This window comes from Serinus canaria, chromosome 6, assembly GCF_022539315.1.
Source record: "Serinus canaria isolate serCan28SL12 chromosome 6, serCan2020, whole genome shotgun sequence".
NCBI classification, from domain to species: Eukaryota; Metazoa; Chordata; class Aves; order Passeriformes; family Fringillidae; genus Serinus; species Serinus canaria.
The window spans coordinates 29331389-29403477 of NC_066320.1; the positions used below are offsets into that span (position 1 = coordinate 29331389).

The 72089-nt window shown below is 41.2% G+C and overlaps 1 protein-coding gene across 2 annotated transcripts; it reads right to left on the reverse strand.

The window, feature by feature from the left end:
- Positions 1-8915: 8915 nt before the first annotated feature.
- CACUL1 (CDK2 associated cullin domain 1) lies at positions 8916-52672 on the reverse strand. 2 transcript variants are annotated; one of them, XM_030241191.2, is made up of 9 exons: positions 52255-52671; positions 45989-46115; positions 41909-42011; positions 33062-33157; positions 28482-28584; positions 17460-17549; positions 14957-15095; positions 12815-12858; positions 8916-12374 (listed from the first exon to the last, which is right to left on the reverse strand). In XM_030241191.2, the coding sequence occupies exons 1-9, from the start codon at positions 52514-52516 to the stop codon at positions 12334-12336; spliced, it is 1005 nt and encodes a 334-aa protein (XP_030097051.1). In that variant the 5' UTR covers positions 52517-52671; the 3' UTR covers positions 8916-12333. The 2 variants fall into 2 exon arrangements, with proteins under 2 accessions (XP_030097051.1, XP_030097052.1); XM_030241192.2 differs by lacking the exon at positions 33062-33157 and having other exon boundaries at positions 52255-52672.
- Between the last annotated feature and the right edge of the window lie 19417 nt (positions 52673-72089).

A 72089-nucleotide genomic window follows, 5' to 3' on the forward strand; every position in this document is an offset into this window, starting at 1 on the left:
GGGCTGCTCAGGGGAGGGAAAGGCAGCTCTGACCATTACACACCAGCCAACATCATTAGAGTCAATTACCCTATTAGCACTGAAACAGACCTGCTACGTGCCCGGGGAGCCTCAACGCTCTTCAAGTGCTGCTTTCAATGGAGATCAAAAACGGGCACAGGAAAACATCCAGCTGCTCACAACCAGCACTCAGCACCCGGCAGCATTGGGTCCCTAATTAGGATTTAATAAGCTGGTAATTGTAATGGCAGTGGTCTCATTAGCCTGATACCTCATTACTGTGAGTACAGATCAAGTTGAGAAAGCCAGTCAACCTTGCAAGCCTTTCCAAACAACCAGACAAGAGCTGATTAAAGCGAGTGCTGCTTTTGAGGCAGTTCCTAATGAAAAGTCCAAATTCATGGCCAATGGGAAACCAACAGTAATTTGTGTCACTCTTTTAAAGAACATCTTTAGTGAGAGGCATGGGACCAGGAAGTTTGTTAATGCTAAATAAATGACCAAAATAAAAAGGAAGAATTTGTAGCAGCACTACAAAACAAGGAGCACGCAACTGGAACAAGGCTTGCCCCAAGACAGTCCAGGGAAATTCCTAATGACTGATCAGGGTAAAACCCCTAAAGCAGACCAGCACATTGCTGAATCTCGAAGAACTTCATGGCTCTTGGCTCCTCTCTGTGTTTATTGAAGGTGTCACTTCAGGTGCACACTTGGGCACTGCTCAATAGCAGGTGAAATCATGCAGTTTTCACTGCAGTGCTCAGACTGTCTGATCAAATGTCTGTCTGCTGACTGTCCTCTGCCTCTGATTGTGCAAGATCATAGCTAAAGGTCCAAAATAAAGTAATGCATTTATCAATAACAGAAATGCAATGTGTTTTATAAATACTTTTGATTTCAGGAATTTAGATAAAAAGTTTGACTATTTCGTGAACAAAACTGGAGCACAGATGCCATCTCATGCTGGGTAATCCCCTAGAAACCAATCAATCAAGAACTTCTGAATGCAAATCAAAAAGCCTTTAGGCTCTGTTGCTCACCTTTATTCCAATCAAAAACATTAAGTTTACTGAGGCCAGGATTTTGCAGCAAAGTCATTTTATGCCACCTTTTAAACTCAAGAGAGCAACATGAGCAGAGAGTTGGTAAAATGAATTCAAAATAATCAACTCATTAAAAATAAATATCAAAGTGGCTTCATGAAAATCAAATCTCTAACAAAAAAAGAACATTTCTGAGCTTGATTTCTAAGTATCCAACTAGACAGTTTTAAAGTTCCTGTGAGTGTTTACCAAGGCAGAGACATGTAAAAAACCTCATACAGGAGGGAATTGAAGGATTAACTTTTTTTCTTTTTTTTTGTGAAAAGATGCTTGCAGAACAAATCTGTATATTGTCTTTCAGTCATAGAATACTTTGCCCTACCACAGAGAGAAAACTGTGCCCTTACCCTCATGGGTAATTTTGGGATGGCAGAGGATGGATTTGCACAGAGCCCTTGGAGCAGCAGCCACCCCATGGGCTGTCACTGGTATCACTCAGCAGCTGTTACCTCCCTGTTCACAAAAGCAATGAGGTTCATGGCCACCAAAAATGGAGGAACCCTTCAGGAGCCTGAAAATGAGATTTTTTTTTAGCACTTGAGGAGGACTTTGCTGATATCAGCACTAGTGTTTCCAAGAGCCACGAGCTGGTGGCTACCTGACCCTGCAGGAAGCTGGCTCAGGGAGGGCACGCAGCAGAAATCCTCTCCCTTGCCTGGTTTTGTGTCTTTCAGCATCTTCAGGAAATGTGTTCCTTTGTGGGAAAACCCCCAATGAGTTTTGATAAGTGACTTCATGGCATTACCATAAGGGAACCTTTTGTTCCAGTCCCAAGGTCTCCTTTCCTTCCCTTAAAATGAGATTTCTTGTGGTGTAACTCAATGACCTCCACTAAGCAGAGCTATTCACGAACATCAAAATTAATCTTAATGCTAGAGTAATGCAATTTATGGACAATTCAAAAAAGCATTCAGCACTTACAATTAGGACATAATTACGAGTTGGAAAGGAACCCAAATAACTATACCTGCTTTTCCTCACACAAGTTACTGGTCTGACAGTCTCTTGCAAAACAATTCCACAAATCCTTCTGGAGTGATCGAGCAGGGAAGTCCTGGTCCTTCTAATGGCATTTTGTGTAATATTATGATGCTACTGGAACCCACAGGTTTCCCTATATTTACCCAGAGGCCAGGCAGCTCTGTTATCTGATGGAGGAATGAATCTATCTATCTATCTATCTATCTATCTATCTATCTATCTATCTATCTATCTATCTATCTATCTATCTATCCATCTATCTATCTATCTATCTATCCATCATCTATCTATCTATCTATCTATCTATCTATCTATCTATATCTATCTATCCATCTATCTATCTGTCTATCTATCTATATCTATCTATCTATATCTATCTATCCGTCTATCCATCTATCTATTTATATCTATCCATCCATCCATCCATCTGTCCATTCATTTATCTATCTATCTATCTATCTATCTATCTATCTATCTATCTATCTATCTATCTATCTATCTATCTATATCTATCTGTTTATCCATCCATCCATCCATCCATCCATCCATCCATCCATGCACTTAGAGGCTTGACCATGATGAATTCTGCCTCCTCACCAAAGCAGTTGGGCATTTCCCTCATGGACTCCTCAGCAGCACCACGCTGGCTGTGGGGGCCAAGGAATGGCCCAAAGAGCAGCAGGCAATCTGTGTTTGGCAGATATTGCAGGCTGAGCACTTGTGTGTTTTCTTCAGCTGTTTTGGTAGTGCCATCCCTCAAGAGCTGTGAGCAGAGCCATTTTCTCAGGGAAAGCCTTTCCACCCCTCCACCACAGACAACACTGCAGGCAAACTGAGCCCACAGTCTCTTTTACCATTCCTTGGTGAAGGAAATGGTCTGCAATGAACTCTCTGAGGCCTCAGCAGACTCAAATAAATTGTGTAATTTCTGGCTTAACCAGACTCTGTATGGATCTTTCACATGTCCCAGTTTTACAGAACATCCCTATTTAGTTTGTGCATAATTTAAAGAGCAGCTGAGAGCTGTTTCCTTCCTTGTGCAAGACTGGATGCAGCCACATGTCTGAGCACTTTCCTGCACAAACATCTCAGCTCAAAACTGCAGCATTTGGTATTTTGCAGGGAAGCCCCTGCCAACTTCAGCAGGGGTAGAGCTTCAGTCTGTGTCTGTACCCCTGGAATCCCTCACCACTGGGTTTTGTCACCTCGTTTCACTGTTTTCCTTACCACCACCACTTCATTTTGTGGTGCCAGGTTTGCCTTATGGTTTAGAGGAAGTTAAAATATATTTTCTTACTAAGATATGGACAAGAAGTCACTCTGTGGTGACACTAACCCCTGACATGCTGAAGCAATGGCCAGCACACATCCATCTTCAGCACAGATGTCCCCAAAGAGCCCCGCTGAGTGTCTTTCAGTAATCAGGCAGATTACTGAAAGTTGGGTGTTTTTATCTCTTCAACTTCCAGGAATTCTCCACCAAGTGGGAATAAGCTTTTCTGACAGCTCTGAGTCAGAGTGAAAGGCAGAAAAAGTGACAGGTTTGTATGACTTGAGAATAAAACCGGAGAGAACACATCTGCAACTTCCTACATATTGAAGAAGGCTACAAAAAAAGTGACAGCAGAAGAAAATCATACAATGTTGGAACCTACAAATCAGGAGAACCTGACTGACAGCACAGCAACAACTAGAGAATAACAGACTAGAATTGCTGGTAGAAAATTTAAATATATTTAAATTAATTCCCCCATTCCCGAGAAAGCAATTATGTTGACGCTAGAAGTACCTAAGATTTCAATCTGTTTTGAAATATCAAGCTGTCAATATTTTCATCCATTTTGCAAATAACCATTAAGGGGAATTAAAATGCAACATTGCTCAAGGATTGCCAGTACATCATCCACATAGGAGAGAGATTAAAGCTGCCTTGACAGCTGCAGCCTCACCCAACTGCAGTAGATGAACTGCCCACTCCAGAGCAGCACTCAAGGACAGGAGTGTGGAGAGAAAAGGATGCAAACACCTCTAACACAGTGTAAAGTCTCTCCAGGGCACATCTGGACAGCCAGAAGCACAGATCAGGACCACTAAACCCAGAGGATCTCAGGTCCTGGTGTTTCTCCTCAGAAAAAGGCAGAGACTGTCTAGGTACATTGCTGTTCTTCCTGAACTAAGCAGTCCTGTCCTGTCCCAGCCTTTCTCCATCCAAGCATCTGCTTTTGGAGACACACAAAGTAGCCCAGACTGTGCTCTGGCTAGGGAGGAAGATGGGGATTTGAAGGTGTCCAGCATGATCCAGCCAGAAGACACTGGACAGCTGAAATAGAAACAATATGTGAAAAACACATGAAAAGTTAAAAATTTCAGCCACAACTCAGGAAATACACTGAGGAAGCTAAAAAATGCTGAAATTGTGCCTATTGGGGCACACACAGGTTTTGCACAGGCTCAGTTTGTGGTCAGAGATAAGCTCTCCCAAGTGGTGAAGTGCTCCCTCCATTCTGTTCATGAGTTGACATATCCAACATGACCCAGGACTTTTTAAATTAGCTCTTTATGACTCTGAAAATTATCAGAGATTAATATTGAGAGCCAAAGCTATTGTTTGAAATTTATCTAGCCAGGAGAATAATTATTTCTTCTGTATGAATATCCTTTTTTTACTTTAAATTCAGTTTATTAGCCTTATTTTGACTGATGAAAAATCAAATAAGTCACATAGTTCAATTAAAAGCAGCCAGACATGTTGGGTTTTTTCCTGTGCATATGTAGCCTACAAACAAAGAGAATAATATAATAATGGCCAAAGCATTTGTTTGTATTCAACAGAAGAAGAATTCATCAGACTAAAGCAATCTCGAACTAAGTCACTCTGAGGATGCAAACCAGCAGAAAGTTAAATTAGCTCCCGAGGAACTAAAACTTCAAATGTATGGTGACTTCAGGATGCTTTTAAAAATCAATAGAGTTCTTGAAATACTTTATCTACAACCAGCCACTGGCTGCAAAGCAGCTAAATCAGTGTAAGGGTGGTTTGTCCTACCCTGGGAATGGTTGAAAGGAGACAGGCACCATTTGGGGGTACAATGACACCCTGCCCTCCCCAGCACACAGCTCCCAGCCAGGCTGGGCAATCCCACTCTCCCCAGAACACTTCTATCAGCACACAGCTCTAAACTCTGGAACACGTGGGAAAATGCCCTCAACCAGCCAGGGGCAGTCCCTGCTGCTCTGGCATGACAATGTTTTGTAGTTTGCCCAGCTTGATTCAGCTTTCTGCTCCTTTCTTCCCCAAAGGCCTTGGGAGAGTGGTGTTTTCATAGAATCACAGGCTGGTTTGGGTTGGAAGGGACCTGAAAGCCCAGCCAGTGACACCCCTGCCATGGCAGGGACACCTTCCACTGTCCCAGGCTGCTCCAAGCCCTGTCCAGCCTGGCCTTGGACACTTCCAGGGATCCACAGCTGCTCTGGGCACCCTTTGCCAGTGCTTTACCACCCTGAGTAAAGAATTGCTAATATCTAACCTGCTCTCTTACAGCTTAAAGCTGTTTTCTGCTCACTTACAAAAATACAGAGCAAAGGATAATTTTTTGTTTCCCCTTTATTAGGCAAACCACCTCCCATGCCTGAAGGTTATCCCTGGGCAGACACACACTGCCATTACATCTGAAATTAAAAATCATGCTGCAGCACAAGTGGCCCAGGCCTTGGGGACCACTGTGCACGCAGTCCCAGCTGAGCACAGACCCTTCATGTCCATCCCACCCAGGATTTGGATTTTTCCAGGATTTGGAAACAGGAAGCCACAATTTTGATTTCTTACAGAGCCCAGAGATGATTTAGCTCAGGAGGGGTTTGGTAAATGGGCCTCAAAGGTGATTCCTGACATTTGCAGATCACTGACTGTGGTTTATTTAGAGTAACAATCAAAGAAGCAAGTGTGACAGTGAGGCACAGAAGGGCCCTGCAGATGAAACAGCAGCAGTGTGGATGTGAGACTTCAACCAGAACCACTGGGGCTGCTGCACTGCTCTGCTCAGTCTCCCTCCCTCAGCTTGGACCTTCAGGTGCCAGGAGATCCTCCTAGGATGAGCAGATGTGCTGGCAAGCTGACAAGAGGACCTGGCAAGTTATAAATTTATCAGTCCAAGTTCAGAGAGTTTGCAGCAGATTTGCAGAAACTCTTTGCTAAATAGAGCCGATGAAATACCATGCTAGAATTTTTCTTGTTTCCTTTTACCCAAGCAAATCCCCAATTCATCAGCAGGGGCAGAGCGTGACACCACAAATTTCCACCTGAACCTTTGTCACCTGTCATGTGAGAGTTCAGACCCTTCGGTCTGCCCAGCAATTCCTACAATGGAGAAGCTCTTCCACATGAAGAAATTCACTGGGAAGCTACACAGCAGGAACTGACAGTGCTCCCAGCAGAGAGAGGTCAGCATCACATTCCCACAGCACTGGGGTCCTGCTCACTGCAGGGCTCACAATACGCTGACAAGGAGGTGAAGAGTGAAGAGTGAGGTTCACGTGCCATCATCACCCAGGGAAGTGCAGAACATTGGCTACAAAGAGCCACAGGACTTCATTTTACTCAGCCAGGGTGTGAGAGCTCCAAACATGTCTGATTGTAGTGACTTACAAAGAGAGGCACTGGGAAAACGTGATCCTAATCCTGCTTTCACAAGGAAGAGCTGCTGCTAACCACAAAGGGCATCCTGGCACTGTAGCAGCTGTAAGAAGGGGTAGCTTGATATACAGCAGCTAGTAAGAAAAGGCAAATTCAATGCTGGAAATTATTAAGGAAGAAATAATAAAACATAATTATGCCAGAGCATGAATGAACTGAAGCTGTTTTTTCATTCCATGTCACATTCCCAGAGGGAAATGAGTATGGAAGCAGGATTTCACTTTATGGGTGTTTCTCCCCTGCATATCTGTAACTATGGCACTCTGGGAAGCAGATCAGAGCCTTAGCTGGCAAGCACATTTCACTTGAATATGTATTCAGAAGTTGTACCTGAGGGAACAAATAGGATAATGAGATTATTTCCAAAACAAGTGGATAATCACCAGGTATGACGCATCTCTGCATTTTAAGGGCAATGATTATTTTACAGCTTGGATGGAATGCTGCCTCACATCCATTCCAAACTGTGCACCTGAAACAACTGAGGCTGTCTAAGCAACTGGGAACAGCAGGTGCCTGCTCAATAAAGGCTTAATACAGAAACAATTAAGAAAAAGAACCAAGCAGGCCTGTTTTCCTTCTGCTCTTGCACAGGTAGGACTGGTCCTGTCTGCCAAGTTCTGCCAAGTTCCAGCTCCTTCCAGGAGGTGGGTTCAAGTACCAGCAGCCCATGGACAGTAACTGAGACCTCAAATCAGAAATCTGGGAGCACATACATTTTACTGAGGGATGGTACCTGCTAGAGAAGTCTTTTTTTTTCACATTGACCACACAGGGAATTCGAGTCAGGAATAGATAATTCTTAGATTTCAAGCCACGACCTGTTTCAAACTGAATGTCACTGCTCAGCCCCTCCTGCCACAGGAACAGCTCCTGCTGTGGAGCTAAGAGGTGAGATACAGTCCATCAGCTCTCCCATGGTGACTGCATTTGGGGTGTTTGCTGGCAATGCAATTCACTCCATGGTCACTGGATGTTTCCACAGGACAGCAGTGTGACACTCACCACAGGGATCACCTCAGCAGAGCCTTCACACCTATCCCACCTACCCCATAACTGAACAGGAGCTCTCATCCTGGCAATGCACCTCACGCACAGGGCAGCATCTCCCAACCACCCTGAGATATTAATTCATGAACTGTTCTCTGCACAAAACCATCCCGTTTGCTGATAAATGCCAGTGGTGCAAACCATGAGTAATAGCAAATAAATTATCCACTGCTCTCTAACAGAATCCTGTGCTGACCCAGGTCATCACTGAAACTGGAGCAATGTCTCCTAAGGAACACTAATTGAAAAATAATACTAATGAGGCAATAAGTGCATTACTAAATCCATTCTGTTGTCATCATTAGGCAAGTCAACATGCCTGTTCTCGGCTAATTAGGTCAGATAGCAGAAGCTCAGAAAGATGAACATTAACCAAGTGTATCTGGAGCATTCCAGAGACAGCCAGAAGGGATTTCTGAGTACTCATTGCCTATGGAATTTTGGAATCCCCTTAACAAGTCATTCCAGTTAGATCAAGATACATTGGTTTAATCCTTTCCCTCACTCTCTCTAGCAAAGCACAAAGCACTCCAAGTTTCCAGCTGAGGCCAAATCAGCAAGTTTGCCCTGTTTTGCTCATGCAGTAATGCTGATTTTCTGTCCTTCCTGATAGACAGAGGACAACTTTCCCTCACAGGTGACTCTGGGCCCCATTCACAGCCACTCTATTTCAATGCTACAAGGGTGACATTTAGATTCTCCAGCCTTTTTCTTTTAACAGGCACTAGGGACATTAAAGTATCTTGCTGGGCCAGTATCACACTGACTTGTGCTAAATTTACAAAGTAAATTCCCATGGCTTGCAACTACTGGAATGACACCTTCCAGAATAAATCCACACCTGGTTCATGCCTGCCATAATTATCTATACCTGAAGTTTTTAAGCTACCAAAAATATCCTTGTTTATCCCAGATGAAATCCAGGATGGTTGCTGTCAACTGACCCTAAAGGCCCACACTGTGAGCTGAACTAAGTGCCCTTTGGATACCTTGTGCATGTCAAGGCATCACACAAAAATAAAAAACAAAACAAAACCAAAATTCTTTGTTTTCTCTCTGCTGGAGCTGGGTTGATGACAGGAGTCAAATTCAAGTGGTTGGTTTTTATTCCATAGTTCTACAGAATATTCCTTTCACTAGGGTTGTCACAGTGTACATGAGAAACATTTTTCAGTCACTCAAAACATGCCCTTTGTAGTTCTTGAGGGTTTTGTTCGGTTTTTGTAATTTTTAGAAAGTAAAAAATCATGTCAGGGACAAATGAAAAGGGATGAGTTTGGCTGATCACATTTCCATCAAATAACAGGAGTCAAAAACTTCAATGCATTAATCTGTAAACATTTCCCCAACAACTGCAGGAAGGAGATGCAGCTGAAGAAGAGTTGGGTACTGACATGGTTAAACCCCCAACCCCATCATTTGTACCAAAGACCATCTTAACCCTGTAATAACAACTGTCAACCATTAGTCAGCAAGCTGAATTCAAATATTTCAACTTCTCAAATAAAGAAATGAAATTAATCTAAAAATATTTTAATGTAGCAAGCTTGGCTATAGAACCAGTGCAACATAAAGAGGACACCCATTGTATAACCAACTTCACTGCTTAACAGAGTAAGCTACAGATGCAACAGATTCACCACAAGTTATTTGGTTAAATTAAATACTGAAGTTAGAATCATGCTGTTGGTAATTCTGGTTTTACAGTACCAATGCTCAAGTTGGCTGAGTTAGTTTGACTGTTAAGTAAAATGCAAGTTTACAGAGAAACAAAATCATTTAGTATAGTATCCTGTATTCTGTTCCATGCTCAGTCACAATGATAATGTCTTCAACAGATAAACAACATTTCAGCATTATGTAAATAATGCCAAATTTACAACATAATACAGTGCTCAACAAACAGATTCCTCAGGCATGGGGGCAGTGGTGACAATGCTAAACAGGACTAGAAGCATCCAAGCCCTACTCAGTGCATACACAGTGGACCACACTGACAGGAATGCTTTACCTTTTGATGGAATTGTCACTCTAGGAGTTTGTGTCCCAAACGTAATGCAATGGAAAAGGAATGTTAAACCCTTGCCTCAGACTTGAAGCAGAAGCACTACATGTTATTTACAAACCTGAACCAGTAAAACCACTTTAAGACCAGAGAAAAACTGTGATCACTTGACAGAGATGACAGAGCTTGGTTACTGTACTGTGTGAACCAGGATGGTAATGAAGTTGTAAACAAATTTAACCAAATTAGGTTAATGCATATATTCTTAACTCAAGAATATTGCCATTTCAGCAGACAGTGATTTTTAAAGCTAAGGACACTATCAGAGGTTTTATTTTTGTTTAAAGCCAAGACTTTAAAAACCTGGAAGATGGCAAATTATTTTTGTTCCTTATTAGCCTTCATTAACTTCTCCACAGCACACTTCAACAAAATTTTCAAACCCCCTGATTTTATCTAATTCTGCTCCAACTTAAGTAGCTGGTAGCAAAGCTGAAGCAGACACTACCAACACCTGAAAATCCCTTTCAGAGAGGCTTGGTTTACACCACTGGGGAAGAGTTCAGATTGCTGGCATTGCCCTACATTGAACACAAAACACTGAAGCATTAGGTCTTGGAAAAGAAACACTTCCTCAAAATTATACAGGCTTTGCAAATATGCAAAGAAAGACATAGGAAAATCATATTTGAACCTCTCAATCCCAGCAGTGTCAAATTCATTCTTCCTCCCCACCCTCCAACTAAATCACATTGCCAAAGTGGCTGGCAAGACACTGATGGAATTAAATCCTCTGACATAAAGCCTGGATACAAAACAAAAAGAAACTTTGTCCCTGCCGCATCTATTTTTTTCTTTCTTCCTTGCATTTTGTAGTGAACCCATACAAGCATGAAAGGAGTTGTGTTAGTATTTCGTCTTGTTTTTTAAAACAGGCATAAGAGTTGTGCCAGACAAAACTGAACAAACTTTTATTTCACTTCAGAAAGATTTTTTTTTTTATATTACCAACTTATTTTTCTTCATAACTAAAGGTAATAAAAAATAAATCCATAGTAAAGAAAAAAAACCCCAAACCCTGTAATCAAACTGCTTTTTCAAGTATGTTTCTCCCCTCATGAAAGAGCTGCATTAGCCATATAGCTGATTAAACCCACATCACAATGAGCAGACTTAGCCCCTAGGCCCAGATCTCCTGGAGATGGGCTCAGCTGGATCTCCAGGACACAAAACTGGAGGCAGGAGGCAGATGGGCACATGCACACTTGACATCACTCCTGAAATCCCTGATTCAGACTACACCCACTGTCACAGCTCCATCACATCCCCCAGCAGGAGAAATGGCACAGGAGCCACACAGTGATGTTGGACAGGTACCGTTGCTCAGCCCAGTGCAAATCTTGTGCTGATGGAGATGCACTTTGCAGAGCTACCAGACTGGAGAGTTTTGCCCACAGTGTTCTTGAAGAGCACAACATAAACCACATCCTGGTATTTTGTTCAGTCTGGAATTCTCATCTTCATCTATTGCAATTATGGAATCACAGAATCACAGAATAGTCTGAGTTGGAAGGGACAAGGATCATCCAGTCCAACTCCTGAGGCCAATGAAATATCAGTGAGGGAGATTCTACAAGAGTTGGTCCCTGCATTAAACACTTAATACACATGAAAAATTTGGGACAATCTTTCAAGTCAATATTAGTGATGGTGATAGGTTCAACTTTCCTTCCTTCCTCCTTATTTTCACTTCCTATTAATGCAAGAGAAAAGTGCAACTTTGCAGCATGTTTGTTCACATCAAGTTTTTCCTCAAGAACACATTTTGCAGTAACAAAATATGGTCTATAAAGTCGCAAAGTGCACAAGCTGAAGGCACAGAGTACAAACACATAGGAAAACAGATTTCAAAATACCAAGTAACAAATAAAAGAGATAAAAGAAAAATCTGGAATTCAAAACTCCCTGACAGAAGATACATTTATATGGGACCAACTCTTGAAAGATGACAGGTTTTAAACTAACAAACAAATACTGCAAAATAATGAAACTTTATTCTTATTATTTAAGTAGAAGCTCCAGAAAATAACTTGAAGTTTAAAATCTAATACACTGACATGTTAACTAGTTTTAAGAATGTCCTTAATATTAAGAAAAGAGTGCAAAAAGGATTCTTCCGTTCTAATGCTTTTGGAAGCTGCTGATTTTGGCTGCCCATTCCCACTTTGAAAGGATTGTTTTTCAAGGTGCATTCCTCACAAAGGTCACAGAAGAAGAGCTTGTTGATAGACCAGACCAAGGAATTTGTCTTTCAAAGTCATTCCAACTGTAGCAGCAACTGACATTTTAATATATAAAGAAGAAAGTCCCAAAACTCTTCTTTGAGGCATAGTTTGTGTCAGAGCTTGAGTATCAGCAGTTGCCAAAGGAGGCTCCAGATATCACCTGTGCTCCTCCAGTGTCTGTTCTGGCCAGGAATAGAAGCTGATCCAGTATATTCACTATCTGTATCCCCTGGAGCTTGCACAAGCTGATGAGCCATCTGAAATTATAGAAGTTAAGAAATTCTCTCATGTTAAACTTCCACATTACGTCCCTCAAAACACAGCAGTGTCTGCAAAACATTCACACAGAAATGTCCATTCAGACATTTCAGCCTACAATAAGAGTTCATGATAAAACAGTGACATTTTATGGTAGGGAATAAAGTGAATGTACTCAGCTGAAAGCACATGAGGAAACTGGGTGGTAAGAGGGCCATAAAATGAGCAGAAGGTAACAACAGTACCAGAACAGATAGCATTCCCAACGGCTCTATGTCCAAGCAGTTTGTGTTATTTCTTGGCTTGGGAAGGGTTACATTGCAGACAGCTGTTCCATGTGGAGATGCAGCCTCTGACACCTCTCCCCACCCTGAGAACTCAGAATTCCACCAGGAGCTGCCTGGCCAAGCTGTGAGGGCAGGGCTGGATCTGTACTTACTGTAAGTTAACTCTTCTCCAGCTCTCTTGCGTGACTGGTCACCTCTGTGGGAGAAGGCAAAGAAAGGTGTTTTCAGGATAACCTCAGTTAAAGACCTCCCTGTTCCTCTGGACCTTCAAAGGTCCCTACCAGCCCCAACCATCCTGTGATCTTCAAAACAGCAGTGAAACACCTCAGCACAATCAGCAGCTTCTAGAGATTTAGGAAAAAAATGCAAACTTAGTACTACTACTACTCAATTTACTGGAAGTGTAAGCTATATTTCATAGATTTAATTAGCTGATCATTTTGCTACAGACAGTAGGCTTGATCTCATAAGATAATTTTTTACAAAATAAAAATTAGGAAAAAATGTTCATATGTAGTTGGAGCTTAAAACATGCATAAAACTGTTTTCCTCACTTTGAACTCCTCAACCAAACTTTACAGAACTATGGGAAAAAACTCTGAAAAGATGCTCCTTAATGTTACAGACTCTAAGCAAGTCTGAGCTGACAACACTTCTCTTTAAGCAGAAGATTTTACCACTTAATGGTGTTGATAAGCTGCTGTTCTTCAACTAGAAGCTGATGTGCAATTACTGCTGCTGAATACACCTCACTGTGCTGTGTTCCTCATGGCTATTGCTTTCAATCTTACTAATTCTGTAGGTGGCTGATAATAGTTCTGCTTACCAAGTGCATTTCACCAGTTTCACATTGCTTAGAGAACTAAACATGACATTTCAAATACTAACAGTCTATATCCACAAAACCAACTGGTTTGAAAAATGTTTTTCTTTAGTTACCTGAAAATGAGAGACCTGGCTGTGAAGTTCTTTGGCTGCTTCTGTAAGGATGAAAGACTGTAGGAAAGGCTGGGAAGCGTAGTAAGGGACACTGACCATTGCAACGCAAAATACATTTCAAAAAACCACTTGGTTTTGTGGATGTAGACTGTTAGTACTTGAAATGTCACATTTAGTTCTCTAAGCAGTGTGAAACTGGTGAAATGCACTTGCTAAGCAGAACTATTATCAGCCACCTACAGAATTAGTAAGACTGAAAGTTTGACAACACCAAATTGTTCCCTTTTCTGTTTTGCTCTGTACAATACATTCTTTTGTCAGCATTACATGCCTACTCAGTTACAGAGTCTCACACTTCTATTTCTTGGGCTAAATGCACTGCTTTTCTCAGCCAAGGGTCTGATGGTTTTATTATTGTTTATCTCTCAAAAATTCTTTTCATCAACAGCCAGCCTTTACAAGGAAAGAGTCTGCACCACATCATTTGCATTTGGGTCAATAGTACAGCTCTGCAGCTCAATAATTTACCAAGCTGTGAAGAGAGAGATGACCTCTGAGGAAAACTTTGGGGTATGAAATCCAGAAATACACTCAGCACTAAAGATACCCACATCTAATGGATGTTCAAATTACAGGGCCAGACTCTCAGCATTGCACAGGTAACAAGGAAAAATGAAGATGTTTTCTCTTTATGAAGAAATGAACCTCTTGGGAGTAGAGCAAGAGGCTTCCCCAGCCTGATCTTATATTGTGAGAGTACTGCAGAAATGGTGAAAGTGCTGTGCCTTGGTCTGGGCAGAAAAACAGAACACTACAGAGCAACAGGCACTGCCCAGAGGGATCAATTTACATTTGAACATTTTCTGCTGTGTCTTTTACTGTTTGTTCCTCCCCCTTTTCCCCCTCCCTGATTCAATACTCAGATGGGAAATGTCTATTTAAAATAAACACCTTGCCTGTATAAATAACTCTGAAAGTGAAGTAAGGAGAAAACTGACATTTCCAGAAGCACCACAAATAAAAGAGTGCTTATAGAAAATAAACAACCAAAGTAAAGGTTAAAGTTGAACAGAACCATGATCATGCAGTAGAAGCACAACCAAAACCAAGGGATGCACGAACTGCAAGCAACCTGATCAAAAAATGTCAAGCCTTACAATTATCTACTTTTTAGGTAGCATCTGCAGGGCTGTTAGTGCTCACAAGACACTGAAAATAAGGCCATATTTCAGATACTGAATTGTGAAGGTTCTGCATTTACTCTTAAATTATTTCTTCAGTATTTTTAGGTGCATCCATTTTTATCATTTCAGCACTGTCCTGCACAATCACTACTAAAGATTAATAATCATTACCTAGTAAATCCATTCTGAATAAGCTCTCTTTGAAGTTTCTGGTCTTGAGCAGCATATTCCTGAAGCTCAGATTCCACAGCAGGGGGTAGAATATTTGGGATGAATTTAGAAAATAAAGCTGGTGCCATCTGTACCCATTCTGTAAGAAGAGAGAAAACAATAACAAAATACATGGAAAAGATATTTTGTGACATTTTTACCATTTAACAAATGTAACTTCACTTTGAATACATATTAGGATCTTGAATTTTACAAAAAAAAGGAAAAAGAAAAAACCCCAAATCCAGAGAAACCATGCCTTAAAGCAGAACAAATAATAAGACTGTTGAAATCAGATGTCTACATGCAGATAGAAGAATTACTATTTTTCTCAACCTCATCATCAAGTTGAAATTCAGTTCTTGCTGCATCTCACAGGACCTGCTGAGTCCCCAGACACTCTTAAGGACAGGCAACTGATGATCAGCAAACTCACTTGGATAATTAGACAATGACTGTAACACTATACTCCAGGAAATCTATCCCCAAAATGTACCCTTCTCTCTCCTGAGCCTTACTTCTAAAAATCACAGTAGTATCATCATACAAACCTACTCCTCCATCCCCATTTCAACGGAATTCATGCATTTCTCTCACTGATCTTCCAAAGCTTAGACAAACACTTTTTTAATGTTCATAAGTCTAACCTGTACTAGTTCAGCTTCAGGACAGAAATGTGATTTAATTTCACTACACTGAACACTGTTTTACAGGAGCAAAACAATTTGCCTTGAAGTTGCTTCAAGGCTTTAAGACTAAACAAGGGATGAAAATTGGGTTTACAGCAACCATATAGCAAGTTCTGAGAAAAATAAATAGCCCTCAACTATTTCTGCAACCAGACTTTCCACAGGCTGTAGGAGTTACCCAAAATTTGATCTGAGAAAAAAGGGACATTTTTAAATTCACTGAGGAACATCACAAGTTTTTATACAATTCCCACAGTCCTGCAAACCAACTGAGGGAGCACTCAACCCCCTCATCCAAAGCAGTGGTAGAGGCTTTAAAAAGGACTGGCCCCAGTACTGAGCTGGGATTGAAAGAGAGTTTGGAAGTGTGACAGCTGTTAGGAACTTTCAACCTGAGAAGGAGAAGCCCCTGGCTGCCAGCCAGGGCACTCAGACACCCCCAGGCTGCTCCAATCCCACAGCACCTTCCCCTGGCCCCAGTTACCTGCTCACCAGTCCCACCAGACACCAATGGAGCAATCCCACAGGGAAAGTGAGCAGCACTGCCTCAGAGGAACCCTTGCTCTGAATGATTCAGAATTCATCCCCAAGAACTAGGATCACTAAAAAAAAGACTTATACACCAAGAAGTCTATCCTGGGCTCTTCAACTACTCAAAATCTGGCTGGTCCCATGGTACCAACCCAAAGCAGTGTCTGATGTGCTGCAGACAGCAAGACAGGGATCATCTGAAATGGAAAACTGAGAAATCACAAGTCCATCACCTACAATATGAAGTGTGGTCAAAGAACAATCACCCTGAATTGCTTTTAAAAGAGCAATACTTTTATATGTATTATGTATACAGCCTTCCTATCTTCGGTCCTGAACATTTTCTAAAACTGAAATTCGCACTGCCTTAAAATTGATGGAAGTATGTTCATTTTGCTGATGTAAAAATAGTCTTTGATTACAGAAAGTGCATCTTGTACATGTAGAGTCCACTACATTCCTGGTTTGTACACATGCTAAATATTGCACTAAAGCTTTTTTTAAGGGATTTCCATTCTCATTTCTATTCCCATAAATGGGGACTGCAAAAATAGACTGAAGCTCAGGAACAATCCACTCAGGCACGCCACAGTAAGAAACTATCAGTACTGTAAAAGGAAGGGAAACAGGTACCATTTATGTATGGATATTGTGAACACTTCCTGTTTCTAATAACATCTCAAATACAGGGTAGGACTCTCCTATGTTCTCCAAAACTTGGAAGATTCTTGTACAAAATTGAATTAAGTCTGCAATACCATCTTCCTTTCAATACAATTGTTATAGCATAAGATGCCACAATGTATTCACAAGTAAAAATTCAGCTCTTGCATGAAATAATACCAACAAAACAATGGCTTCATAAAAGAAACAGTCACTCATTCCCCTCATGCCAAAGATCTGGTTGTTTGAAAAGTGACTCTCAATACAACTTTCACCATTTCAATACCATGATTGACCCATTAACATCCTTCTTTCCTTATTTCTACAGAAAAGGAATGGATCTTCCCTTTGCCTCCAGAACAGAGGGCTGGGTTGGTTTTCTTTTTAAATATTTATTATTCACACAGTACCTTGCCCAGATGACAGACACGCAACAAGAACCAGGGTGAAACTGAGCATTATGATGCACAAAACACAAAAGACTTTGATGGTTAACTGTGCATTAGTTAGAGAGCAGACACATTGTGGCAAACAAATGACAATCACAGGATGAGATCAGTACAAACATTTTTCCTTTTTACCTGGTCGTAGTGTATACAGGCCTTTCACAATATTTGCCATGGTTGAAGGAGTTATTTGAAACGGTGTTGACTGAGCTTCCAAAAGTAAAGCTGAAACAAAATGAACACAATCAGCAACTTGTCCAACCAAGAAATACAGGTTCTTACACATAGATTCTTTTAATCAAAAAAATACACTAATGGTGCTTTTTTTTGGCACCTGATGTCCTCACAAATAAAACAACCACATATCTGATTTCAACTTATTCTCAAGAGTAATAAAACATCACCTTTAGATAAAAGTAACCTGCTCAAATTATGTCGAGGTAAAATGTGCAATAACTTCTCTTTCATTCATTGGAGGTAGCAGAGGTTCAGCAAGACCAAGCAGGTGATGGCTTTAAGTATTCAGACACAGAACTGAAGCAAACTCATACCAAGTGTGTCAAACACCTGAAGATCCACAATTCCTTACTTTACAGCATTCAGAATTTTGCACATAAAACTAAGATGGATTCAAAGTCTATGTACTTGTAAACATACAAAAAGAAAAGTTGTTCTTTTAAACACGAGCTAATAACTGCACCTTCCTCTTGAGGAAAAACCTGCTAATAGCAGATTTACTGTTTATGTTGTGACATACAGGTTTTTATCCTTATTTGTATTTACATGAGCTTTGTACATACGTCTGAATTACAGAAACACACACCTACAAAAGAAAAAAATTAAGAAAGTGTAAAGGAACTGCTACATCTTGATTTTTATTTCTCTTCCAAGCAGTTGAGCACCTTTCTGTGCCCACCATAGGAGGAGAAATGACTCTTACAATTCTACCCAAGGGATATGTCTCTAGGGCTTACTTTGGAGAAGCTCTGCTTTTTTAGCTTCAGAGTATCTCCAGTTCTGGCTTCAGCATCTGCCACTAGAATACTTTAAATAGAAAGAAAAATCTTCAGTAGCATGTTTTTCCTTCTCTTTCTGAAACTATTTAAGTGACTCATGTCATAGGGAAATGAAAACAAAGTACTTTTTTAACCTTCAAGTAATCAAAGTTGTTATATTTAACTGTTATGGATGAACTTGTCTTACAAAGAGCCATCTTAAAACTTCTGGCTCATTTCAGCAGAAGCCTTGAGGGTATGAGAGCCTGTGATTAGTTCTGTAATGACATATTTACAGTCCCTCTCCTAAAGGTTTGTCAAACAGTCTCTTGGCAGCCAAGAAAGTTGGAAATCACAGAATTAAAATGGGCATAGTACTTTATGTGACAGTAATGCACAATCCAAACAATGTCTGTGCATATACAAATATTTATATATTTAATTAGACTGTGGCCACTTCAGCCTAAGCATCACCAATAGATTTGCAGAATATCCAAAGAACTGTGAATTTGTTCTTCATATGTAGACACTAAATTACGCAAAACAAATTAATTAAAACAAAAAATCTTCATTACTTTACTGCAGCTTTGGAAATTAACATTTCTTATCTTGCTTTCTGCAAATGCACACATCACCTGCTACAATGCAGATATAAATCACTCACTCCTGATTTACAGTCAATAAATAAAAGCATGACAGCATTATGTTCAACAAGATAACAAAGTAATGGCATGTATTTTCTGATTCTCAATAAAGAAAATTAAAGAGTATCCTGTTCAATAAGCAGTATGAACAGCATGAACTAATACAGTATAAACTAACCCAGCTTGTCCAAAAGCTGAACATCAAGCCTAAAAAAATGAATGGCACTGCTGTAGGATTTGTGTTTTTAGAATGATTTCCATAAGAGCAAACAAGACTCCTCTCTGGATAGAAGCAAATTATCTCAAACTAAATTTAAAGACAAAGTTGTAAAATAAGATGCAAAGATGTAAAACTTCTTTGCACATGAATTAATCTTCAGTTTTGCAATGAAACAAACTTAGACATTCATTAATCCTGTATTACTTGAGAGGCTCACTCAAGGAATAGAAACAGCTCTACCAGACACACTGAAATTACCTCTGTTATTTTACAATCTTACAAAAGACTAACAAATACTAAGGCTTAGAGTCTTGCTTTATTAGAATAATTAGTCAGAGTCTACAACACAAAAACTGCACAGACTCCTTGTATCCACTCCCAGAACTGCACCTTACAAAGACAGTGGAGGGAGAGGCAAAATAAAGCTGAACCTCAGCTGAATGAGAATGCTAATGGCACCATGATACCATCTGACCACCTCCACAGTGCTCACAAATTAATACCACATTCTACAGACTACATAAGTAACATGCAAACAAGTTAATTAACCTGGAAAGAGTCTGGAAAATAACTCCTGGAAGAATCGAAGAAGAGAAGTGTGGACTCCCATAATGAAAAATATTACATGCAGAAAGATACAAAATACTTCAAAATATTCTTGAACACAATACCCAAAATGGCCTCAAGGATTCTTGAGAAACAGTGAATGAACAGTATTGGAGTAAGTGAGGTGTGAACCTGCAACACTTCAGGTACCCTGCAGTAACCAAGTTACCCCAATAGTGCACAGCAGCACTGGAGAACCACAGCCCTTGATGAACATTTAAGCCACTTCCTAATTACAGTGAGGCACCTGGGGTAAGATCCAGGAGCCCAGTAATTCCAGGAGTAGCAGATGATATCTCAGTAAGTTGAAATTCAGTTCTTCATACCTCAAGACGGACTTGCAGAAACTAGGGTTCAGCTCTTCTTAAAAGCTTTTTTATCCTTCAACATTCCCTTGAAAACAGATTTATTTTAATTGCTGAAGATGTGCGTGCATATACAAATGCATTATATATTTAATTAGACTGTGGCCACTTCAGCCTAAGCATCACTGTTTCTGGTGGAACAGGAAAAGTTCTGCAACAAGGGCTTTTTTCCTCCCTCTGTAGTAATCTAACAATTTCTAAGTCAGCTATTTTAACAAATCATACCTAAGTGTGACTTAGGCAGGTGTGTTCAAAGCTGTAACTACTCAACAATGCAACTTAAAAAAATTAGAAACCATATTCCCACTAAAGCAACCCCAGCAGCTTCCACACCAAGGCATTAGTCAGCTGTGCTCTCCAGTCTCCAACAGCAGCAGAACCCACTGCTTAACATAAACAGATGCTGGAGATCTTTGTCCTGCTGTACAGACTGGGCTTTTCAGGACTTAATTCCACTGTGTATGCAACGTCTGCATTATTGTGCAGAGTGACAACCTCAATACTCCCTGGGAACTGAGCCCTTACAAAAGTGCACAGCATTTCTGCTGCCTTCTGCAGACCCCATGGAATCAAATCTGTAGTAGGATAAATTATCTTTCCCTCAGCCAAACTGTTCAGGGTCCATCTGACCACACAAACCTTTCCACTTCACTGTGATAAAATCCCATTCACCCTGAAGATGGTTCCTTTATCCCAGTCCATGCAAAGCACTGGACTGAACCCCAATGCCAACAGCAATTAAACAGGGAGGGAACTGCCACAGCTGGCAGCCAAAATGCAGCTGAAAGCTTTTGCTGTTGCCATTTTGGGTTGTGGTTTTCTGTAGGTTGGTCAGGTTTTTGTGCTTGTTTTGTATTGTTGTTATTTGGCAGCTCTGGTTTGTTTTTTGTTTGCTTGTTTGTTTTTACCTGCTGCCTATTTTATTATTAAATTGTCTGATGCAACTTGATCATTTATTACCTTTTCACTTCTTCAGTTCCTCCATATTAACTACTGATCTAGAACTTCAAAAGCCTTTTGAATGAAAACTGACTTTCTCTTTGGCTTAACCCTCACATTTGCAGTTATATCAAACTCCTCATGATCCAGAGGTTTTATCTTCCTTTAAACAGAACTAAATATAAATTTTTACCAACTTAACTTCACTGTAAGTTCGTAATGAATTAAAATGTAGATCAGAAAAAAAAAACATAAAAAAATTTTATTGCTATGCATTTGTTACTAGGCATTTAATAAAGCCACAGCTTGCTTTAAAAATATTCATTACATAGACCAAAAGCTTTATTAAGTACATAGTAAAAATGCTACAAAATAAAAATTCCAAGTCTTAATCACATGGAAAATATTCAGGGCTGTAAAAAGAATAAATATGAAAAGCAAAGCTATAAATGTAGAGATATATGCTTTTGGACTTGTATAACTGGAAAACAGGGTAGTATTTTCACACATATAATTTTATGAGGTCTTATTGAAATTGGAATATTATTCCTATTTCTTTGCCAAGGAGCTAGACTAACCATGGTGGTCATTACCTGAGACTGTATTTTCCAACTTAACTTGAGGTGCTGCAACTCAATCAACATGAAACAAGAAAAATAAGAAATGTAGCTGCAAGTTTTTAAAATGGCCTAGAGTTCTTTCATGAAAGGTTTAGCTCAGAGACAAAATTTGCATGTAGATTGTTATTTAAAGAATTTGAATGTGTTCTACAATACTTGGTAACCATCCAGACTGCTTCCAGTATTGTTACAACACAATTACTTAGTCCTTAGCTGTCAAATTACAGCTGTGACTTCAATATTAGTGATGGCCCCCTTGAACTGCTGAGCATGTAAATATTGATTATTCCATCAGATCTACAGAGCACAGAGGGTAGAAAACATTAACAGCTACAAAAGCTCTCTTAGTTACACTCTGCAGAGTGTAAAGGGTGAGGTCTAAGGGTGACATTGATGTGACAAGAATTTTGAAGGAATGGTTGACTTTCCTGCAACAGCAGCATCCCAGCACATTCCCCATGGCTGGAAAAGAAGTGGAACAATACTGCAGCTGATTTTCCCTATCAGTTATCTGTGTCTATTAATATTTGGAAGAAAAGAAGGAAGGAGAACACTGAAGGTTAGAATTGGAAACTTGAAGTGATTAAACTATTTGCCAACAGAAAATAAGTTAGAAATTAAATACTGAAATTCACAATCCTGTACATGCATAAAATTCTTTTATAATTATTTTTAATGAAGAACTTTAGAATAATTGCATCCCTTCCCTACATCTCAAAAAAAGGACTTTATGTTACAGAACCCTCTTGCCCCCAAATCAATTACTGTCAGAAGCTGGAACCTCAACACCTTCATTGCTGAGGAAAAGAGTACACTGGTATTAACTGGTATTTTCTCCTAGTCTTCCACTACCTTTCTTCATTTTTAAGGACCTGATTTCATTTTAACCTATCCTGACATATATGCTTATTCTAAGGACAGAGTCACTCTACAGGCTAGTAATTCTGCCTTTTTAAATATTTCTTTAAACAAATATTCCTAATTTTCTGTCTCATTCTTAAAAAGCAAGAAATACAGTTTAGGAACATGGCACAGTAGAGTTGTGCAGATTTTCTTCTCATACTAACTTTTCAGAGTTTAAGAAGAAAGCAAAGCAGTGTCTAAAGGCTGAGTAACATCCAATACACTACAGAAGGAAAGTGCCTCAATAATCAAAAAAGACATTTTTAAAACACATTGCTTCTGTCATCACAGTAGTCACCCTGAATCCCAAACCAAAAAGAATAATGATTTCAAACTCCTGAGGGCAGGTTCTATATTAAAGTTTTAGTTCAGATTAGAAATGTGATTTTGAAGCAAATTCACTGATCATCCCCACATTGCTGCTCCTTGGTTGGTATGACAGAGCTGTCTTGGAGCATATTTAATTCCTTTTGGGCAACATTAAACCAGATGTGCTCAAACTGCTACTCCCTGTCCCTGTCTGTCCAAAGGAGCAGACATGTACAAGGAGGAAATAAAAAGGGAGAGGTCAGCACTAGGTCCTCAACACCAACAGGGAGGGATTTCATATCTGCTCCCTTTACACCACCCCACTTATTGATGCAGACATAGCCTAAACCATGCAATGAAACCCCAGCTCTTCCTACAGAGCCCAAACCTTTCAGATAAAAGCTCGTGGTTCTGCTGCACCAAACCTGTAATGATGCTCCAGGCACTGCTGTCAAAAGCAGCTCAGGACAGACATTCCAGAACAAGATCAATTTCCTTATGAAACAGTCATTAAATGTGACAAGGAAATGAGAAGCACAAAGAACAACTTCTTCAATGTCAGCAGCATACAGAAAGGCTGGGGGCTATGCTCTCTGCACCATGAGAGTGTTTTCTCCCATTGTCAGGAGTTTTCTCTGCAGTTTGTACATCAAGGCAGTAACAGGTTGCTTCTCATGCGCAGATTGTTTGAGACAGGTGACAAAATTGAGGGGGAAGAAGAAATGCCACCTCAAACAGGGTGAATGTCAATTCAATCCATCTTTTTCTTGCTCTATCTGTGCCAAAGGGTGAGGCAAGAGGAGTGAATTAAAACACCCAGCACACATCAAAACAAACCCTGTGGTCTCTGTTGTAGCTGTAGAGTCAGGCCATGAACTTGGCATCAATCACAATCCTTCTCTCAGCCTTTTGCTTTTGCACTGCTCCTCTCAAACAGAGTTCTGTATTCACAAACAAAAGCTGGACATGGCACTTATTAATGAAAGGCATTCTGTCAAAGCAGCACACAGCTGAAGAGATGAGGAGGATCCCTTGCTTCACTGACATCAACAGGCTTTGGGAGGTCAGCACAGCAAACACAGCTGCTAAATACACAGGGCTGGGTGCCCACAGAGCAACAAACACTCCTACTGAGGCACTGCACAGTAACAGGAGAATCCCTACTCAGGCAACATCCTCCCTGCTGCATTCATCAGCCTCTAACAGATATAAATAGATCCATTCTCTATAATTTTGCATTGCATTTCTACCTGCTGAATCAAAAAGCTGGACAATTTCATTGTTAAAAATAGCTGTTAAAGTTCGAGTTAACTCTTCTAGTACTTTTTAGGAAGCAGCAATGCAGTGGAAATATCATTCCTGTTTTTATAAAGAGAAAAGCTTTTTCAACATAAACAGCCCTTCTATTGAACTTTAATACACCTCCAACAAAATAAAAAAGAAAATGGAAAACAAGATCTCTTCCCCTCATCTGACTCCAAGTGACCTAACTAGAAAGAAACAAAGCTGTCATATGCAAAGATCTTCAGAGAAAAGACTTCCTCTGTAACGAACGAGAAACTGAAAACACAATGAAGCGGGCTGTGAGTGGTCTCCCTCCTCCTGACTTTTTCAAAGAACTTTTGCTTGGAGACCATGAGAAAAACTTCTACTTTGGCAAATATATGTGATGCATTTTTACACTGGGTTTTAGCTCTGAGCTCACACAGGCACTGACATAAAGACTTACATTCTGCAACTGCCCACACGCCTTTAGAATCCACACACAGTAACCACTCTGTGTGCTCAGGCTTCAGTGGCTAATTCTGTAATTACCCCAGGCAACAAGAACAAAATCAGAAGTGCTGCACAAAGCTATTTTCCCTCTGATAAAATTCACCTGACTACCCAGTTGAATAACTACTGTACAAAAGTGCAGGCAGATTTTTTTTTGGGACGACTCAACTTTTACTGAATGATCTGTACCAGCACATGGCTCTTTCAAGAGTAAAAAACACTTCTTGAACTCAAAACAGGAACATGTAAGGCAAGAAACAGCCCTACACACACAGATATAAATGGCTGAAGTACTACAGCAAAGAATTAGGAGAAGGAAGGAGAGGAAGACTGTCCTCTAAAACAGCTTTCACCTCTATGACCAGTTTAACTTTCTGTTGCTCTTCTTTTAGTATGGGAACATCATCGAACTCCCAGAGCAGGATTACAGTCCAGCATTCCTTTCTTCAGTTTTCAGGAAGAGAACAGGAATGATTGCAAACTCTTGTAATTTAAACCCAAGTGATCTCTCCACCAAGGAGACACAACACTATGCTCTTAATGGCTTTTCCTCTTTTGTAAGATTCAGAAGCAAGCTTAGTTTGTGCACTAAGCTGCCAATATCCAGAGGGAGAAGAGTGGTGGTTACTTGCAAATACTCTGCCATTGAATTTTACCTACTGCAAGTACCAGAAGTAGAGAGTTTCAGGAGCTGCTACTCACTTTCACCCAGTAATTGCCATTTTTCTAAACAGGAATAAACAGGCAGGATATTTCCAAGGCACAGACATTACAGTGCAGGACTATCAGAAGAAATAGTGGCTGTATAAGGAGAAAATAAACCTATTTTTGAGTTTTTCTGCTTACAAGTCACCTCATGCAGGAGTGTAGCAGGAACAAAAACGACACTATCCACCACCCCTTTCCCTAGTGACATGGGGATATTATCTGCACCTTCTCCCCCTCCCACACTCATTTCTGAAGCTGCCAGTAAATAAGATGCTGTATCTTTGCTTGTTACATTCAGTTAAGCAGTTCAGCACACAGCAACTTTTCCCAGCAGCAGTCTTATCAGCAAGAGCCAGCTTTGGCTTTGTAAAGAAAACAATCAGGTTATATTCACTTAGTTCAAATGTACCCACTTTAATTTGAAGAGCACTGACTTGATAAATGTGTGAGTGTAAAAGTGTTTCACAAACAGCTGTGTTCATGCATCTGTGTATTGTGGGGTTTTATTATGTATTTACTTTAAGTCAAGTACTTAAAAAAAAATTATCCATCAAACCCCAAATGGAACCAAATTGGTACAAGAAAAATTTGCCAAAGTAATGTTCACTTAGGCAGTATTTCCTCTGTAAGTAATGAACTGACACCTTGATCACTCCAATTTTTGCAACCAAGTGCTCAGAGAAGTGCAGCCAGCACAGAGACAGGTGTTGATCTCACACCTTCCTGCCTCCCAGTAGCCAGAACAGGGACCAAGGGACTCAGCCTGCGGGAATCTGAGTGAGATCCAATGCCAAGGAAGAGACTGGGCCTGCACTGCTCTTCTGACTTCTCCCCCCTCTCTTTCTGAAGTGCAGCAGGAATTTTTTCAAAAATCAAATGAAGCTGAAATGTACTTACAGTCCTTCCTGAACACAGCTTCAAATAGAAATGCCAGCTTCCAGGTTCTGAGAGAGTGACAAGGTACTATAAACAAAACCCACTTTGTACAAACATAGCAACAAATTTCAGGAGAGAGAGCAGATGTTACTCTGACCCTCCAAGCCTAGATCCCAAATGGATTAAACTAATTTTGTAATTCGATTTTATTTTGAAACAGAGGGAAGGCATGCTTCCTCTCACTGAAGTGGCAGTTGCAGCATTTCTTTAAAAAACAGCCACAGGATTCCATTTCTCCATACCAATCACAACTTCCTTTACTGTAATTTCCAAAGTATTCCCCTTCACAACTGTACTATTTTTCCCCTCACAACAGAGAAACATTTTTTTGCTGAACCAAATCTGTATCATATATCAACAAAGAGCACTACACGCTGATATTGAGAAGCAAAGTAAGTAACAAACACTGACTTGCTTTCTATTTTTATAGAGCCCTTACACTTCCAAAAGCAAGGTACTACTCATCTATTTTGGTTTGGATTTCAGGAAGCTATAAAAAACAGCTGAGAAAGGCAGAAAAAATACAATACTAGAAGTTTTTCAGCACATTTGCAGTACTACATCATGTGCAATGTATCTTCAATTATTTCCCAAGAACCTGTTAGCAGATTTCAAATTTTATTTGGGCATACCTGAACTCAATTTATAGATCCTCTTAGCCAAGATTTAATTAAATCAGATCATAGCTAGGAGTTCATGCCTGTCAGTATTTATCATCTTACTTAGGAGGGAGATAAAACCCAAATAACTTAGCTTTAATGAACTGATGGTCAGACTGAAATGAGCCCAAGGAAATTAACCTCTTGCCCATTAAACAAGATACTCCATATACAGCAACACAGACGGCTTACCATTATTTTTCTTTTTTTTTTCATTTTACTTCTGCATTTAACAGAGCTGGGGAAAAGTATTTGATTCCACACACACACACACAACACCACGGGTCTTTTTCTTTTAACAGTTCATTTACAATTTCTATTTGATTCTGCTATTATCACTGCAAAAAGTTAATTACTTAGCAACAATACATCTGACATCACCTTTGTCAGAGGCTTATCCACTGTTACACCTTTGCCTTGCCACTGGAAAAAAAAATTCTTTGCCTGAAAAATGCAAACATTTTAAGGCAATTATCAGCTAAATTTTCCATGATCTTGTTACAGCAATCATCTTACCATGTTTCGTACCAGTAATTCTCTTTGGCACAAAAGAAATCATCAGGCCCATGGCTGGGCATTTCTCATTGTTCTGCTATTTTTAAGGTGATGTGATCTGCTCCTAGTGTCACTTTTCCAGATGGCAAGAACAAGACTTGATCAGAGCTGATGATCTCCCATCCCTGTAAGGCTCCAGGCTCCCTGACCTTGTAGCTACCTGGTCACCCACCCCTCACCCAAGAAGTCACCTCTCAGTGAGCCTGAAACAACAGCCAAGCTCCTTTCCCCCAGCCCTTGCCTGGAAAGAGCAGGGCATTGCTACCCAAGCAAAGACCAAAGGAGCAGTAAACCCCACTCCCACTGCTCCAGTGCTTGGCTTGCTGCCCTTCTGAGGGGCCAAGCAGGCCAGCAGCAGCTCCCTGTGCTCACACAAACCCTCCCAGGGGTGGCAGGTTTCACACAAACACTGTGGCTCACCGCAGGAGTCCCACTTCCCATTCAGTGCTCCTGTGGCTAACACTTGCAGCACATTATATTTGCATTAACCCATGCAAAGAGACAAACTGCTGGCAGCATTCACCACCCACAGCAGTACTCCAGCACATCATGACAATAACCCCAGAGGCAGCACAGTTCTTTGACCACACCACCTTCTTAATGACACCTGTCAGTATTTTGATAAGTTGAAAAGTAGCAGCACAAACAACACAACAATAAAACATTCATTCTGCCATAATCACAAGTCACAGGGAAAAGAAATATTGGTTCTCCCAGATCTCAAGCAAAACATGACTTCATACAAAGTCAGATTTCTGAAATAAATAAGCTGAGGTGTGTCACGTTTCCTCATGCCTCAAAGTATTGAGGTTCACTAATATTTAGCATTTTATCCCTATTTGCTTTGGAACTCCAGAGCATCTGAAAGCACTGTGGCTCTCCAGCCTTCCACCATAAGAAAAAGATCAACAGCTCTACTTACGCATTAGGTTGTAAATGTGCTTTTCTGCAACATGTTCCGTAAACAGCTTTATAAGGTCATCTTTTAAGTCTCTGTTTAGCTTGGTTTCTATGTAAAATTTATTCTGGAAAATAAGACAGAAGTTTTCAAGTTTGTTTCTCATAATAGCAAATAAAGGAAACTTATTTTTTCTTCCTGAATAAAACCAGTTCAGAATATTAAAGCCGTAGAATATTTCACCTCTAAAGTGTTTCCTTGGTGACTGCATTTAAACTAAATGGAACATTCCTGTACAACAAAAAAACAAGGGTGACAAACTTACTTACATACAGTCATACATATGTATTTTATTTTCTGTATCTACAGCTGTACCCCCATACTGATCCAGACTGGAGAGCTTGTATACAAAACACTTCATTTTAGAACTTTAGGAAATTTTGTAAATTCTCTTAACACCAAAATACAGCTGGACATCATGTTTGCAACAAAAGAAAATATTTTTTTCAATGACTAAAAGTGATGAAACCATTAGAATAGATGAGTTACAATAATAAAACACCAGCACAACTAACCACTTCTGTGGTTCATTGACAGTCTCAGAGGATAGCTACTCAGAATGAATCAGCTGTGGAAATAAGTGATGCATACAAAACTACACAAAAGTGAATTATATAAAAATTTTTAGGATTCCATTACTTTGACCAATTCAGCATTAATAAAGAATTCATCTCTTTGAGGCAAATTCAAAGATAATTCTATTCATGAGTTCCTTGAGGGCCACAATACCTAATGGTCTATTTGGTATCAATGCTCCACTTCCTGCAATTAATTGCAAGCTTTCTTGTGTGTGCCTTATTCACAGAGGTGTTTTAAGAGCTGGGGGGAAAATCTGCTTCAAGATAAATCTCCTAACATTAAAAAGCTAACTTGGAAGTAGAACAGCTGAATTAAATAATTTGGCAAATGGTGTAAAAGAGTTAAATAGACAATCTAACAGAAAATCAAGTCAAAAATAATCCACAGGAACACTTATCTGAGAGATTTACTAGAAGAAGGGATATCTTAAGGGAGAAAAGTTTTTCCAGGCTTTTAAATCAAGTTTTTCTCCTATTTACTAAAGCATTTAACAAAACCAGAACAAACTCTCAGAACACAAAGCAATCTTCATATTTTTGTGTGAAACCCATTCTCTCAGCCATTACCAAAACCACAAACACACCATACCAATCTGTCCAGACAGAAACCCCTTAAACCTGTGAGAGAACATTTACCAGCAGTAATTTACCTTTAATAAAGAATGCCTGGTAGAACAAAGGCAATCTGAGGGCTGAATATATGCCCCTCTTGTAGTTTAAGTTTGTTGCAGTGATGGACAACAGCCTTAAAAAGATGCTTTTATTAAATTTACAAAACTTGCTGCTGGTGGTTCCCTCTGATACCCTGAATTTTTTCTGCCTGTAGAGGTTTTATCAAGGACTAGGACTCAGTTGTTTCCCCTCACCTAGGCCTGTGAACAGAGATGGAGGGAAAGGCTGTGCAGACAGAATATCCTAATTAGAAACAGACTCACTTATTGGTAATGGTTTTGGTCAATGGTGAATTGCCATTGCAACAGAAACCCACAGCAACTAAAGATACACTTCAAGGAAATGTTAAACTACACACCACACTACAGCCTTTCATCAGCACATTTTCCTAAACCAGTTTGCACAAGATGTGCAAATTATGATGCTTCGTTTTGCTCAAGGGCTGGAAAGCCTAAACTTTTAATTCTATTAATTTCATTACTAAAAAAGCAACAAAACCCCCCCACAACTCAACAGTTACAAGACAGTAGGAACACAGAAGAAATGTAAAATACTCTTCACATTTGCTTACTTGGAAACACCTTTCCAAAAAGATGTTCCACTTGTGTGAGCTTAAATAGACAGTGAAAAAACATCTAACTGAAGTACTTCATCTCCAACCCACAGTGCTGAAAGGAGAGAAAGCAGAAGAGCTGGCACCTGCCCCATTTTTGTTAGGGGTAAATCAGGAAGATTTTTTATATAACTTGCCACTACCAGTGATAAGTTATACACTGTGCCAGTATTTCTTGAAAAATGTCTCAAGTCACATAAAGGTCTAACTGACATGTAAAAGATAAGCAGATGTGAGTAACTGAGAAAGTCAGATATGATACAAACATTAATTCCACAAAACACCTTATGATAAAGCAATCTGGCAAATCTTACAAGATGAAACTCAGTTAACATTAAGAGGAGATGAGTAAGTACTTGAAAGAAGAAAAGACAGTATGCTTATCACATCATACTCACATATATTTGTGTATAGACACACACAAAATGCCCTCTAGCTGATTAGCAACAAAATGCAATACAACTCACTAGGAATAACAATATTTTGAGGGCAATGAAAAAATTTTAACCATCCCAAAAACACAGTGCTCACAAATGTTAGGCTCATATAACATGATAACAGATTTTCAGCTCTATCTCAAAGTAAAATGAAAAAATGAGATTCTATAAGAAAAATATATCCTCTAAATTTTATTTTTTATTCAAGTGGAAATATCTTTTCATTCATGTGTGTAGCACACTTTGATATGTACAATCTCAAAGCACGTAGAATAATCTCACTTAAATTTACAAAACTGTTTTCTGCAAGGAACAAAGTACTGTGTATGAAGCTGACTTCCAGTTTCATTTGCTTTATCTTCAGCTACATCCCTGAGCTTCTGAAGGAGCCTAAACCCACAGAATCTCAGAGAGTCTTCTGGCCTCCATGCTTTTCTGACAAATCTGCTGCAGCAGCCTAAGACTGAAAAAAATCCATCACCATGTGAAAAATAAAGTGGTTCCAGCAAAAGGAGGAAAAAGAAAACTCCCTCAGTTGCAAGGTCAGTCCTCTCAGCTCCCTCAGTTGCAAGGTCAGTCCCCTCCTGATAAGCTTGGAAACACCTCCAGGTCACCATACACACCCAGGTAAGAAATCACCTTTCCTGCTTTGGTACGGATCAGGAAAGTGCTGCTGCTGCTTTTAAGACACACAGGACTAAGACAAAGTATTATGCCATATTCCAGTTCTAGATAAAAACTTTAGTTTTTCCTCAGCTTCGTAGATTTTAAAAATATTTAAATGCATATTAAAAGTTTTCCTAAGCAGCAATATAATTATCCTTTCAGAACAAAGTCCTCAAGAGCAACTCAACAGCCTTGGAAACCCCTGATTAAAGCAATCACAGAAATAGAAAGCCTCTCCTCACCTCTGACATAAAGGCAGAGTTTAACAACTTGTTCCACTTCAAAATGCTTTCAAAAGTATCTATTAAAGGAACTGCAAAGCTGTAATTTAGACTGTAATTAGGCTTTCACCTCTTGCAGCTGTTTTTCAATTGTACTTTTGGACCAAAGAGAGGAAAATGTTGTTGCTGTATGAGAAAACTTGGTTAGACTCTACAATGTAAGATTCTAAGAGTACCTGTACATAAAAGTACTTCAAAATGCACACAGAAAAAAACTAACAAACACATTTTTCCCCCTGACTTCTCTAGACGTATTTCCCATCTCATGCACAACACTGAAATTATTTCAGTGAAAAAGTATGACAGCTAATTTGCCATTAGCCTTCTAAACCAGCTGTACAGCTGAGCCAAGTCTGCATTGCTTTTGGGAGCAAGAGGAACTGACAGGTAACAGAACCAGATACAAGGGCAAGTTAGAAGACACCAAGCTCAAGAAAGGCAAATTCCTCTTTTCATGCAACAAATCTGTATGGTAACACAACGCCAAAATACTGTAGCAAGTAGCAAGTTCCATAAATTCACTGAGACACAAGAGAGCCTCCTAAAGGCTCCTGCTTCCCAAACTCTGTGAAATTACCAATGAGAAAAACTTGGAAGAGCTTGAGGTTTATTTAATCTTTTTTTTTTTTTTTTTTTTCATTTCTAAGTGATGCCAAAACAAGGACAGTTTCTGGGAGAAGGACAAATCCCAAGCTTAAGTTATTCATTGCCACAAAAAAAGGGCAATAAAAGTTTTGGTACTTCGACAAAAAGGATACAAATTATTGGTTTCTTAACCAGTCCAAGTACACCTGACAGTGCTATGAACATTATTTTGGCATCATCCATCCAACACTCTGAATTGCTTTATCAAATGATGAAGACATTTCCAAGACACATTTCTTCCTATTTTTTCTGAATCTGAACTATTTGAAAGCAAAAAATAATCACCTCCACAACCTGACCAAACTAAGAAGCTAAACTTTAACAAGTCAATAAATGATGTCTGTACAAAAATATATAAATAATGAACTATTTGAAATGGCTTTTTCCCTTTAAAATCAAAACCGTTCTCCCCACTCCCAGGAAAGAAGCATTAGGGCAAATCTCAAACTGCAAAACTCCGCATTTAAAAAGCATGGCTTCCCCTTCCTCTCCCATACAATTTGATCAGTATTGTTAGGCAGCCACCAAAACTAGGCAGGAATCATAAGTTTTATATGGCAGAAGTTATTATAGCTGCATTTTATTCTTTTCATTTTCAGTCAGTATCTTGTGTATGGACATATTTATTTGAAAAGAATTTTCTAAAACTTACCATATATATGAAAAGAGGCACAATGCTCTGCAATGCTCCCATATACTGTCCAAGAGCTACGTTAAATCTTTCAATATAGAGATCTGGAGGGCTGGCCTGCAAGAAACCGTAAAAGTCAGGTTGGAATTTGAACAAGAGAAAGATCTGGAACAGCATGGGCTATGCTTTCATAGCAAACTCAAACAACTACAAAGGATTTGATACACTAGGTTCACACAAAGCAAGCCACACATCATTCCAGAGTTTCTGCTCTAATTCCCTCCAGCAAAACCAATCTCCCCTCAGTAACTAGGTTTTCCTAAGACTATACATCAGTGCCCAGCACAAGGTCCATTCAACAAGAAATACAGTGAGCATGTAACAAGCTGACACTTAGCATATGCAAATAATCCACTCTTTTTTAAAGACCAGAGGTTTGTTTTGAAAGCACCAGCTGTCATGCCTAGAATCCATAACAAAATGTGCACAAGTGCTGCAGTGTGTGCTCCCACCCCCCTGAGCTTTCACTCCACCAGAGCAGGGTGGCAATAAGCTGCTGCTTTGCAGCTGAGCTGGCAAGTGGTGCATCCTCCTGCTCCAGGGAATGCTGCCCTCCACAGAAAACCTTTCTAAGTCACTGTTGGGTCACCTCAGGCAAGGCAAGTGCTCAGGGGGTTCAGCTTCACAAAGAAGCAAGATCTTCAGAGAGAATTCTGCATTCAGGGCTCATGCTCCAGGTTAGGCTTGTGGAAATCCAGCCATTCTCCAGCACACGGCATCCCCCTAGAACCTCAACCTAAACTTGGCTACACAAAACCCGAATGTGCTATTTCTGGCTACAATACCCTACTTCCCAAAGAAGGGGATAAGGAAGCTTAAAAGATGTGTTCAGCAGCAGGTGAAGTTAAATTGAGAAGAGAACCAGAAGAACAGGAAGCATTAAGCACTGTTTCTGTTACAATATCCATTTGGAGGACTGCAGGGGAGCTGCACTGGAGCATTCAGAAGTGCACTTAGATACCCACAGCTGGAAGCAGAGCTACAGCAATGTCTTCCCTCCACTATCCACTTCTCCACCCAATCCTCCCCCTTACGCAGCCCCACCTCTGGCCCAACCCCTGCTTTGGTCTTTCCAGAGGGGCTGGGTGGCTGCCCGAGTTCCTACTGCTCACATACACAGATACACCTATACAAACCCAAGGGCAAAGTGCTGCTTGCCAATGAGAAACAAAACTTCTCTTCCCCTGCACGGCTTTCCCCTCTGACAGCACCAAGCCAAAAGAAGATGGAGAATATAACAGTTACTGGAACCTTGCAAGAAAACAAGTTCAAAGATTTTCCTAAAGCCAAAGCACCTGTGGCACAAGAAACACTCAAGGCTTAGCTGCAGCTCGACCACCTTATCAGAACTTAAAGCTATCATCACAAACATTTTTCAACCTTTGTATGGACATTCACCAGCAGCCCTAAGAGAATATTGATATTTTGCTCTATGAAGTATTCTAAATTTATGACTTTTTTTCCCCTTAAAATAGCTTCTTTTGCCTCCCTTCTTAATATGCTTAATGAGCACGTGGATAATTTTCACAGCAAACACCAATACAGAGCAGACAGTTCAGAAAGGAAAGCAAAACTGGCAAAGGAAGAAAGAGTGTTATTCCATATGCAGTTGCCAAAGGCTATATATGGTTATTCCTCATTTTGATCATAAGGTTTTAATCTTATTGCAAATGCAGTTCTCAGGGGTGGCCAAGCAAATTTTAGTTCAAAAATGCCAACAACACATAAAAGTGGCTATGAGCTCCAAGGACTTCCTTTCATATATAGCTACATATACAATTTGTTGCAAATAACATGCAATGAAATCTGCATTCTAAGCAGTATGTATTCCTGCTTCGCTCCTTTTCAACCTCAACTTTAAATATGGTTATACCCTCTGATTTGTATACTGCTTCTAAGATTAAAGAAAAAGGAAAATTCTACTTGAAAGAACACGTCAGACAAAAGGAGACCATAGTCTGACACAGGACAGCACTCTTCTCTCACTGATAGACTGCCATTTTCATTTAAAAAACAAAACAACAATAAAGCCAACAAGAAAAACTACAGTCAGAAGCTGTCTGGGCAGTGGAGATTTAATCCCAGGCAATGTGTGCAGCCAGTCTGCCACACTTTTGACAGGGTATATAAGAACTGATATCTTTTTTCCCCTCTGCAGATGAGAACTCTGCTAGCTCAGCTCCCAAAGGTGTCACAGTAAGGGAGGCTGTTTACGAGGGCACAACATCTGAGAATGACCTCAGGAGCCTCTAATGGAAGGATACCTGGGAGCTGTCAACCTCCACTTTGCCTTGCAATCAAGTGGAAAACAACTGGTCTGGATGAAGACAAAAAAAAGCTAAGAGAGGCTGATGGCTTCAGAGGAAGTGCCTCACTAGTGTCAGGCAAATATCAGGCCTTGCTTTTAACCTCTGCAATGCAGAAATTATGGTGGTGTCTGCTTTATCAGCATGACATGTCACTTTTCAATTTTATTCTCCTGATAGTGCTTCATGTCAAGCCCAAAGAGCCAAGACAGTAACAGCAATGGACAGCAACAAAAAAAAGCAAGCTTGACAATCAAACCCTGCTCAACTAAAGCTTGACTTGTAAACTACCAAAATACCCAAGCCAAAGAGAAATCAATAATAGTATTTTCACAGTTCATCTCTGAATTACTGTAATCTTTGTGGGGAAAACAGAACCATCTGTTTTCTGTTCATCACAGTGTTACTGTACAGCTGCTCCAAACTGCCAGACTGAAATCAATTATTTGCTTCAGCACAAGATAATTCTCCACATGTCTACAACTGACATTTATAGGATAGTAACTGGAGCTGGAATAGTTTTACATAAAACTATTTGAATTTTGTAAACTAAAAAGCAGCACATGGTAACAAATTCATGAGTAAACAGAAGTTGCTAAGATTTTTATATTAAGAGGCCATCATTACAGTCCAACTTGAATTTAAAATCTACACTTATTCAGCTATAGCTATTAAAAGAAAAAAATCCAAAATCCGGCTTTGGCTGACAATTTTTATTCCTGGTTCTAGTCTAGAAAAAGAGAATGCATACATTCAGCTGTTTAAATTACAAGGGATGGGGCAGAATTAAGCCTGACATTTACTTCTTTCAACTCCTCAGCAACTATTAAGTGTTTAAACCCACTCCTATCTTACCTGAGGGATGCATTACAGAAGGTATTCAAATATACAAAATACACACTCCTAGCTTAAGGTCTTCCATGAAAGAAGAGAATCCCTCATTCCTTTACTCCTCATCCTGAATCCCATCAAACTGTCAATTCAGGGGGTTGGGGATGGTATTTTTTTGTAAGTTTGTTGGTTTTTTGGATTGTTTGGGGTTTTTTAAACCATTTAATACATGCAAGTTTAAATCCTCTCCTGCATTTGCTCTTATCTACCACTTGTAGGGTTAAGAACAGTTTTCCAGTAACAATTGTATTGCGTGTCTGTTCACAGGAGCATCGAACATTTGCTTGGATTTCTCAAACTGTGGCATTTGCTTAACATCTTCAGCTTGGTTGTAAGGTAGCTGCTTTTTAGTATAAAATACTATGGCTGCTGTGTAAAAGCTGATGTTAAAGACAAAATTTCATCTCCTTTCACACCACAGAGGACATCTCAGCACCAAGAGAAATGAGCAGTAACAAGAAAACACATTTGGGAAAGGATTACATACAAGAGACAGTCAAACAAAACAAGCAGCAGGAGATCCTGTGTACTAAATTACACTGTCCTTATTTGAAAACTAATATCTAGGCATTTCAAGGCAGTTGTGGGCAAGCAACTATGTATTTGAAAAAGATATGGGGTTTTTGAGCTTGAAAACCAGTCTCAATATCATTCTTAAATTGAACATTTGAAATCAGAAGGCAGCTGCTGGCTCATAACAACTCAGAAACAGCTCACAAGAAAGAAACAGACAACAGATCTGTGCTTGAGGAACACAAAGTTAATCTGTTTATGAAGAGCTCTCTGGCACAACCAGCAGTATGTGTAGCAGAGCTTACATTCCTATGGTGAATGGGCAGCTCCATTTTCCTGGGAATATGCTCCCTGCCAAAATGCCAGCACATATGCTGCAGCATCCCTCCCACACCTGCCAAGTGAAAAGGGAGAATGGCTATGACTACACAAATTAACCTGTTATTCATGTAAGTGGTCTGAATCTTCTAAACCACTCTTTGTTCTTTCTCAAGAAAATATAATTTGTTTACCTTGCCTTGCAATGTACGTGATGCCCAGGTCTACCTCACTAGACATTGGTATTATTAAAACATTTTACAAAAAACAGACATCAAACCAACAAAGACTGTGTCTTCCTAGTCAAGCCTGCACTCAATCCTGTTCAAAGCCTCATGACATTTTCTCATGTAACTGTCTTACAGCAGGTTAGTAGGTGTGGGCCATGTTCCATTCCCATTCTATATGCTAGTAAAACAGAAAGACATTGTATCTAAAGACCATCAAAACTGTGTAGCAGTAAGAAAACTTCAGAAGCTTTTCTATCTATTAAACACAGATTCATTTGTGCTGTACTTGTATCTTTCTGTAATTGCATCAAGGTCTGAAGCCCCAGTGTAGTGTGACAAAACCGAGAAAACAGAGCTGCAGAGATAAACAAGCCTTTCCAAAAAGCTGCAAATAATGCTCCTCTCAGCTTAACTTGCTAATGGTTTTGTAATTTTTAATGGCAATTCTGGCACCTCTACTACTTCAAGTCAAAAGCCATCTTTTTGATGTCCACACATAGAGATGCAAACATTTTTAACACTTCTGGTTTCTACCACCTGAGTTCAAATCATCCATATGAGCTGATTCAGTTCAGTGAAACTCACAGCAATATTAAATATTAAATAATTTTAATATTAAATCTGCTTTTGCTGATACCTTTACCAGGGTTCTTTGAGCACCTTAAAGCCCTCACTCAGGACACCTGACTCCCATACACATTCTCCCAAGGAAACAGCAAAGGGGACAATACTTTAAGCACTGCCTGGTTTGAGAGCCAAGACAAAAGGCTGAGAAGTTGTAACGATTGATATCAGGCAGGAAACCTTTCTGGTATTGCACAACAAAGACTATAAACCTGCAGGTCCTGGGGGCCAAACAGCAGACATGCAAATAATCTACCAACACCAGTGACTCCTCAGCGCAGTCATGTTCATGATAAAAAAAAATATAATTCATCATCATAAAAAACCGCACCACAAACAGAAAACAAAAAAACAGATCTCCTTTTCTCTCTCCTCTAGATAAATAAAAGGTGCAACATGACAAATAAATGGTTTTCAGCCCTCAATCATTTCAAAAAGGAAGCACTGAGTTTATTCTAACTAAAAGGAAAATATTGCTCTGCACCTGCACAAAAAAGCTACATTTGTATCAAGCAGGCTCAAAGCCACAGCACATTTTGACTGTCAATGCTTTGTGTACTTTCCAGCATCTTTTGCTGAAGTGCTAATGGGTAAAGTGCTTGATTTTAAATTACTTTATCAGAGTGCATAAGAATAAATTAAGCCAGAAACACCAGTGCCTAATGCAAATACAGTTTTACTCATTTTAAAGAGATGTATTTAATTTGAAAGCATATGTTTGTGTATCCACCCTACCTCATACATCTGAATGACTCAGCAATTACCCACAAAAACAGATGACATTATTTTAAACCACAACATAATGAACCATGTCCATTACCAGTGAAATGTTTCCAAATAAAGCATCTTAGAAAAATCACCTGCATGCTACAGGCTTCACAGACCTCAAGACAACAGGAAACAAGTTAATTTGTGTTTTCTGCAGCGACGCGTTATTTTTTTTAAGCTGATAAAATCCACAATTCCAATCAGCTTAGGAATTAGGGAGATTGAATTCTCAATTACTGAAAGTCCACATGGTAAAACTCTGTCTTAACTAATGCAGAGAAGCTGGTCATCTGCAGGAAAGGAAAGCAATCCTTGCTGTGAGTCTCTCCATAGCAGTCTGAAGAGGGGATCATTAAACTGACTGATACATTAATGAGGGAGCTGGAAATGGCTTGGCATCCAGGAGGCTCCAAATCAGCCTGGTGACAAGCACTTCATCTCATCTAAATGTACCATTACTCAGCAAGCACTGCTCACAGCTCTTCACCCAATGTCCAACAGGCAGAAATACACCAGCCCAGCCACATTTTCCTGTGGCCTCTGCCACCACTGACAGTAACTCTCTTGAGCTGAAAGCTGTGAAACAATCCCTCAGGAACACACAGGGCAACAAACACCAACACCACACAAGCTGTCCTGAAGTGTGGAAAAGCAGAAGACACACAGAATGACCAGGGTTTGTTCTGAGTGTATCAGCACAGGACACCCAGATCAGGCCAGATGAGTGTCCATCACTCTGCTGACTCCAGCTGTGGCCAGGCAAGCACAGGGCCACACACACAGGGAGGGGGGCAATAAATAAATAAATAAATAAATAGGGAGTTTCTGCAGCAATGCCCCGAAGAGAGAAACAAACTCCATTAAGACTAAATCCATGCAAGAGCAAGTCTGACCAGTCCCCTGAGGTGCTCCCACTTTTACTGTTTGGTATCTGGGTTTTATTGGTTTGGCTGTTGATGAGTGGTTCCTGTAGGAGACAGCTTGCTCTGGCATGTTGGTTACATGCAGACACTCTGCAGCCCACTTGCCATTTAACTGTTACACTGCTATGCAAAGAAAGTGCTGCCCTGCCCAGAGAAAGACATTGCATTTGTCTGCCATTTCAGTTTCTATAACCATCTGTTTTCTTACACACACTAACATTCCTGCTTCTACTGAGCTACTTTTGCATCTCTGAACATTAAAAACCAACAACTTGCATCAAGTCATAGCCTGCCAAATAAACAGATCTCTTAAATGTTGTTGGCAGGTGAATGAGATTATGTCAAAAAGCAAAAAAACCACAAACTGTGCATTAAAAGGATTCACATATATAGGATTTTTTTCATTGTTTGTCTGTGGGAACTAGAAACTTCTATTTACAAAGTAAGTTGCTATTGCTGCTAGGGTAAAGATCTAGAACTGCATTTCCAACATAAATTCCGGGTGACTGAATGTCACCAGAATGTACTAAGATCAAAGAAGTATCAGAATAATAAAACATATTGTAGTAATTCTTAAGAGTAAAGTTCACAAGCCACAGCTAAAACAGTTTCTTTACAGAATAACTTTTTGAGGCACGCAAGAGTTTTACCTCCAGCAGCTCAAAAAGATCCATTTGTCATCCAAAAGCCAAGTCACGTTCACACGTCACACAAAACCCACATGATGCACTCAAGGATGGTATTGTGTTATATTACAGGTGTGTCTAACCCACATAAGGAAGCTTTTGCAAGGCTAAGATTGCATTAAACAGTTGTCTCAATTATTATTTTAACAAGCTGATTTTCAGAAGGCAGCCTTGTTTTTAGGCAGAAGTATTTGGGCTCATATGTGCTAAAGCAAACTTTAAAATCAGCTGCCTCAGTTTTGGGACTTAGGAGAAAATAGTCAAGGATTAGCAAGTAAAGAATTTGGGTTATTCCCAAATTCAAATCAAACTAAACCCATGTATTACCATGGGATATATCAGAAGAACTGGCCAAACCTGTATAGCTGAAATGATTCATAGTTCTCACAAACAGAAGAAAAAATGCACAGGCTGCACAAGCTCAGCAGAACCAAGGGAAGGCTTTATTTTAAATACTATATTCACCAGCTCCAAGCAATTTTTACAGAACACTGAGGCTGTCACTCCAAGAGGAATAAAGAGACCATAAAAGAGAAAAGAAGAAAGAACCTAGCAAATACCATGCCTATTAAATTTCTTTATAAGAAAAGCCACAAGAGGAAAACAGTGCAACAAAAAGGACATCAGAGGGATCAGAGTGCTATATATTTTGGGAATGCACGTTTAGCCAGAAATATCTGATGCAGTTAGAGCATTAAGACTGTTTTGGGCTGACCTAAATTAATTATCAAAGTGTTAGAAGCACTGAAGAAGCTGCTGTAGTTTAGGGTTTCTTTGGCTTCTCTACTTCACGCACTGCAAATGAGCACAGAACTCAAATATCAGCTATGGAAGTGAAAAAAGCTTCAGGGAAAAGAATCAAGCAGTGTTGCTGCTACAATGACAATTTCAAGTACATAACTGGAGATTCTAGTCTAAAAGGAATGTTCAACAAGGAACACACGTGAAAACAACCATGGATGCACAAGTAAGATGCAGAGAAGGATAGAGATATGCAAGCTATATATATTAGGACTGCTGTAAACCACTGACATCTACAGATTGGCAAGAAAAATGCAGAATAAGCTGTAATGGAACTCCATATGCATTAATTCTTAACTTATACTTAACAATCTATATAATTCAGTTAAATTTTTTGCTTTAGATTTTCCCTTTTGTGCTGCTTTTAGTTACACAAGAACCATAAACAGCTTATACACATTTACACAGGAATGGCAGACATTTATCTCATGTGCTCAGATCACTTTGACTGAGGCATTTACATTCCAGATTATACTTAAGATTTCCCATTCCCCATTCTATATCATATATTTAGGTTGAGCCACTGCCCTCCATATGGTTGAGATCTCCAAGGTCTGGCAGTGCCAAACCCTTGGATCTAGTAGTTGGTTTTCAGTCTGACAGCCCAGTAGTGAATGAAGTAGTTGACAATTTTGTAAGTTAATGCAAATCAGTCATAATAGCAATCCCCTCCACAGGCCACCTACATACTGCTCTGATACAACCACAGATCCCAGCAAAGAGAGAATTAGATTGTGCAGCTTCTTACCTGCAGCTCCTTTGAGACTCTCTCTAAGTGGTTAGTTATCTTTTTTATTAGGTCACTATACATCTGTTCCGAATGCTGCTGGCATACACACTTATACACACAACTGCAGAAACAAATATAGGAACAAACAATGAACTTACAACAGTTTGCAATGAAGGGCAACAGACTTCAAAACATTTTGTTAAAGTTTTAATTTATAGGATTAAAGAGTTAATTGAATGATTGTTGAACTTTTAAATACAGTCCTAAGGTTGGAATGAGCTCCAGCAGGCTCTTAGGGCTCCCCTGGTGGCTCCAGAGTGTCCATCCCATTCCCCCTCCCCAACTTCATTTTAACGTACAATGAGTTCTCTTACAGTGCACTTCAAAAACAGCCAGGACATTTCTGTCAACAGCACACTCCTGCTTTTGTCTCTCCTTTGTCAATGAAATCTCCATTAAAATAAGCAGGTTTAACAATTCTATGAATATTCTAGGATAAAACCATCACTAAAAGAAGGGGAAGGCTGACAAGTAGCATAGAAGTAGCACTTTATTGCTTTCATACTGCAATATAACATCTGCAAAACAAGGCTATTCATTGAAGACATATTTACAGAAGTTATAAAACAAATACATTTATCATTTTCAGCAAGACGTTACTGGAGTAGTCATCACTGTCAGGACTAACACCAACATTCATTTGTCCCAAGCAGCTTTTACTCCTCAGTCAGCATTTCAAAATTTAGCTGCCAAATCCAAGAGGCCCAGGGAGACTTCACCTGGTATCCTGGGCAAGTCACATCTCTGTTCTGCTACCTTCTCCACTCCTCTGTACCAAGAACTGAGATAGCAAGCAATTTAGGCCAGAGACTGCTCTTAGGACAGGTGCAAACAACTGATTTCCAGGAGGTCCAGACCCCAGCCTCGAATTCTGCAGGCTTTAAATGGCCCCAAAAGCCCAAATGGGTCTATGGGAAAACAACACTGTATCTCTGCAGGAGAATTATGACTCTCCAATTCTCTACTGAGAAGATAGCACAAAACCAGGTAAACTACAAAAATGGCAAAAGTCTGCTTATTTGGTGAGCTATGTTATTTGTTAAAAACCAAAAGACACCCTATACCTCTCATATTATTACATTTTAAAAATACTGAGTATCTCTAGTTTGCTATTATTTATATATTATCAGTCAAGGTCATTCTTTTTCTTTCGTATCAAGTCTACGAATAGCAGATCCTATATAGAAGCAAGCAACTGCAAAAGATATTTTGGTGTAATGCCTTTTGCCAAGAGCAAAAATATCAGTTTGGTTTGGATCAAAGAGAGAAACACTGATGAGAAAAGTGAGACTGAATTTTGTGTTCTCTTACGAAATCAGCCAGCTGGATAACCACAGCAAATGGCCACACATTTGTTTGCTCCACAGCTAACCAGTACACAGCCACTTCCACAAGCTGACTGCTTTATTTGTATGCAACTAAACTGATATTTAAAGTACACTTCTCCTTAGTGTTACACACACCACTGCTGCCTCTATTTCTGCAACATGTTCTGTAGTCAAACACCATTCTTCCCATGTACACACAGGGTGTGTTTACATTTGATTTGAACACTTCTACTTAGAGGTTCCTTCTCCATTCTGAGATCCTGTTTTCAGTTCCTGATTGTGGGCTAATTCTGTGAATCATCCTTGCCCTGATATTACCCAAAAGAAGTCACAAGCTTGTTAGTTCTTTAACATAACCAAACACCTTAGGAAAAGGAAATCGCAAAAAGCACATCAAGAGGGTAAACAGTGGATGAATATCCAAGCTCTCCTGAAGAACAGAAAACTGCACTGCACCTGGGAGGCAGTGGAGACTGCTCACGTTTTCCTCATCTCAAACCCTCCTTCACACCACTCTGCCAATTTATCCAACCCTTTTAGAACTGGAGGTGACTATGACTGGCAGGCTTTGGACTCAGTTGAAAACAGACACTAATGACACTTTGACACTTTACAGATAAACTGGTCCATGGTAAATATCTGCATACACACCTTGGAAGTTATCTCCCAGCTCTCACTGCTGGGGAGTAAACACCTACAGCTATCACTGACCATGTCAAATATAGAAAATACCCAAATATTTGGGTTATCTAATAATACATTTTGAGTTTGCATTATGGAAAACTTGATTCCTTTAGTCAGCACAAAGATGACCAAGAATACTACTGTATTTTCATGCCAGTTTCACTGTAAAGAAAAGAAAATATGTGTAGCTGTTTGAACCACTTCAAGAAATATTCCATTTTTCAGACTAAAGAACTGGCTTAGAAGCAGAGAGGATCTAAACTCCAAGTCTGCCACAGACTCTCAAATATACTCCAAGCAAACATCCTTATTAAATTCATTAAAAAAAATCAATTATCCTTCCCTTGTCAATCTATCTCGTCCAGATTGTCAATCAAAGAAACAGTCTAAAAATATTTTTTAAAAACCAAAATCAATCTCCTGGTTGGAAGAGGCTGTGGCAGAGTAATTACAGCCCCAGAGATTATTTTTAAAAGAAAACTGACACACCAGCTTTACCAGTAACACTAAACTATGGAAAATCTTTAGCTTTGGTAATAGTAAAATATATCCAACAGATCCAACAGATATCCATGCATCATTACAGTCCTGCACCAAGTGCCCCAGATGTAAAAGGGGATTATCCAGGAGAAAAAAAAAAGTATTCCTTCAGTAAATAAAACTTTTGAGGAGTAGAAAGATGACAAGGATGAAGTCCAGTTATCTGCAAACCATAACTCGGTATAATTAAACCATTAACTTTGCACAACTACTCATTATCAAAGATCACTTTTGAGAGATCTCTTAGTGCAGACTGTTTGCACATTGGGGATTTCAAGCTGGGAAAAGATTCTGATTACTTACACTAAAGCTAGCTCTCTTAATTCAAACAGCCATCTCAATTATTTATGCACATGATGACTGATCTCTGAGTCCTGATAAAAGCAGTTCTAAAAGTTTGCAGAGGAAAGAGGAAGTTTCCTGAAGTTTTCAATGGGAACTAAGGGGCAAAACTAACACCTGCCTTTCTTAATCCAAAGTTTTAAAAGTGGCTAAGAGCAAGTGGCCATGAGATAACAGAGCTGAAAGTCTCTAAAACCAGCCAACAGTGACTGGAGCTGGCAGCATTATTCCACAGAGGGCAACACTGGTGAAGAAAACCAAGACAGCAGTGCCAGTTGTGCAAGGGCCAGGGGTTTTAACAGCACCTTGGGCAGTAAATCCAGAGTAGTCACACACTTTCCATCCTGTTCACCAACACCCTGAATACCTGCCACCCACAGAGCAAACATCTCCATTTTAGTTCATCTCTTAAGAAACTGCCAGGTCTCTACAGCATTCAGCATTTTGGTTTGGAGCAGCAGTGGGATGGGGAAGCAAACCCCCCACCATTCCCATCCTGAGCACTAGTTTAGCCTGAAGGGCAGTTCTGCTGCGTGATTAGATCCCCTTCAAACCAAACTGCAGCTCCAAGACAACTACAGCCCAAGCTTCTCCAGACAAGAACAGAGATCTAAAGGAGTGTCCTTCCAACTGCCTGGAACTTGGCAAGGGGAAAACACACCAAAACACCTGAGGCAACACACACAAATGACAATTTACATCAAAGGACCTTGGCACCAGGTGCTTCTATTTCCTTCTGCACATCAACCACACCAAATTGGTCCCTATTAGCTGTCATAAAGAAGCCTTTTGATACATTAAGTCAACTGCTTACCATGCCAATTTCTTTGGAAAAAAGGATGTTGAGTCTTTAATACATTTCCTAGGACATTACACTAAGCAACTGTGATAGGGTTTATTTTAATGTTAGTGTCTTCAACAATTCTGCATTTTAATTCTTTAGAATTTATTCCTGTTAACATGCTATGTCAAGACATGTATCTATTATTCACTATAACCATTTAAACAGTACTGTACTTCACATGACTTTCCCATCTGTGTCCTCAAAGGTACAAAATATGACATATGCATAGATAATAACATCAAATAAACATTTCCTTTTAAAGACAAAATAAGTTATGTAGCATTTAAAGTATTTCCTTACCTGTATATTTGTTCATAGGAGATAGGGATGTAGTCACCAGGACTCTGAGTTAAAAGCTGATCTATGGCACTGTCCAACTTTGGCCAATATGTGCTCTTATAGTCTTCAATTGTTATAACATTCATTACTGCAAGAAAAAGACAAGAATAGATTTATAGTAACTTCACCTTAAAGACTAGAAACAAGTGAACACTCTGTGATTTCAGATCACACCAATAATAAGGTCAAAACACCTGGGAACAGTTCACTTCCACCAAAACAACCTCATGTAAAACTAAAGCCCAGACTTGAATTTGTACCTCGGTATTTACAAAAATAAAATCAGAAAACCTACCAAATCAGTGTTTTGGTATTTCTCTGGGGCTTAAGTAACATGGAAAAGCAAACTCCTGGGAGTTATAACATAAAAATATAATAATAAAAATTTATAAAAACATTAGTTCAGACTAATAAATTATGTAACTTTGTGGCAGTTCAGAACCAATCATTAACACAGCATCTTCACATTCAGAAGGAGGAGCTCTGGCCAAGACTGGTAGGTTTTTGAATATTCCTTCCCAGCAGATGTATTCATTTCTCAAGTCTCAGGTGGGACCAGAAGCTTCCTTGGTCTAAAAGATGATGCAATTCCCTCTGTGTTCAACTGCAGTTAGGCTCCCAGGCAACTTTTCTGAATCTGTATTACAGTTCCCCTCTAGCAGGGACAATTACAGTCCTTTTGCAGATAAAGATCACCACAGGGAAGAACAGAAGGTGTTTAAATTAGGGTTCCCCACTGATCCCTGACATTCCTCCTGAGCTTCCCAACTGCACCCTCTTGCACCAGTGACTCAGGGCACCCTCCCAGCCACAGGAGGGTTTGGATCTCTCTCTTGTCAGGGAGGATTTCTGAACCAGCCACTCGTGGCTCAGTTCCAACAGGTTCACACCCTCCCTTCAGGGCCTTACTCGTAGTACTTCCTCGCTGCCTTGTTACACCACCACAGCTTCACAGCACCCACTCAAAAAAGCCCTCAGCAACCAACAGTACCTCAATCAAATCTATGATTTGAATTCAAGCAATGAAATCGAATCAAATCTATCAAAACAAAAAAGAATCAAAACTATCCAGCCTAGGAAATCTAGAATAACTTCTTCATTTGAACTCCACATGTGGGTCTGGCCTAAATGGAACAGAGAATAAAGATACTTCTCACCCCACACAGACCATTTTAGACACAACACTGGAAAGAAATATTTTGGTTAGCAGTGAGTTTTAAATATACATTTAAATGTAGATTCACTGATGGGTTTGAGAAGAAATATTTTTGAATGGTACTTTCAAAGGGGTTGAAGGGAGCTGAGTGAATAAGTCACTTCTGGCAGCATTATGAGGAACAATTGTAAGGAAATTGGCAAAACAGTTATGAGTATCATGAGGAAAATAAAAGACTTTAAAGAGAACATGGAATAGAGAGAGGTGTGAGACAAGGAAGTGTTGGAACTCAATCTGTAGGAGCAAGTATTACAGATTTGTGTGCTGTGTTAGGGTATTTTCAGCCAGAAACTTTGCTTAAAGGAGGATGCTAGTGCAGCACTCCTGGCTCCTCTTCATCCAGCTGCAGCCATTGGTGCCCTCTTGTTTCACAGTTGTTACAGAATCAGATCTAGTTAACCTAAAAGTGTCTGAGCAGTGACCAGGTCCCCTCTACCTGGGCTGCAGGACACTGCCCCAAGAGCCCAAGCTGCAATCTGAAAGGACATCACTTTTTGCTAAGGAGAGAGTCAAGGTCACAGGGCTGGCTACAAAACCACCAGGATTTCAGTTAACAAGTCCAACAAGTCAGCTTCCCCATGAAAGAGCATCCATGCAGTCAGCAACAGCAGAGCACCTCCCAGCCAGTAAACTCAACCCTTATTCCTTGTCTTGCAACGCCTTGTTTGAGTTCTCATCCCTTACAGAGCCCACACTCCAGGCAGATGTTCTCAGCAGCAGATCCACAGCACCTTTACTATTCCTGCTTACACTCTGCAGCAAAATCTGAGCTTTTTTTTACTTTGCTACCCTAAAAAAGATTGGCCTCCAAGAACCACGCTGTTCCACAGAAAATATTAAGCTGAAGTCAGCATAAACATTAGACCAAGTCTTGCTTTTAAGATTTCTAGTATAATCACACCCACATCTGGCTTAACATATTAAATGAGCCCTATTAATTTGGAAGAAAATAGTCAAGTAAGATTTGGGAACACTGAAAAATAATTTTAACAGGCTGTTGAGATGTTAATTTTTTTTTTTTTTTTTACAATATGGAAAAAGAAAGCAGCAGCAGACAGGAAGGTCTGCCAATTAGATATGCTGCACAGGTAAAGGACAAAATGCTTTTACAAAAAGCCCTGTGAGACTTGCACAGAAAAGTCTGCATAGAAAATTTACTGATAAATTCACAGTAACATTCCAGAAAAGCTTCATTCTCCTTCAAAAGTCTCTTACAAGTACTATGTAATTTGATTTCCACACTTCAGTTCTGAAACTAAGCCAACCACAATATTTACATAGCTAAAAGTCCAAGACTACAAACTGAATGATCACTATTTTTATTCTTCTAATCCAGAAAACAAAGTACTTTAAAATTTTAATAACTGTCACAAGTCGGTAATGTTCTTTTTCTCCTGGCAGCTCTGACACACACAGAAGTAAAGGGTGGCCTGAAGACCCTACAACTACAAACTCTGCAAGAACAAGGTCAAGACTAATAAGGAAGCAATCAGATCCTTAGCAAGGAAAGACAATTGCCCTTTAATTTTTTATTTTTCTCTCTTTTTAGGATGTCATGCTTAAATGGTTATCCCTACATGAGGTGTTCAAGATTTAAAAGGATTTGCCCAAGAGCTTCCACTCCCAAACTGCAATTTAGTTGGCTTCTGGGAAGTCACACTGATATTTTGTAAGAAAGCATGCTAAAATGCTGGATTTGATCCAACTCCTGTAAGGCTGGGGAGGTGGGGCTGGGAGAGAAATCAGTCCAACAGAACTGAAAGAAGTCAGTATTTTCCAGAGAATTCAGCATTTTCTAGAAAATTACTAAAGACTTCACAAGTAAATCTTAAGCAACAACTGCTGCTTTCCCATACAAAAAAAAAGTTCAAAATAAAAACTTTAGGTGAAATGCAGCAGTGAAACCATTTCAGTAAAAAAGAATATGCATAAGCTATGATAACCTAGATATATCAGTATTATAGTCATAATGAAAACACAGTCTGCTTCAACCTACCAAATTCTTTGTTATCAACTTCAATGAAAAGAATGGCAAAACCCACTAAGACTAAAAAAAAAAAAAACCCCAAAAAAATATAGCCCATCAAGAGTAGGTATACATCCCCCATGAAACTGGTAATAAAACCTTACACACACTCACTTTTTCAAATCTGTAGCTAAAAAGCAAGAGACAGAGGAGGATGGTTGATCCAGCCTACTGCCAAGTATGCAGACAGCAGTCTGACAATTATCTGTCATTTCTTCTGGCAATAAAAATTAAAGAAAGCAACGAAGCAGCTTTCAGAAACTGTATTTCATCTCACCAAGTGAGATACATGAAACTTTACTGCTCAATTAGCAGTGCACCCTGCAATCTTCAATATTTTGCTAAAGTGTACAAACTCTTCAGGCAGCTGTCCAAGAGTCACGTACAGAGTGTGGCCCTGTGCTTTCCTGTTTCTCAGCCCCCATGTGCATGTTTTCACAATAGATTTTGCTCTGCCCCCCTGCCTCACACATCCCAGCATACATTAGCAAGTTTATGAGTTTGCCCCATGGTTGGCTTCCAATTCTATTCTATTTTTATAACCTGTTTCTCAGCCTGAAGGCTGGTTAGTAAAAGTAACTTTTTCTTCATCAGACCATTGCCCACGCAGCAATGCACACACACTGCACAGAACAATGTTATGCAACAGGGAAGGCAGCAGATTTAGTGGATATGCCAATGCACACAGCCACATGTGCCTGTCCCAAATGGCACTGGCATCAACAACATTTATTACCACCCCTTCTTGAAAAGGAGAAAAGAAACAAAATGGAAACTCTTCATTGTTCACCTCAATCAGGTTATGCTGCAATTACTATTAAGGAAGAGTTCTTCTTAAAGTACTAGAAGTTCTTTACCTTCTTTTCTCCCTTATGAACTTTGAAAAATACTCTTCACAACACTACTGCTTTATCAATCCACAGCTATGACTGAAGCTGATCAACTGTAAATATTTAGTTTTAAGTTTACTACAACATATTAATTTTTCTTAAATTGCTTTAAGTAGAAGAAAAGCTATTAAAGAAAAACTATCACATGAACGATGTGCTATTCTAATTTTAGCTCTCAGTCCTACCAAAATCTCAAGGAAGGAGAACTGGATTTATCCTCTTGGAAAGACAGGAAGGATACTCTGTCCAGGACAGCTTCTGCATCATAAAGCAAGGCCGGAGCTGTTGTTCATCCAGATGCAGAACTGCCTTATGCAGCAGAGAACAGACAACTTTTCCTTCAAGCTTAGGACTGGCAAACTTCTCTCCCATTAGTGGGACAGAGCGGGCAGGAGGGATCCAGCACATGCTGATTCCCTCTTAGGGAACATTTATATCCAAAGAGACCCTTCTCCCTTTTTCTATGGATGAAAATTAAACAGAGGTGATTAAGGGATCCTCTGTCAGAGCCAGGATAAGAACAGGCAGGAGCCTACCTCAGCTCCTTTAGGTTCTCAGTCAATACCAGTTCACTGGATTTGTTCTGTTCATTTACGTGTACCATCACAGCTATCCACAACACAAAGGTGTGGAAAAGTTCTAATGAACTTGACTTAGAGCATTTTCTGTTTTCCAGGAAATTAATTTAAAAAAAAAAATCAGTAAAATATTATGTTGAGATACCCGAGCTGGAGAAGTGAAAACAAGAACTCCAAGACCACACCCTAAGCAATACCATGCTCTGCTGCTGCTTCTCCCCCTCAGACATAAATTGTGGACTAGCTGGAAAATCACCTTCCTACTTGCTGGAGATCCAGCTTGAAAACCATTTTCATTCTGAAACACAAAGAAAAACTAAGATTCTGAATGTCTGGACTAAGACTTCAAGAGCCTAGTTTAGCAAGGTTGAACGACATCTCATTTCAACTGTCTCCAGGGTTTAGAAGCCACCCCAAGGTACCTGGAGACCTGACAAGCAAGGCAGGCAAAGCGCCAGGGAGCTCACAGAGCCTGGGAGTCTTAACTTCAAAGCTGCCAGCCTTGGCCATGTGCCACAAAAGCCAGGCTTACCCGAGAAGCAGAAATCCAGAAGCCTGAACTTTGAGCTTTTGATCACCTCTGGACATGGACAGGTGAGAGAGCACTGGGGAAAGCAGGAAGGACACACAAAGTGCATTTTCCATCTAAATTTTATCGTGGCAATCACAGCTGCACTCCCAGGAATGCTTTTCACTACCCAAATCCAAGTTTTCCAACAGTCCATGAGGAAAAAAAAAAAAAGTCTATTTTGCCCAGAAAGGTGACTTTTGGAAAAAAAGTAGAACTGAAATGTACAGCAAAATATCTTCCATTCCCTCGACCTTAACTCAGAAAAAAATAGGGGAAAAAAAGCCATTTTTGTTAAAGCTACATGCAAAAGCCATTTTGTAACCCCAAAGGCCAGGATGGATGGAGCTCTGAACAACCTGCTCTAGAGGAAGAGCTCTCCGCTCAAGCAGAAGGCTTGGAACAATATGGTCTTTAAGATCCCTTCCAACCCAAACCATCCTCTGATGTTATGATTCTATTTTTGGGGCTAACTTGGGTAAATTAACCCTCTGTGGTTCTCATCAGACTTTTGCAGACATTCGTCCCTTCTGGGACAGCATGACCCTTCCAGGGGCTCTGCCCACAGCTGCCACCAGCAGTCCCTAACAGGCTTCCAATTCATCTCTAGGTTTTTCTAGGCTGAGAGACAAAGTGTATAGGAAAGTACGGCCTGAGTTAAAAGGCTTCAGAACCAGCAGCAGCCCAGAGCCCTGCCCACGCTCACTCTCCCAGCTCCACAGCCACATCCACCGTGACAGCAAAGCACAAGTTGGGGCGCTATGCGAGGAAAGGTTATTTTCGCCTTCCAAGGCGCCTTAACCCGTTTGACTTCGCTTCGAGAACCTCTCGGGGCGAGACCCAGGTCTGGGTAGGAGAGAGCGGAGCGCGGCCCCAGAGGGGAGCGGGGGCAGCGGGTTCAGCACAGCGGCAGGCGAGGCCCCCCCGTGCCCAGGCCCGGGTCACTCACGGAACTTGGAGGTCGAGGCGCTGATGTTGATGGCGGCGATGGCCCCGGCCGCCCCAACCCTGCCGGCGGCAGTCCCCGGCTCGCAGCCCCGCAGCCCCGCTCCGTTGTGCTCGGGCCCCGCGGGGCGCGGCGGCCCGGCCGGCGGCAGCAGCCGCTCGCCGAGCAGGTGTCGCCCGTAACCGCCCGCGCCCCAGTTGTTGTGGTTCTGGTCGTCCATCATGGCCTCGCCGCCGCCTTCCTCTTCCATGCTCTCCTCCTCCATGGCGGGCGCCTGGCTGCGGGAGCGGGGAGGGATCAGCGCCCGCCGCCCATCGCCGCCGCCTCAGGCCCGGCGGGGCTCGGCGGGCTCGGCCCGGGCCCCAGCCCAGCTCCGGCCGCGCCGCGCGACACTTTGCGCCTGGCGGAACGCGGCAGCCGCACCGGGCGGCACCGCCGCGGGGCATGCTGGGGGATGTAGTCCTGCGGGGCGGAGCGACTGGCGGGGCGCGGAAAGAGGCGCGGCCGGCGCGGGGTCCGTCCCCGACCGCGCCCGGGGTTCGCTCTTCCCGGTTCCCCGATGCCAGGGAGGGTTTCTCTGGAGCGGGGAGGCTCCGGCAGGGCCCGCGAGGAGAGCGGGCCCCGTGCTCACAGCGCCCCCTGGCGGGAGCGAGGCGGCCGTGAGGGGCCCGCTCAGGAAAAGAGACCTAGCAGGGTCGGGATGTCGCTTGTCACACCCTCTCCCCGCTCCCCCGCACTACCGCCACCCTGCGAGGTGTCCCTGCCCATGGAAGGCTTGGAAACAAACCATCCTTAAAGTCCTTTCCAGCCCAGCCTGTTCCTGTGAAGTGCCTGCACAGCGCTGCTCCCTTCCGCTCTCCTGTTAATAGCGGGAACGACCTGCACAAATAATGCATAAGCCCGTTTGCAATAAACAATATAACATTTTAAAAGTATTTTTTATTATGCTCCTCGCCAAGAACTGTAGTTATGGGACAAGGAGTAATGGATACAAATGGAAAGAGGGGAAATTTAGGTCAGATATTAGGAAGAAATTCTTTTTGTGAGTGTGGTGAGGCACTGGAATGGGTTGCCCACAGAAGTCACGGATTCCCATCCCTGGCACTGTCCAGGGACACTTTGGATGAGCCTTGAGCAGCCTGGTCTGGTGGAAGATGTCCCTGTCTCTGGAAGTAGGGTTGGGACTAGATGGTCCTTAAGGTCCCTCCCAACCACTTCACATTCCATGACCCTGTTATAATATTGCCTAGCAGCCTTCAAGTACACTTCAAGTTTTATTTTCATTTTCACCTGGGCACTGTGATGGAATAATGAGCAGTGGGTTTTTACAGAAAATAGATTTCCACTGTGTGGGTTTTTGATCTTGCTTGGCAAACAAAACAAAAACAAAGTGAAAAATGTAGATAAAATCAAAGGTGGACCTTCTTTCCAAAATGTGTCATAAAAAGTGAAGAGCACGTCATCTTTGTTCCAGTAGAAACACCAGGTTCTATTTTAGCGTGAAACAAATTTGTTCTGTTCTATAAAAGCAGAAAATGCTGCTGATTTCACAGCAGCGTGGAACCAACTCAAGTTGCTTTGATAAAGGCAAGTGATGAAAACAGTTTGTCCCTAATGCATCGGGTAGGGGCTTTGTATGTTTTTGAACTGAGAGTGTTTTCCTTAGATGTAAAATCACACTTTGAACATCAGTGCTCAAACCAGCAGACATTTCCCTCTGTTTTCCATCCTGGTAAACCCCAACCAGTCACAATTTGGTCTTGGAGTCCAAAAGCTGATTAGGCACATCATGCATAGATCTCAGATTACAGCTTCAGCAAATTCACAGGCCTGCTCTGGCTGCTGGTTTGTTTCTATCCACACCTTTCCCACACCTGGAAAGAGAACAGACAGGATATTTTTGTTCACTCTGCTGCAATCTGTTTAGTGACTTGGATGTGCAGTGCAATGCAGGTATCAGTAGAGTCATTTATAATGGATGTTAAACTTAAAAAGCTAAAGCAGCAAACCATTTCCACCTTAGCAAAGTGTTGATAACCACAACTCTGATAACCACACAGAAAAGTAAATGGAGTTTGCATATCTTCACTGCTTCGAGAGAGGCATGTTTGTGTTCTCAGCCCTCAGAGCAACTCCACTGTAGCCTCCCACTCATCTGCTCTTGCTGATCTCAGGAGTGGGGCTCTGATTGTTTGCCAGTGTTTAAAAACATCACGAGCTGAGGAGGAATCAGAAACTTACTCTTATCAGCACAGTTTTATCTTTGTTTTACTAATTTCAAAAGTGCTTATGCTAACATCTAAGAGCAGTGGACAAAGACAGAATTTTCCAGTTCCAGAATTACTGCTTTTCATTTTCAGTTCTAAAATGTCTTCTTTTCTCTTTCATGCTCTCTCGCTGCCCACACCTATTTCTGCTGCCATCTCTGTAATTTGCTGAACAGCTGAGGGCTTGGTTTGGTTTGGTTTGGTTTGGTTTGGTTTGGTTTGGTTTGGTTTGGGTTGGGTTGGGTTGGCTTGGCTTGGCTTGGCTTGGCTTGGTTTGGGTTGGTTTGGGTTGGTTTGGGTTGGTTTGGGTTGGTTTGGGTTGGGTTGGCTTGGCTTGGCTTGGTTTGGTTTGGTTTGGTTTGGTTTGGTTTGGTTTGGTTTGGTTTGGTTTGGTTTGGTTTGGTTTGGTTTGGTTTGGTTTGGTTTGGTTTGGTTTGGTTTGGTTTGGTTTGGTTTGGTTTGGTTTGGGTTGGGTTGGTTTGGGTTGGGTTGGTTTGGGTTGGGTTGGTTTGGGTTGGTTTGGGTTGGGTTGCTGGCTGGGGTTTTTTGCCACAATCTTTAAAGGTACTTTGCCCTTCTAACTCCTTTTCACAACGTTCCATTCACTGTGACTAAACTCACTGCACTTCCTTGTGGCAGGAATCCAGGAGAGCTTAGGAAATACTTCACCAAGCATTTCTCCTCCATCGCCTTGTGCAACCCAGCAGCTCATCTTACCAATCAAACACGAAGCCCTTTCTTGCCTCCCATAAGGCAAAGAACAAGCTGCAACAGCCATCCATGGCTCACACACTATTCCAGACACGCCTGCACGCTGATAAAGGCACTATCAAAGGGCTCATCACTGCAGCAGCACTTGTTTTTGCACAGAGACTTCTCTGCACCGCTTCCTTTTTTCCTCGTCAGCATGTGAAAATTCGACTCAGGCTTTAAATACTGCCTTGGCAAAGTTAGATTTTGAAATACCATAACTATAATTATTTTCCCTGTTAGCTGAGAATACCACATAAAAATTCAATTCTGACAAGACCTGAGGATCCTCACGTCTCTGTAACATCCCCGGAGACTTGAGGCTTGTCTCTATTGTAACTAGCTCGTCAGTAGACTGCAGCAATTTTGATGACAAAGTAACATGCAGATGTCACACTTTCATTTCAGTCTCCAGGATCTGCATGTAATTACCCAGACAAGTATCAGAAGTGGTTTTTACATCTTCATCATATTTTTTCCTTTCTTTTTTTGGGTTGTTTTTTTTTTTTTTTTTTTGGCTCACAACTTTTGATAACCAGGTCACAGCCACAAGCTTTGCAACAAATTTCAATTTCCTAACAGTACCTGTCCATGGAAAGTGTGAGGCATTAAAGAAATATTTTCTACACAGAACTTCACAGAAATGAGACTACAAGGAAGTTTTTCTTTCCAGGTTCTCAGAAGCAGACTGGGACACTTGCTGGATGTTTCCTCTTGTGTCATTTTATGAACATTTGTATCAATCAGATAAGGGAATTTTGTTTTTCTCATCAATTTGTGTTTATAAAGCAGAATTACTGGGTAGCCCAGAAGAGCTGTTTCTGCACTCTGTGTCCCAGCTGGGAGTATGTAGGTAGCAGTTAAATGATATATAGATAGCAGTTAAATGATATATGAGGCATGTTGGGAAAAGGTGTGCATGTTTTGGTTTATTTCCTGCTACTGGTAATAAACATTACGACATGGATACAGTTTTTATTTTAAAAGAGACTTCTTCTTGATTTCCCAAGCACCAATCCCACTGCAGTCACTAGGAAAGCTTTCATTGATTTCAGTGGGATTTCAATCAAGTCCTAACACAGCGTGTAAAATGCTTTTCAGATTTATAGCTCTGGTTCTAAAAACCAAATTAAAAAAAGAAAATAATTCCAACAAGAAAGAAAAATTAATGCTAGGCAGAGCCTTAAATAGCAGTGTGTCAGGGGGAGCATACAACACAGCTCTTTCAATGCTTAATAAGACAGCCCCTTGCTGAGTGCTGGCAGAGAGCAGATAAACCTACAAAAAGGTTTAGGTGCTCGTTAGTTTTGAGACATATTTTGACAATTGATGATTTGTTCAGGCACAGGGGACTGAAAGTCCCATTGCAGACTGGCAATTTGTGGCATACCTCTTTCAACAGCAACTCCCACTTTGGGCAAGCTGATCAGTGCAAAGTTTTCCTGAAAATGTGCCAGTTATGGGATGGAGAGACCATCCTTAGTGTTTCTTGACTACATGTAATTTGTGAACACTGACTATATACAGTCTCTAGTTTCATGATGTCTCAGTTGGTCTCTGCCTAAGCTGGGAAAAAAATGGAAAAACACAGTTTATGTGATAAGTCCTTGGGAAATAAAGGCTGTTCACACATTTGACCAGCACTATCAATTTCTGAGCTCTATGGAAGGTGTCAGAGCACAAGCAGAAATCACCTGCATGAAGAGGTATAATCCTTGCCATCTTCCACAGATGAAGTTCTATTGTGAACAAAGGAAATTCCAGCTAATCCCCACCAAGACAGCAGGAGTGTGCTGATGCCAGGTGCCAGCAGAGTGCCTTTGGTGGAGAAGAGAAACACACAGCCAGGGAACAGCCAGGGAACAGCAGGGTAGATTGAGCTCTGATCAAAGCTGAACATGGGTTCTCCAGGGATGTCTGTCCTTTCCTGTGCTGTCCCACATGCTGCTTTTCAGGGCAGAACACAAATACAGAATCAAATCAGATCATATTCTCCTGAAATGAGCTAAAGGGTCACTCCATGGTCTGCTACTGGTACCCTGGGTGCATATGCAAAAACTCAGCTTGATAATTTGCACTTAGGCTACGTGGGATAGTTTTAAATAAGGTCAAAGTGTGTCCCTGCTTCTGTCCTTCAGCAAGGGTGTATTCCTACTTCTCAGCCTTACAAAGAAGATAGGACCCAGAACTGTGTGAAAATGTTTAAAATGAAAATGTATATTCAAACCAGCTCCCCTCTCTCTGTCTGAATGCTCTCACCAGCAAGATATTAAGAGCACAATGACTACAGGAGAATGTGCACTGCAGTTTTTCCAGTTTCCCCACTAGTGGTTCCATTCCCTGCATCATCTGTGCCTGGTGTGAGGGCCCTGAGTACACTAATTTGCCATAATTAACAAGACCAGCCTCACTTAGATTCCCATAAAACCAGTGCCCTGTTTAAGCTCAGAGCTTAAGGTTCACTCCATACCTGCCCTATGCTGTGTATGCCCTGTCACCTTTGACACGTTCCTCCCTCATAAATTATTTAACAGGATTATCTCAAGTTCCCTGTCACCAAATTCCTGCGTGTGAGAATAGCTCAGTGTTTGGCCCATAGCAGCAGGGGACAAGAGAGCCCTGCCCTGCCCTGTCCCTGGGGCAGAGCCACCTGAGCAGGCTCTGGATGCTCTGTCACATCAGTCAGGCACATAAAGCAGTGTCCTGAGCCCAGCCCTGAGGGCTGCAGGGTGAGAGGTGTGTGTACCCGGTAAAACAGGACTTATTTTGCTCTTGCACCAAGACAAAGCACAATTCTTTCAGTGTAATTGCAGTACAAGCACATTTGTGACACATTTGTGTTAATCCTTCTAACTACAGGCATGACCAGACTATTCTGTCCCATAAGCCAATATCAAAGGGGTTTCATGTCAAATAATAAAACATATTGCCTGCTATTCATTAGTAACCTCACTTTGGCTGGTTTTGGGGCCTTTGGTCAGCCAGTCTCATTTATCAATGAGGGCAACGAGGCTGGAGAGGGGCTGGGAATACAAACCCTATGAGGAACCCCTGAGGGAGCTGGGGGTGCTGGAGAAGAGGAGACTCAGGGGTGCCCTCATCACTCTCACAGCTCCTGAAAGGTGCCTGTGCTCAGCTGGGGCTGGGCTCTGTCTCCAGGCAGCACTGACACAGCCAGAGCACACAGCCTCAAGGGAAATACAGGTTGGATATCAGGAAAAAGGTTTTTACAGAAAGGGTGATAAAGAAGTGGTGGAGTCCCCATCCCTGGCTGTGTTTAACAAAGCCTGGATGTAGCACTGGGTGCCAGGGTTTTGTTGAGGTGCTGGGGCTGGGTTGGACTCAAAGGTCTTGAAGGTCTCTTCCAACCCAGTCATTCTGTGATTCTGTGAACCTGGATGACACTGAGCCAGTGCAAGCAACAGAAAAGACTCTCTGAAAATGTGCTCAGTCCCTTACAGAAGGGATCTGGAGCTGCCCAAGCTGCTTCACCAATGCTGTTTCCCAGCCTGGCATGAGCTGCCCACAGCTGGGACCACAGGAATGGGAAGGCCATCAGCACATGGGTACATCCAGCAACAGGCAGCATTTGGAAATAAATCCAAAAACTTCAGTTTTATTATTGCAAAAAGAAGAAGCAAAACAGCGTGTAAATTTTCTGCTGTTTCATCATGTTTTCTCCTCTGACTTGCTCCATTATCTCCCAATAATCTTCTGCTGAGCCTCTGCCTCTATCTGGGTGTGCAATCTCTTGTAAGATCTCTAAAAGTGACCCATTTATCAAAAGCAAAAAGCAAACTCTAGACTTCTCAGTGCAGATTTTGTTTATTTTGTCATTAAGTATTTAATTTCTTTCCCAGAATGTATTCAGAGGGTATGTGAAAGTCTGTGAAAACTCGGGTTCCAGTAAAATAAGGTGCATTAGTGTATGCATTAAGTCATTAAGTGACATTTTCAGAGAATCTCCCAAAGCTTTTGAGCTTTAATCTTAAACCCATGTTTCCCTTTCCAGTTTTTTAGCTGAGAATGCAAACTTAAAGATGTGTTGGGTAAAAATGCACGAGAACTTCGGTAATTTGAAAAAAAAAGTGAAAAGTATTTTGATATTACCTGGTACCAATAGGATTCTCTTAGTAGTAATAAACCTTTTTTTAAAGGGATGCTATCAGCATATTTATGGATGAAGTTTAGGAAATATTTGGGAGTTTTTCATGATAAGAGTGAATAGAAAACTTTCCTTCCTCCTAGACTTTAGGCAGGTAAGTGTAACAGTAGAAATGTGCCTGTAACTGAGAGCCATCTATGTAACGAAATATTCTGGTCTGATTTCTCCTAAATGAAAATAAAAACCTGAGCATGGACAGCTCTCACCCTCACAGCAGAGCCAGCTGTAATTGGCCTAGAGGTGGAGCCAGTCATCTGCAGGGCTTAGCACAGAGCAGCAGACGTTTTCTGAGCAATAACACAGCAAAACAGAAGTAGTAATAATGTAAGTCAGGATTTGCTTGAATAATGGCTCTGTGGGTGTGATACATCCTCACCAATAGTGAGCAGCAGATTACTGGTAGGTTTAGAATATAGCTGTGATAGCCACAATGGAATTTCTCAGGGGAAAATGTGGGAAGGGAGACCAGGGGGTTGGGGTGGGGGGGAAAGAATCACTGCACAAATGAAAACCATACATAAAGGAGAAGAGAACAAGTAGCACCTTCCTCACAGAGCAATGTTTTGCTGCCCTACCATGCAGAGCCCTGCTGCTGATTACTGTCTTACACAATTTTTAGGTGTCAAGCAGCAATTCTCTTGCTATTTCAAGAACAGGCCTTTCTAGGACTGTTTAATCAGATAGTAGGGAAGCTTTCTTCATCACATCTTTCATTGGCTTTCACATCTAAGGCATTCTGGAAAATAATTTGCACAGCACTTATCTGAGCTGGCGTAAGCTACCATTGTGCAGCAACAAAAGAGTGGGTGCCCAGTCTGTTTTTTATCAGATACTGGATATCGACTTCCTCATTATTTGAATTTTCTCAGGAAATGGAAAAAGAGCATCCATAGTTCCTCCTGCTGGAAGATAATGCATGAATTCATCAAGCTTTCAGTTTTAAACCTGTTTTATTTCCAGGGCTATAGGAGAGGAGATACTGGTCCATTAAAACTTTTTTTCCTTGCAAGTTGTCACGGTGGGGAAGGCTTTAAAGAGATTTTTCATTTTTAATTTTTTAAAAGCGTTTTTTTGGTCTGCTTTCAATTTAATACACTTAAAGGAAGGTTCACCCATGTATTCTGTGGGAGCTACTTCTGCTTCTCACTTTCCATTCTGCATTGTCCAGATTTGGCACCTGCTCTGGTTCTCTCCAAAATCTCTGCTGGCCAAACTAATGTCCCCCCAGTAAAATACTTCAGGGTGAAGGGAATTACACAAATGCAAGAGGTTTTAGAGACAAGGTTAAACACAGAAATAAAAAATGCGTGGGATTTTCATGTGTTGTTATTCAAGGATCAAAGGCAGACAAATGCCAGCCTCTAGCCCTCATGATTACTGCTCTTCCTAGCACAGCAAGTGGCCTTATCTTAATCAAACTTCTTTATCAGTGCTTCAGCCTCATCCTCTTCAGTCTGCCCAGAGCTCTGGCATCATTCACCACCCACAATCTGGTCTTGTCTGGCTTCTTTGCTCAGTACTCTCTAATTTTCTTCCTACTTCTTCAGTTATTTCTTCCCTTCAGCCTCTCCTCCCCCGCCCATGTTGTGTTTGTGTCCCTGGCTTAACTTTCTCTCCTCCCTTCCCTTCTGGCAGCAATACAAACCTCAGCATATCAAAAACCTCAAAGACATCTTTAACTCTCCCTCTGGACTCACAACCTTATCTCCTTCCCTCCTCTTCCTCGGGCACAGTCCCATCACCCCACCTGGCTGCTGCCCTGGCCTGGCCCTTCTTGAGAACTGCTTCAGGAAACATTTTGGCATCCACCCTCTCTTCATCCCCCAAAGGTGCTGCTCTCCTGAGCAGGTTCTTTCCTCACTTACAGTGGCCTATTTTTTTTCACTTCCCCTCAACAGACGTGGTTATGTTCCCCCCTTATCCATCAAACCTAAACCATCTCAGACCCCTCTTGGGTTTCTGGACCCTCTTCTCCACTGCATCAAACAGAAGCTTCACTTTCAAGGTTCTTTATGATGCAGTTCTTGTCTTTCATTGAGTGTCAGGAAACCAACTCTGTCCTCTAATCCATTCAGGATAAAAGCCCTTATCTCCCACTTGTTAAAACACTCACTTAGGCACCTTTGTGCTTTTTCCCAGGCAGCCCTAAGTATCTGTGAAACTATCCTCATTATCCTTATAATTCTCCGGTGGCATTACGTCAATAACATCCTTAAGTGTTGGGCTGTGGGTTTGCTGCTGCCCTCTGACTCAGAGTGGCTCATGTGTCCTTCTGCCTCCCTCCCTGTCTATGTCCATTCATTAATTGTCTGATAGTGAGGTCTGGGAAGGACAGACATCTCCTTTCTCCTCCACAGCCCCCACCACAGCGAGGTCCTGATCCCTGACCAGCTGCTGTATTACAACAGTAAGGGAATTAATCAATCCACATCCTTTTCCCATCAAAATTACCCTTCAATTATTTTTTTTTTTTTTAATTTCTAGTAGCAGATTTGTCCCAAATTCACCACAGACTGGAGGAATTCAGATGCAAATGACACATATAACACTACGTAATAAAAGAAAGCAATGAACTAGCAAGAACATAGATGAGCATTATTGAAGACTAATTCTGACTTCATGCCAGAATGAAAGAAAAAATAAATGTGGAGTTCCTGGCAGTGTATCAGCAGAAAAGATAAGAAAAGGCAGAAGCATTCCTAGGAGGTTTTTTATATGTGCCATGTTTTAAATTCACACCTTTTCTTCTCTCAGCTATTTGTAGAACTGGTAAAACTTATCAGGAAATAAGAATACAAGAAGGGGGCTTTCAAAGGAGCCTGGGACTAAAGCACCTTTTAATTGACATCTTCTAATGTTACAAAAAATTTCTAATCCAATCCTGTTTTTATTGTTTTTCCATGATAGCAAGTAGCATTAACAGATTATGCCTCAGGTTAATCAGTTTCTCTGCTCTTGCCACGCCCTCTTGCAAGCTGCTCCTTCCCTGCCTCAAGACTGATTCACCAGGACAGATTTTATCCCTAAATCAAAGGCCTGTCCACTTGGCTTCATCCATGTCTCCTTGAAGTGAAAGCAGAATTCAAAGAAAATACTCTTTTATATTCATGTGGTCAAAACCATTCTGTTTTGCTGTTAGACAACAATTTCTAAGCCATAAATCTTTACCAGGAGAACTTTTGCTGGCAGAATTATAGGGGCAGCAGAGCCAGTATAACATTCCTAATTCCAAACACCACCAGTTTGACATATGCTTAAGCCTAGAACAGAGGGAGTAAGCTTTTAAATAGCTTAATTCATTGCTGCAATTTCTTTAATAAATATCAGCTGAAAATGTCACGCAGGATCAAAATCATCGTGGAGATGCCACAAAACAACACAGTGAATGGAAAGCAATGCAGGAGGAAATAGGAACAATATCAGCTTTATTTACAGTAAATAAAAGGGAGGAGGAACAATAATATCACTTCTCTTTGTGAGTATTCACTAGTGTGGCTTAGGGTGTGTGGAAATTTCACTGCAAAGCTCACTGCTGCAGTGCATAATTAAAGAAAGCAGAGAAGGGGCTGCTCTACTGTTACAGAAAAAGTCTCAGCTGGATCTCACCACCTTTCATAGACTTTTCCTTCCTGCATTCTCTGATGAGGTACAGTGAGAATTAAAACATTATAAGGGAACATTTATCTGCTGCTTTATGAAAGAAGTTAACATCGACATGAAAAAAATAAAACAAACAAAGAAAAGAAAACCCACAAAAATCTAAATAAATAAATGACTGTGGAGGAACTAACAGGATCAGACAAAGCAAATTAAATGCTTAGAAATCCTAAATAACTTGCTTAAATAAAAGAGGTTGCTAATAGCCTGTCATATGTGTTACTTTCACAGACAGAAATTACTTTAAGTTCTCTTTAAATGTTTCTTCTGTAAGTGAAACAGGTAAAGAAAACCCCACATGACAATAATAAGGGGAATTAGGTCAGCTTCTGAACTTATCCATCAGTGAAATGCAGCACATCTCCAGCTCATACAATTCCAAAATCATTTAAAGTGATTGTTTTTAAGTCAATCTTCTATCACCCACCTTTCTTTTTGCCAGAGGCCAGAAATAGCACCTCATAATTTATCTTCTGTGTCAAGCTTTGCAGCAGCTACCCCCTTCTGAGCCACTGAACTCAGTTTGCTGCATCTGCTTCCAATATACACACTGGAACCACATTTTCTCTCTTGCATTCACCTGTCAAATGTGGTTTAGGAGAACACGCTTCAGATCCTGCTAAGAAATGCTACATCCACAAGACTCAGAGCTCAGAATTCAGTGTTTGTGAACTCTTGAAAAGCTTAGGAACTTCAACTCACTGCAATGATCTAAAGCTGCTAATTTGTGGGCTGGATGCCAGGGACAAATTGGCTGGTAATTTTTAAATTTATAAAACTGGAAGCTGCCATGGACTCAAACATTCAAAGTTTCCATCTAAATAAATGCTGAAAGCTTCTGTATTCTTTTCCCAAAGAATAAGTGTCCCAGACTGCATTGTGAGCAGTCTGGGACACTTAGCTCAGATAAATCAGGAGCTCCTGGAACTTTTCTTGGTTCACAGGTCAGGCTGTGAAACCCCTACACGTGCTGGCTCTGGGAGGATAAGGCTCAGGCATGACAAACCCTTTTCCCTCTCCATCTTGCCCTTGATGCTCTGCTTTTACCAGAGGTAAAACTTGGCTGCACAGATAAAAGCAAAGGCACTTTGGGCAGGTGGCACTTCTGGGCAGTCAGGAGAGGGATGTACCACAGCTTGTGTTTGCCATTCAGCACATCCTTCCTTTCAGGACAGCTGATTACAAGATCTCAGTGTGCTCAGGCTGCTGTGCACAAGATCTTCCTTCTCTGCAACTGGCCAGAAAGTCTCTCTGGCTTTCCACATTGCCCTAATGGAATTTAGCCTGATCCAGTAGGAACAACACTGGTAGAAGGGACCACAACATTCAGGCCATTTGTCATCTGTTGTAGGAGTCTATTGGAAACACATGCCCAGTCCCAGGGCTCTGCTGTACCAAGCACCAGAGAAGAGAGCATTCTGGCAGCTCTGCTCTGCACAATTTACTGAGCAGCTGTTGGACAGAATAGAAAGAACAATCCAGACAACAGGAGGAATCTCCTGAAGCTGAACCTCACTGTGCCAGTTTATTTATGTGTTTCCACACCCTCACTGCTCTGAAAACAGAGATTCACAATTCCTGTATGAGTGTGCACAGCAAGACTCAAGTAAATGGCAAAGAGCATGTGGCAGTTCAAGTCCTTTTATGTTGGTGTCTGCATCTTCATCTTTCAAAAAGCAGAAGCAACAGCCATTCTGAGCTGCAATGCAACCAGCTTTGTGTTGAAAAGGGAAGAATTCCCTTTAAGAGGTCAGTATCCAACCTCAGCTTTGTTCAGCACCACCTCCTGAATAGCAAAAATTATGTTTGAAAGGTATGTCCCTTTGAGCAGCTTCTGAATAGGAAAAACTATAGGAGACTGCACATTTTTACAAAGAGAGGATGTGCTCTTTCCCATTTACTGATCCAATGCTCAAAGAGCTCAGAAAACACCTCCTGCAGGTGCCAGGCTTTGAGAACAAAACAAAAAAAAAAAAAGAAAAATGGATATTCTGGTATCTATGGAGAGGCCAAAAAAAAAAACCCAACACTTTTCTAGGTCACTGAAAGCAGGCAAAACAGAGAAAGTGTTTTCTATTGCCACTCCACTCTCCCCTGTGCTCCCCACAAACATAAATAGTTCTGTGATTCATTGCAAAGCTGCTCTTCACTTGCTGAATCTGAAAGAGACTTTAATTGCTTTTTCCATGCACCAATAATGATGACAGGGACCAAGAAGCCTTTTTGACATAAAATGGTATGTCATTCATTAAAATTACTAATGCCTGAGTGGGAAGTTTTCAGCAGAAATGTCATCTTCTCAGAACATGCATTGAAAGGAAATCAGACAAATAGAAGTTTTCTCCTCTTACTTTTGCACAACATATCAACCTAGTTTGCAGCTTTACAAAACCTGTCTGCATGTTCTCATAGGAGCTGTGGGCTTGTTAAAACACCAGCCCAGAGCTGATACTAAAAAATTAATTCTCTGTTACTCAAAGTGTGACCAAATCCATTCCTAGTGAAATGTTTCATCTTCTATAGCTCTTTGCATTCTAAGTTTGTGGATTTAGACAACTTTTCAATAAACATACACCATTTGTTATAGCACTTCCATCAGCAAATGGAAAGCTGTGTTAGGTTTAAGGGATTTGTTTCAATAGGAAGGGAGTGAAGGAGACGTGGCCAGTGAAGGGAGCATCACCACCCAGTCAAGCAGCCTGGATTCTCATGCAGTTGTGCTTTCCAGCTTTAAAACCTTGCAGAAGTTCTCTCCAGGGATCATCTCCCCACCACTGCCTGGTGCCCAGTATCAGCAGCAGACCTGCCAGACCTCGGTGCCCTTCATCCCAGCAGAACTTGTATTACAGGGAATCCCAGCGCTCTCGTGCAACAAAAATATCGGTGTGCCCTTGGTCAACAGCAATTTGTTCTCTGTCTGTCAGCTCAGCCCCTGCAAGAAGCCAGTGCCCGTCATGCAGGGCTGGGAGATAAAGGTGCAGCATGCCCTTTTTGCTGAGAGCAGAGTGCAATCCCTGCGCCTGGGATGCACCTCGCTGTACGGCAAACGCAACACATCAATTGCTGATGCTATCAAAGGAAATAGCATTGCCAGCCACATGGGAAATATGTCAGCAAAACAAATGGATTCAAATAAACAGCAGCAGAAGGCACAGAGCAATATTGATTCATGGCTTTTTATCCTCTGTCCTTTTGAAATGGTCCCTTTCCAGCACTCAGGCTGCTGTGATAAATACCTCCTCCCCCTCCTGCATGCTTGACTACTGAGAATACATTTTGTGCCTTTTTTTTTTTGAGCAAAGAGGAGAGAAAAAAAAAAAAAGGATGAAAAAAGAAAAAGACACCTACACTTTGTAGTGATTCTGGTTTTGAGCCATTAGCTTGCCCTGCAGTATCAAGCATAGCTTTGAACCTTTCCCTAATACAACAATGGCTGATTTGTATCAAGGTGCTCCTCAGTAAAGGCAAGGCATTTGAGAAAAACACTGAATTGTGTGTCATTAAAAAAAAAGGTTAGCAGTAGAAATACATCAAAGGAAGCAAGATCAAAATTACTGTAAAGTGAGCAATTGAAGCCATTGGAAAAGTCCTTCCCATTCACACAGGTCACCTATTCAAGTCCAGTCTGAATCAAAAGTGAAAATGAGTCTTCTGTAGTTTTGGAGAAATGAGACAAGGGGTGTCTCTGCTGGTTTTACATTTGAAAGACAGCCCCATTGCAAAACCAGCTGCTGTCACTTTTAGCAAAGGACAGGGCAGGCTTGTAGGTTTGGGTAATTCCAATTATTTGAAGCAAAAGTATTATGCTATTTTTTAATAAATACCACCACCAGAAGAACTTTTTTTTCCACCTCACCATAAAAACACAGGAAAAAACATGCAAATGGTGTTTGTTAGCTCCTGGTTTATGAATGAATAAGAGTGAGCCCAAGGCTCAGGCACTGTCTGAGGGCTGTGAGCTTTCAAAAAACCCTGTGGTGAGGGTCTCAGCTGCACAGGATTGTCAGCCACCAGCAGAAGTGCCATCTCCTGCTCTCCTGTGCCAGCTCCAGGGAAGGACAACTTGCTTTGGGGCTTGCAGCCAAACAGGATTGTAAGAGAGTCATCAATGCCAAAATAAAATGAAACAATTGAGGAATACCAAGAAAGCTTTAACCCCTGTCCTTCAGCACGCCTAATGCCCTGGTGTCTCGAGCAGAGCAATGCTGCCAGCTCGTCTTGCCTGTCCTTCACACAAGATAATTTGTCCTTGAAGTGGAGGCAGCAGAGAGACATTGCTGACCCAATCCCCCTTTGTGCACTGCTCAAAGGCTGCAAAGGTACAGGAAGAGAAAAAAAAACCCTTGTACACCTAAGGAACTGCTTGTGCTGAGCTCAGGTTACCCTGGCTGGCACTGATCTGGTGACAGGACAGTCCTTCCTGCTCGTTCTAATGGCACAACTCTCTAAGCCCCCTCCTTGAGCTCTGGGGTCCATAGCCCAAAGCACAGCTCTTGGGCAGGAATGTGGGGGTTTTAGTGACTTGTTCTGCTAAATGATTTGCAAGTGCCTGTTCCCTCCTCCAACCCTAGCTGTCCTTTTATGCTGCTATAAAAATGTTAGCATGACTGCCTCTGATGAATTTCAGAAGTTTCAACACATAATTTAAAAGCAGAAGTGATTAGCAAGTATCTATTTGATCACTGACAGCTGAAGCAGTGAGAAGAGCTATCATTTAATAACAGTTAAGGTTAAATATATTCCTGTAGTTTATCATCATTCCCTTTCCCTAAATGCATGACTTCAGGTAGTAAACTCTGAATAGAAGGACAGTATGAATTACATTGTGTGGCAGCCATCAGCAGCAGGCTTTAACCTCATACCAATCCAAAACAGGAGTCTGACAAACAATTCCAGGGGATCATCATATGACATTAAAGTCCTCATAATATCATCCTTTCATGTGTGTGATATATTGGAGGCAGCTCTTGGGTAGTTCTTAATGGCTCAGCTGCCACCACAGTGATGTATGCACTGTGTATTGAGGAAATGAAACAGGAATTATGCACAATGCATCATTTCTTTTGCTGCTGTCATTGGGCAGGAAGACTGCAGCACCCTGTTGCTTCAAGATAAAACAGGATCCTTAGTGCTCATTGATATGGAACAGAACAGAACATTTCAGTTGGAAGGGACCTGCAATGATCATCTGGTCCAAATTTGTGCAGGTGCAGCAGACCCAGCAAATGAGGACACACTAACCTAGAGAAACCAGAGCCATTCAGAAAACCACACTTCATATTGTGAAATGCCAGCCTGTGCCTTTCCCAGCTGTGCTCCCAGAAGATCCACTTTACCAAACTCACCCCAAAACAAGCACATTTCTTCCCTGCTCCAAGCTCTGCTCCATTCCCTATTCCAAGGATGAAGCTGGGAGAGTAAAGAGGTGGCCACTGCTCCCTGATTCAGAGCCTTCTACACCCTGGACTGGTTGGAGCAGCTTTTGGATGCTCCAGCATCCAGCATTACCCTTCCAGTAAGAGAACTGAAGTCCCTCATACCGGTGTGAATGTGGAATATTAAATACTAATCTATAACTCAACATAGCTTCTGCAGGAGAATGCCAGTGCACAATAACAGAGCAAAAATAACAGCTATGTCTGTCACCTCTGCAGCAGCAGGCAGCTTTTCAGTCCAGCTTTCCTGGGTGCTCATTTATAGCAGCACAGAGCAGGTGGGAATCATTGCTGCTGGGGGCATTTTACACCCACTCTGACCAGAGAAGATCACTCTAAGGAGAGGCAAATACGTAGCACAGTCTCCTGAAGACAAACATTTGTCAGCACCTTGTTTCCATCCTCACCATCACACACTTGGAAATAAAATTAGGCTGTCTGGGCAAATGTAATTGTGAGATGCTCTTGTGGGCTGACAGGGGATGGGTTAGATACTAACAAGCACATCCACAGCACATCTAAGAGCAGGTGATAATCCCAGCTCCAGCCTGCACATCCCTTGCCAGGTCAGCTCACCTCCCTGGGGAGCAGCTGAGGCAAACTGACTCTTCCCAACAAATTTGCATCTGTCATTCAGAATCTGTGTTTTCTTATTACAGAGCTGACAAAGTGACAGCAATAATTAATCTTACTCTGTATGGAGTTCATTGATATCAAGAAGAATTAAACTATTGTAATCAAGTGAGCCTGTTGCAGATGTGTGAAGTGCTAGAGTTTATCAAATTCTGCAGGCACACAATTTGATTCTGCATAACAAGGGTGGACAATACTGACAAGACAGCAGAGAGCCAGCAATGTGATGCAGGATTTCATGAATGCCTCTTTTAGCTCTTAAAAAGTGCCACACACTTGTCAGCTGTGCAAAAGATGCCATGACATGTTAATGCATGTCATATCCAAATTGTCAAAGGATGCTGCATGCTGGCTCCGTGGGGATGTGCTCTGTGTCCAGATCTGCATGTGCCTGCACAGGCTTCTTGAGAGACACCTGAATTCAGCAGCTCCTGGAACCAAATAATGGCAGTAAATGTGCACATCCAGGAAGGTGTGAAAAGATGCTGCCAAGGGGGATGTTGAAATAGAAGCAAAGCTCAACAAGGGCAATTATCTCTGTCAAAGGCTTTTGGTGATCGATGTCAGCTGCTCTCACAGTCGGAGTTGGGAGAACCACAACATGAATATTTGATTAAATTAGGCCAGCCTGAAGTCTCTGCCAGAGCATGTGATGCCACGGGTGCTCTATGAGATGGCAGGGTCTCTCCTTCACGATGGATTACATCTTTGTCTTGCCTCACCACTTTCTTCTTCAGCTGAAATGCTTTTAGCATCCTAACAAAAGGCACAGCTGGGCAGTGCCAGGGGTATCTGGCACTTGTGCCAGCTCAGCTCCCTCCCCAGCATGACCCCCATGAACCTGAGGTGCAATTGCTGCAAATGGGCTGAGGGCACAGTCAGCTGAGCTGGTCCAGGAATTGGCTGCCTGCAAATCCAGGCAGTCCTGCTCCTCTTCCACCTCTCCTCCCCAGTTTAGAGCTGTACATTCCTGCCCCTTTTGCTTGGGACTGGCCCTTAGATTAACCCCCAACCTCCCTCCAGATGATTCCATGCTCTAAGCAGGCAGATATCAAATCTGGGGGGCAAAACCAAGAGAAGCTTCCAATGGCACAGCCAGTACAAAGCCAAGGGACAAGAACATGAGTGGGGATGCCAGAAGGGGGCAAGAGGCAAAACCCCTCTGGTGACACTCTGGACTTGGCTCAGCTCTCCCAACAGCCAGAGGAGCTGTTTTATTTAGAAGGAGCAAGTGCTACCAGACCTTTATTTGATGCACCTCAGGCAGCTGAACAGCCTGGAGATTGCCTCCCCAGAATTTACTAACGCCTTGGCATTTATTCCCTTCTCACTCATGATGCTCTACATCTAAGCTGGATGACAAATGTCCTGTACTCCATCCTGCTCTTCCTTGCCTTCAGAGAACTGAGCTGCTCTGCACTCCCTTAGGCACTATGAGCTGTAAACAAATCAAGCTGATTGTTTGCTTGAAAAGCCTAACCTGGAGGGAATGGCTTATTTTCATTAGCAGCCTGGTCTATTGTTCAACACAGATCCTAAACCTGAAAAGGCTGTAATTCAACTTGCCCACTCTGTTTCCTATTTGAGAGACTTTTCTCCAGAACAGACAGCATTTTCTGGCACTTTCCCCCAGAACAGGAATCTCTTGATACTTCAAACAGCTCCACAGACCATCCTGCCAAGCTATCACCTCTCCCTGGCCCAAACATGCCTCCACAGAGAGGGACATGTCCACCTATGCTGCTGACCCCCTGCTCCCCCAGCAGGGAAATAGAGCTTTCTAATCCACTGGGGCAAGGAAAGCAAGCAGCAGTGGGTCAGACAGGGAACTGGATGTTTCCTCCCTAAGGAAGAGCTGTTAGGGCTGGAAGAGACCTTCTAGCTTGCTAAGACTCACTCCTGCCATCACACAGCTCTTCTGTGTAAAATGGCACATAAATTGATCAAACTCTCTCCTTAAACTAATTCAGTCTGTTGCTTCTGTTGCAAGGCCACACTCCCCTAATGCCTAAAAGCTCTGTCAGTTCCCAGGCTCTGGTCCTTTTGCAGCTGGTTTATATTCATTTTCTCTGCTTACCTTCTAACAATTCCATATTATTTAGTGCTTCATTGTGTTCCTTCATGCTCCAACACTAACAAAGTTCAAACACTGAACAACACATCAAGGAGCAATAGGAAGAATCATATAGCTTAAATCAATTATGAAAGCATTGGGCAAAAGGTAGAGAGTAGCCCAGAGCTGAATATTGCAGTTTTCCACATAATAAATAAATAAAGAGGAACTAGAAAATTTGACCTATGAGTTCAAAATGAAACAAGATTCTTCCTGCAAATGGAACATTAATAATATCATACAAATGAGCATTAATAATATCATGCAATGGACACTTCTGTTTCAAAGCTGTATTAATTGGGCTAAACAAACAGCTGGAGAACCAGCTTTGGGGAAGAAGAAAGACTTGAGAAACAGAAATTAAACTGTTGGAAAGAGCCGAGGTGGCAAATTTGCTGTTGGAATAACATGGCAGAACTCAGTGAGCAATCCCTGTGAATGAGAGGGGGGAAGTTACACCTCCTGTGCTCTGCAGAGGGAAGATGAACATGGAGAGGTTATGTCTTCATGCTAAGCAAGCAAGAGCTTTTAGGGCTGTCTGATTCTGTGGGAGAAGGACCAAGGTTCGGGAATTGGGTGGGGCCAAGGTTGGACCCAGCCAGAAACACCCTGGACTATGTAAGAGATCATTTCCCTGCAGCAAACAAGGCTTCCCTTTTTGGGTGGTTTGCTCTTTAAAGAAAGCCAATCTTTATTCATGCCTCTCCAAATAACAGCATCCCCCTCCCCAAAATTACCAGAATGGACAGCTCCTAAAATAGAGCAGCTTCATTCCAGTGAAACTCCCAAGCCTATCTTGCTTGGCTTCAAGATATTCC

What these genes read in the sequence shown, in the direction of transcription:
- CACUL1 (XM_030241191.2), bottom strand. Translation starts at nt 52,516, where the DNA reads ATGGAGGAGGAGAGCATGGAAGAGGAAGGCGGCGGCGAGGCCATGATG. An exon ending in CGCCTCGACCTCCAAGTTCC is followed by an intron (nt 46,116 to 52,254) that starts GTGAGTGACCCG and finishes TTTTTCTTGCAG; the next exon opens with TAATGAATGTTATAACAATT. An exon ending in GCACATTTACAACCTAATGC is followed by an intron (nt 17,550 to 28,481) that starts GTAAGTAGAGCT and finishes ATTTTGTTTCAG; the next exon opens with CTTTACTTTTGGAAGCTCAG.